This window comes from Arvicola amphibius, chromosome 5 (genome assembly GCF_903992535.2).
Source record: "Arvicola amphibius chromosome 5, mArvAmp1.2, whole genome shotgun sequence".
In the NCBI taxonomy this organism is placed as follows: domain Eukaryota; kingdom Metazoa; phylum Chordata; class Mammalia; order Rodentia; family Cricetidae; genus Arvicola; species Arvicola amphibius.
Window position 1 is genome coordinate 120659319 of NC_052051.1, and position 72089 is coordinate 120731407.

General features: G+C 37.8%; 2 protein-coding genes across 2 annotated transcripts; both read left to right on the plus strand.

Moving 5' to 3' along the window:
* Window positions 1-1819: 1819 nt before the first annotated feature.
* LOC119814081 (serine protease inhibitor Kazal-type 12) lies at window positions 1820-4215 on the plus strand. The gene is made up of 4 exons (XM_038329376.1): window positions 1820-1880; window positions 3518-3543; window positions 3801-3928; window positions 4167-4215. The coding sequence occupies exons 1-4, from the start codon at window positions 1820-1822 to the stop codon at window positions 4213-4215; spliced, it is 264 nt and encodes an 87-aa protein (XP_038185304.1).
* A 5504-nt stretch (window positions 4216-9719) lies between these two features.
* Marcol (MARCO like) lies at window positions 9720-22372 on the plus strand. Its single transcript, XM_038331476.2, has 5 exons — window positions 9720-9737; window positions 14723-14837; window positions 18407-19050; window positions 20834-20955; window positions 22327-22372. Exons 1-5 carry the CDS (start codon window positions 9720-9722, stop codon window positions 22370-22372), a joined length of 945 nt encoding a protein of 314 aa, XP_038187404.2.
* The last annotated feature ends 49717 nt before the right edge of the window (window positions 22373-72089 follow it).

Below are 72089 nucleotides of genomic sequence, written 5' to 3' on the forward strand. Positions count from 1 at the left end.
AAACTTCTAGACACTATTTCTAATATTCTCTATTCTCTTTTCAGTGTTCCCTTGCTGGTCTGTATATAGCTTTAATTGTTTTTAACATTACATGCGAAATTCTTATGTTAATTTTTAAATTTCCAGAGTGCAGTAATTTCCTTGAATCCATAGGTTTCAAGTTCAAGTGCCTGAGAAAAGACTGGAGAATGTAAGTTCTATAGAGATGTTTCTGTGTTGCTTTATTTTTGACATTTAGATAAATATGAAATTATCAGTGACTAGTTATTGTTTTGGAAAGCAGAAAAGGAATTTTTATTGTTCTCCATTTGCAAGTTGCTGTCTATATGCATGTACCTGCACGACATTGTGTAGTTGTGCAGACACGGGAAGAAGAATGTAATGACTTATAACCTAGCTTGGATGGCCATAAACTTGTAAATGTCTGCTTGGTTTTTGGCAAGCCTGTAATGAAAAATTCAACAAAATGGTGTTTTTAGACCATTAAAGGTATGTTGAATACAATAGAAAATATCAACTTTATTTAAGATGAGAGTTTTGTGAATAGTCAGGGAACTCTTCTTATGAAGGTAATATCGGAACCTATATTTCTTTTTTTCTTTTCTTTTTGAGATTATAAGATAATTAAGTCAATTCTCCCTTCCTTTTCCTCCCCCAAAGCCCTCCCATATATACAGTTTTGCTCTCTTTCAAATTCATGGCCTTGTGGTTCATTAATTGTTATTGTATGCATAAAAGCGTATATATGCTTCATATTCCTAACTGTAACCTCCTCAGTCTGTATAACACTTCTTATATGTATGTTTTCAAGCCTGACCGCTTAGTACTAGATAACTAGTTGGTGTTCTTTTCCCTTGGGAAGACAAGTTCTCCTGCTCTTACCATTTATCAGTTGCATGAGGTCTTGGGGTGTTTTTCCCATCCAATTTGGAATGTCTATTGTCATCCTTACTCAGCTCTTGATTAGGTGAACATCATAACAATACTTTATTATATTGCTTATAAAATACAAAAATCAGAATCAAGTTTCTAGTCCAGAAATATTTCTCGTAGAACAATAAAAGCAAAAGAGTTAAAATGAAGAGTGTGTAGTGTGTTTGAGGAAAAAAAAGAAAGGCAACAGTGGATGTCATATATGTCTAATCCTTAAAACTGACATAAAATACTGATTTGATTAAAAATAGTAACTAGCAATCATAATGCAGACACTGCCTAAAATCCAGGAACCGAAAGAAGCAGCCTTGTAAATCCTATCCACCTCCAATGTCTAGCATTTGTACCGATGACCATTCAAGTTTTACTCTTCTTATATTTAATAAATTCCTTGACCTTAAAAACCCTCACATCAACATTTTTCATTTCCTCATAGTTATGGTGCCAAACCCTATTAATATTATACACAAATTGTTCAGATGCCATTCCAGGTTGCTGTTATTAGCTTTGTGGCCCTCAGGCTCTGTTACAGACAAGCCCGAAGTATATAAATTGCAAGGGAAGGATTTGATTGCAATTATCACCGTGCGGTGCACAGGAGAAACCTTGGGTGTGCTATTTACACTATACTTCATTATGCCTAAACATCATGTTTGATTATTGTTCTTGACTGGAAAGGGCCTGAAATACGTTTCTGTGGTGTCTAGTGTCTGTTCTTTAGAGAAATCTATTGCATAATAGGGGTGGAGGTTGTGGCTGAGTGACAATGTATAGGTGCTTGGATTCGCACGTATAGATTCACTTATAAATACAGCCGGAGAGCACCATCCAGATTGTGAACTCCATCAGCATTTCTGTCTTCTCAGAATCTGAAGTCCTCAACGTCATGAAGCCAGCAGGCACTGTTCTGCTTCTGATCAGCTTGGCCTGTCTGCTCATCTCTGCAGGTGAGTGCAAAACAATGCAGCAAACTTCTGGGCCAGACTGACTGATGCCAGCAGTTGGATTCCAGTGTTGTTTTCTATGATGATGATAATGATGGTGAATGATGGCCTTTCTATTTCAGTGGAAATTTAGAAAAAAAAGAACTATTTTAACTTTTACTATAGTTCTCTGCTTGAAGCACTTTTCTTCATTTCCAAAATTAGTTTCATGCTGTCTAGGACGAGAAGGCTAGCTTTAGGTTTCATATGCTCCCATGGTCCAATTTTGGGATTGTAGGCCATTTGCATTGCTGTGTGTGGGCCACCAAAAAAGACATTTGGTTAAAATTAAGCTTCTCTCTTTAGGGGAACTTTGATATCGACATGAGAAATTCTCCTAAAACACTTTCTTTAAGAAATTCTTACTTAATATGCTTCAACTATCAGTATTCTTCTGGGACATGGCATAAAAATCTGGGTCATTCTTTTTTATCCTCTAAGCAAACAAAGTAAAGAGAGAATTAGAGGAAGAGGAAGAGAAAGGGAGAAGGAGCGGGAGACACAGAACATTGCGATGATGTCAGAGAGTAGAAAGAGCCCAGGGCTGACAGTCCAAGACTTGTTTCCAGTGTTCATTCTCCTACCACCGCTATGCATACTGAATATGTCACTCCAGTGCTCTGGATGCTAGTTTGTCTGATGTTAAAGCTATAAGGGACGCTCACGTGCACTGATGTATCCTTCAACCACAACAACAAAATGCTACCTAGCACACCGGCTTTAAATCCTAGCAAGTCTGGATTATATTCCTTATTCTGCCATTTATAACATATAAGTATTAATACTTAGCCAAATACTTGAACCAATACTACGTTTCCTTACTTTGTTTGCTGGTTTGTTTTGTTGTTATTGTTTGTTTTGTTTTCTCTTTGTAGCTTTTTTTGTTGTTGTTTTGGTGTTGGTTTATGTTGTTTTGTTTTCTTGAGACCGGGTCTAACTGTGCAGGCCTTGCTGGCCTGCCATTTGCTAGGTAGACCAAGATTTGAATTCTCAGTGGTCCACCTGTTTCCTCAGCTGTGCTCAGGAATTAAAAGTATGTGCAATCATTCACAGTCTTCCTCAGCTTCAAAACTAGGATTGTTATATGAGTTGATCCATATAAGATTTAATGCAGTACTTAAATGTATAATTCCCACAATAGAAAGGGTTATGCTAAATCGAAACTGATAAATTACAATTATTCATATTGAATTTATTTAAAGTTTATTTAGTGTTTTTGTTACATCACTATCCTTTCCAAACTTTTAATTCAGAGAATTCCAGTTCCCTTCAAGTAAATATATACTTGTATTCAACAAAGAATAGCTCAAGACTTTTTCTCCATTTCTCCATGGAGAGACTTGCTATCTGATAACTCACAATGTGGAAAACATAATTGCATAAAAGTACATAAAATGCAAACATAGTGAGAACAATGTTGTCCTAACCGTGCATAAGGCAACCTGCCTCTGGCATGCCTGTGCAGTTAACAAGCCATGTGTCTCGGTGTAGTTCTCCATCCAGAAAGCAAAATGGAGGTGACAGGAGAGGACTGTGATCAGCTGCAGCTGGAAAATGCAGTTATCCTATGTGACTTATCGGCGTCTATTCTTTCTTTGCAGATGCTGTGAGCCAAGGAGGCTTTCAGGTATGTGCCTCTCATTCCTTCTATAGCCATTTCTACCCCAGCAAGTGCACCACATAGCCCAGAGAAGAGGCAGAAGGAAGCCAATCAAACTGCTAACAAGAAATGCTGCAGTTTTGGGGGGGGGGTTGCTCACTTTTCAATGTATTTTCACTTTCATAACAGAACATAAATATGCTTCATGGAATTTTGAGGTATGTAACACTATTTCTCCATTCTGTAAGAAATGAAATAAAAAAAATACTTCACTTAATTTACAGGCTTTTTGCAGAAACTATGAGAAGACACTGGGTGCTGATGCAAAATCATGCCCGAAGATCCACAAACCAGTGTGTGGCACTGATGGAAAAACTTACCAAAACCGCTGTGAATTCTGCCGAACAGCCATGTGAGCAAATGGACACTCGAATAGCATGATGTTCTTGGTTGGGTCCAGTGGCGTAGGCATCCATGAATAGTTAATTAATAATTTATTGTTCCATTAAAGTTAATTTTATATGAAATAAAGTAATATGATTGTCTCCTAATCACAAACCTAGAAAACCAATCTTTGCCTCCTTTACCCAGCCTAGAATTAACCCATTTCTACTGCACTTTATCTCTGAACATCATCTCTTTTCTTTCAGGGAAAGAAGTTTTGGGAAACTTGGTTTCAAACATGAAGGGAAATGCTGATTCTTTTGCACAACAACGGGTGCACCTCTGGATTAATTTTTACATTAAGATGTGTATTCTCTATTGCCCAATCTCCAAGGCAACGTGCTTGTGGCCAGTTATTATGCACAAGATAAAATTTTAATAAAGTCATATCAGTAACATTTCTAAACCAGTGCTTTGTTTCAGATAATGAAAGTACCTCTAATTAATTAAGTTAAGTGGACTGTTACACAATTCTATATGAAATAAGAAACTTGAAAACTAAACAGAATATTACTATACTTGCCAGACCCAGATCTGCCCAATTATGGCTCAGTTCTTTAGTAACTAGGCACAGTATCTGAAGGAAATCAAATTGGTGAAGTAAATATGTGTATCTGACACATGATAGTTGGAAGAGTGGCTTTTCCTAAAGAGTATGCTGAGTTGCATAAGGTCTCAACAGAAGCATTGAGGTCAGAAAGCAATAAAAGATGGGCAAAATACTGGTCACTCTGAGTCTGTTCTGGAACAGTCGCAGCCTCCACATTACTTGTCCCTGGTTTTTATCTGTGTGACACTTGTACCACACAAAATATAATTTCCATAAGTGCAGAACTGTGAAAAGTCTCAATAAATAGATTCACTCGCGTGCTGTGGATGTTTCAAAATAGAGAAATGGGCAAGCTAACCAATTTTGGTCATTGTAAAGACAGACACACACCAACATCAAAGCATGCTTTGATATGTTCTTGCTTTAAAATTCCAATAAAAGAATTACTCCATTTATTATTTCTAGAAATAATTACTGTGTCTATAATATACCAGATATCATTCCAATTTAAAGCAAAGACAAGATTCCTACTTTGAAGAACCACATAACTTAATTGGTGGACAAGACTATGAGTTAAATCTGTTTTCAGTTATTAAAAAATGTGAAAGGAAATGAAATAGAGGCACAAGGCAGAGATAACTGAAGGAGGGTTTTGAGACAAAGATTGCTTGATACTGATTCTTTGGAACGGATATTGAAGATGAAAAAATAGAGAGAGGGCATTTCAAGTAGAGAAAATAACAAATACAAAACAAATAAAAGTAAAATAAGATTGGAAAAATGACATGGGTGAGGGCCCTTGTTTTAGAAATTTAGCTCTAGGGATGTAGGGATGGTAAGAGATTAAGAGCTCAAGCTAGTCTTCCAGAGTTACTGGGTTCAATTCCCAGCAACCGCATGGTGGCTCACAACCATCTATCATGAGATTGGTGCCCTCTTCTGATGTACTGGCATACAAGCAGGCAGAAAACTATACATAATAAACAAATAAATTTAAAAACAGCAGCAACAAATTATTTTTAAAAAGGAAAAGAAAAGAAGTTTGCAGTCTAGAGGATAAGATCATGATAAGATCTGCTTCCTCCCAGAGTCAGTTTTCTCTTTATCATTCTAAGTGGTAAATGCTCTGTTATGAAACCACAAACACATCATGGCATTCCAACCATTGTATAAAATACCACAGGACACAAATGTAAGGGTAGCAGGTCTTAATCGTTTTACTTGGCTTCTACATTCTCTGCTTTTAAATATCTCCACTTACCTCTGAAGAGAGAGCTTGATAACCTTGATTTTTTTCGCCCTTTGTTTCCTTATTTCACTTTCATTTTCTGTCCTCCCTCTTTCCATTCCATTCTTCTTATTGTCTCCTTATGGAACCCTACTCCTCATACGCGGTAGTACTGTCCAGCCTTAATGTGTGGGGAGGAGCTTAGTCTTACTGCAACTTGATACGCCATGTTTCATTGATACTCATGGGATACCTGCCCTTTTCTAACAGAAACAGAGGAGAAGTAGATTGGGAAGTTGGAACATAGGAGGATGGGGGGGGCGGAGGAGGGAGGGAAAATTGAATCTGGAATGTAAAATAAATAATGATTAAATTATTTTTTAAAAAGAGATAGTTCAAAAATTGATTAGTCATCTTTCTTTTGTTTTGTTTTGAGACAGGCTTTCTCTTTAGCTTTGGAACCAGTCTTGGAACTAGTTCTTGTAGACCAGGCTGACTTCGAACTCACAAAGATACACCTGCCTCTGCCACCCAAGTGCTGGAATTAAAGGCATGCACCACCACCATCTAGCAAATCATCATTTTTAATGAGTATATCAAGATAGTTCAAACCATATCTACCTTGTGTACTGATTAAATTAGTGTAATTAATATTATCTTATTGTCCTTGTATTTAGAATCTTACTGTTCCTGTATTTTTTATAATTTTCTTTATTCTTGAGAATTGTAAACATGTATGCAATGATCTAACCCTGCTATCTCCTCCTGCATCTCCTCTATCCACCTCCCTGGTGTGGGAGGTCCTTCTGTCTATATGTTGCTTTTATTGGCTAAAGAATAAAGAGACTGACTTGTCTGTGATAGGGTAGAGTAGATCTAGGTGGGGAAAACTAACTGAATATTGGAAGAAAGAAGGCAGAGTCAGAGACGCCACATAGCTGCCACCAGAACAGACATGCTAGAACCATGCTGGTAAGCCACAGCCACATGACGATACACAGATTAATAGAAATGGGTTAAATTAAGATGTAAGATTTAGCCAATAAGAAGTTAGAGCTAATGGGCCAAGCAGTAATTTAACCAATACGATTTCTGTGTGGTTATTTCATGGCTGAGTAGCTAGGAACAAACAAGCAGCCTTCTAAAACACCTTCCTCTGCAATATGTTCTCTTGCCAACTTATTTTTCTTCCTTTTCTTTTTGTTTTCTTTCCCAAAACCTACTAAATCCAGTTAGTGCTGCCTACATGTACCTGGATGTTGAGCTATCCACTGTAGCAGGACTTTTCTTTGTGGCCACCAACCAGCTCCCAAATTTATAACATAGACTACGTATTAGCTATGAATGCTCGCCATAGTTCAGGCTCATTTCTGCCTAACCCTTTGCACTGAAATTAACCTGTTTCTATTTATCCATTTTTGCCTCAGGGCTTTTTACTTTTCTTTTCTTTTTTCTTTTACTTTCTTTTTTTTTGTATGTCTTACTTTACTGCTGTCTCTATGTCTAGCTGGCTAACAGCTTCCTGGCTTCTAGTTCTGGGCGCATCCCTCTCTTTCTCTTTGTCCTCTCCTCCTTCTCTCCTCTCATTCTTTCATCCTTCTTATTCTCCCTGCCCACCAACCCTGCCTATCCTTTCTCTGCCTAGGTAAAGAGAGTTCATCTCTTTACTAGACCAATTAGGTGCCTTAGTCAGGTAAGGTGAAACAAATTTAGCACATCTTTATATAATTAGACACATGTTATTACATTGTTAATCAAATGAAGCATAAACAAATGTAACACACAGTTAAAGCAATATTCTAAAGTACAAACAAATGTGGCATATCTTTACATAGTTCAAATACTATTCCACCACAATCTGCTGCATCATGGGAAAACAACAGTAGGAACACTATCAAAAGCATGATTTTTCCCTCCCCTGTCAGCTATTGAGTGTCAATAACTCCTCTTTAATGGTGCGTCCAGGATAGCAACTCCCACATTAATGCTGTAATTTTCTCTGGTTTGACCCTATGCCTTTCTTGTATATGTAACCACAGTTACTGTGGGTTTGTAAATGTCATGTCCAGAAGACAGCACTTCACGCACACACCCCAGTCCTCTATCAGAGACCCAAGAAGGATAATATTACCTGAATAAACAGGAAGTGCAGACCAAGCAACTTCCAAAGTTATAGAAATGACAAAAATATCTGGCTGCATGGACAGTCACCCAGGTTCCTCTGCATTGTTGGGACATCCATCTATATCCTACAGGACTAAAATATCCAACAAACTTTTCTGTGAAGTGATGTAGGAGTGTTTCTATCTATCTGTTGTTTCATTGGTTAATTAATAAAGAAACTGCTTGGCCAGATAGGTGGGTGGAGTAGACAGAACAGAATGCTGGGAAGAAGGGAAGTGAGGCAACCGCCATGAAGCAGTCGCCATGACTCTCCTCTCCGAGATGGGTGCAGGCTAGCATCTTCCCGGTAAGGCACTACCTCATGGTGCTACACAGATTACTAAATATGGGTTAATCAAGATGTGAGAGTTTGCCAGTAAGAGGCTAGAGCTAATGGGCCAAGCAGTGTTTAAAAGAATACAGTTTCCGTGTAATTATTTCAGGGTATAAGCTAGCCAGGTGGCCAGGAGCCCGGCAGGAAGAAAAGCAGGACTGCCCACAGCTCATCACTACAGTGAAGCATGAATTTTGATGGACTGTCCTACCTTGTCTTGGCAAAGTTCAGCAATCATTTTCCTTTGTGTTCTGTTTATATAGTTTGTACCATATACTATCAGCAGTCAAGGTAATGGCAGTTTCTTGCCAAATGGCTAGCTTTGCCATGATTAAAGCAAACTTTATATATAGAGGTTATTTGATGTCCATCATCCTTTTATGAAGTAGATTGGTATTTTCAGGAGCAGACATGTCTCACTGTCATAAAAATCCTGAGGTTATTAAACATCATAAATGTCATTTTCTGTAAGTTTCTAAAGCATTTGAAGATCACCTATTTAAAATAATGTTTAACCTTGAAAACATATCTAACATAATTACAAATTTGATTTTTTTTCTCATTTTTTTATTAAAAATTTCCATCTCCTCCTCTTCTCCTCCCCCTTCCCTCCCCTCCCTTCCACCCATAGCCCCACTCCACCCCTCTCCAAGACAAAGAGCCATCAGGGTTCCCTTCACTATTTGATTGTTATAGATGACTTATTGCTAACTTGCATATTTAATTATTTTAAATACTTTGTAATAATAGCTTTCAAGGACTAGAACTTTATGTTACATTTTTCAATGTAATTCCTTAAACAAGAGTTAAAAAATATATAGAATATAACAAAAACTTCTTAAATTTGTATCAATATATAAAAATACACACCAATATAAAATATTTTAGATGAATGGTTGTCGTTTTGTCCTACATTCCTATATTTTCACTAAATAATGACAAACATCCATAACCCACCAAATGACCAAAGCCATCTACCCCACCTCTTGGAAATGTGGGTATTGTACTCTTTAGACCGCTTCCTGTTGTCTAACAGGGGTGACAGCATCCCCAGGGGACCCTGAAAAAATGAGATATTGGTCAAGTCTTAATAAAACTAGTCATAACAATTGTTGTCTGATCTCTTTCCAATGGGAAAGTACAAGGCTTATCTGAAGTCCTGACTAAAGTAGTCTGTGAGGCAAGATCATCTCAGCTAGCTGTACTGAAGTTGTTCTGAATGCAGGACTCTGAGGAAACTGCATCAGAGGCATTCTGAGAGGCTACACCACATGAGTCACTCATCAGTTTTGTTGGTGTCTGGTTCCCTTGTTCTAAAAGCACACAAACTTTCAAGATAACATTCACATTTGCATTAATACAAGTATAGACTGTGAGTTGTACACAAGCTAGCCAAAAATTATTTTTTGTTTTATGTTTAAGCAGATAAAAGACATCTGTCAACTTTATAAATTTTTTTGAAATGTGTAATCAAGCCTATAATCATGCCATATGATAAAATGGTATGTAATAAGTCATGGAAACTCAGTAGGCAAGAAGAGTTATCATGTCTCATCCAATCTCAGAGTTGTTCCCATGCCAAGGGATCAGTATATGTCACCTGTCTTACAGTTTTTCTAGATTTGTTTCTTTATTCTATAATAAAAATTTTCAGGGTGTCTCCCACAAACACACATGGTCTTTATTGATTTATATAATGTAGGTCTTCTTCCCTTTTCTTGGCCATAGATACTTTGAAAATATGATGAAATTTATGGACAAGAGTTGTAAAGATTTAGAAACACAAAATTTTTCTTCAAAAAATAATATTTTTGTTTGTATGCATGTAAGAATGGTAATTAAGAGATTGTTTGTTTTTGATGAGGGCAGAGTGATAGAGATGCAGTTCTCATGTGTGAAGTTCTCAAAAACTATTAAATAAAAGATGCCACCATAAGTAGTATTCATATAACTATCTTTATCCAATGTCGATAGTCAATGCCACATCAAGCTTAGAGACTTACAACAAGCATACATCCAAACATTTGCTTTTCTGTGGCTTTTGAAGGCATGACTAAACTAGAAAAAAACATTTGTCTTCATACACTATTGTCATAACAAGATATTCAACTAAATTCCAAGATGGCTTCAGTCATGTGACTGGTATTTTAGCTCACAACTGAGGATATTTCATTTCATCTAATATTCCCAGGCCTCATAAGGCTTAGACCAAAACTTACCATTCCTCCACACCTATTGCCTCCTATTCTAAGGAATGTGACAACAGCTCAAATTTCAGGAAAAGGGAATAGATTCTTGTTCTGTAGAAGAATAGAAATATGTAAGGTTATGTTGATGCTGACCTTTGTAACACGGTTCTAAAGCTATGCTCTTTCTTCAAAACATAAATCAAACTTTGAGTGGCTAATATATAGAATGTGATTGGAATCAAGCCTTAAGTAACAAGTTAATAAAAAATTTAAAAAAACCCTACTTACTGTGTGCTTAGTTTCTCTTAAATATGAAGATGCAACAAAAGTCAAAACCAGATAGGGTGGGAGTGTCTGTGGAGGGATTGGGAGAAGGGCAGGAAGTGGAAATTTGGATTTTTTTAAGTAATAAAAAAATAGAAAAAACCTCACAACCAGTGCTATTCTTAAAGGGGTAAATGGAGGTGAACTAGGTGGTTAGAAAGAGATTAAACTTCATTTAATATCCCCAAATTTACAGACACATACAACAAAAGATCCTCATGTAATAGAAGTCTTGGGAACAAGACATCTTTTATAACAAGCATACTTCATGACTATTTTAATTACATTCTATTTTGTATTTTATTGGTGTCTCCTCATTTCATATGGGTACAACTAAAATGAAGTCAGCAAGGTCATGTGTCTACTTTCCTCCAATGCTGATGTAAACAGAATAACATTGGCTAACATTAGTGGAACACGGTTATGCGTCAGATAAATGTGAAACCCCAATAAATAATGATGAAACTGAATGCAACTGAATTTCAGTTTGCATTGAAACTTCATGTACTGGCTAAAGTAATGAATACCCACAGCAGAAAAACTATCTCAAGCAAGATAGTTTCTTCAAAGCTCAACACACTAAAACTGGTCCCTTGTGTGGACTCAGAGATTGTACAAATTTATTAATCAATGAATCAGCTAAGGAATTACAAGGGCCCTTGATGCAGAGGGATTATTTAATGGATGGCCTTTAGCCTTTCTGGATTCTGTAGTTGATAAGATTGGTTAACTACCTGGCAAGCCTTTCTCTGAGAACTTTGACAACAGGATGCTGCATTTATCAGTGACTGTCTCTTAGAAAAGTTATACTCCAAAGACCAGAGTAAATGTTTTCCTTTTCTATCTGGGCTCAGTGAGACATACTGTGCTTGTATCAGGATAATCTAAAGAATGTGATGGAGCACTTTTTTTTCGCTTCTTCTGTGTTCAAACTCTAGACCTATTCTGAGGGTCACAAGAATTAAACTGGAGACTTGTTTTTCTCTCCCTGAGGAAGAACAAGTAAATACAAAAAGAGAAAATTATTGGAGAGTTCATAGCTTCTCCACTCTTGGGTGCGTGGCAAATGACCTGATATTTAATCAAGTAATCTGGATATTGAAAGTCCATTGCAGAAACCAACTGGCCTACCTCCCTTCAAAGCACTTTTGAAAAGGGCAGGTAATGCTGGCACAGTGCCAGCAGGTAGCAGGCATTGTCCTGTCCTGCTCCAGGTTTGTCCCACTCCATTACAAAGCAGGCTTGTGGGCACAGCCATGTGGATTCAAAGTGCCCGCAACATATTAAATTGACGTAATTCAATAAATGTAGTCAGGACTTGAAATGATTATTGATAGCAGGAAATTGTGTTTTCTATTTTTCCCACCTCCAGAATAAATCCATTTTAATCCTAACTCTAGCTCATTTTCTAGATGGAGAAGTAAAGAGAAAATCAAGACAGAATAACAGTAAAGCTGCTATGAAACAAAGGTATTTCCTTTCCAAACCACAGCTAAGTGTCTAGAGAAACTCAATTCCTAGAATGACTTCTTATCATGATCTTTAGACAGGATACTACAACCGTTGCATTTTGTTTAAACAGTTGCCTCTGAAACACCTCGTGCTACCCCTGCTTTTCAACCCCAGGGTAACTGACATCTCAAAGCAACACACATTGTAGGCAGCATCCAATACTTGTAAGTCAGGACGTTGTAATGATAGTTAAAAATCACCTGAGATTCTCCTTTGAGGCCAAGGAGGCTGCTTGAAAACCACATTTAAAGATGTGGCTGCTTTCACAGAATACTTGTTCTTGGGTACCTGTGCTTCATTTCACGACGGGAGGCTTTGTGGTGAGTTTCCTACAGTGTTTAAGAGTACAGAAGCACACCTACACACACACACACACACACATACCACAAACACATCACATACATCACACTACACACATACACATACATCATATCCACACCCAGAGACACACACTTGAACACAGAATTACACACAGAGCGAGACGCACACACATGTGCACATGCATGCACACACAGCATTCTAAGCCTATTACATTTGATTACTCATACATACATGTGTTTAGAACTGTGCACGTGGATTAGATAACCTATCAAGTGGTTGTTCCTGGAGAACACTGATTCTCCCCCTCTTCACAGCTATTTAAATTCCCGAGCTCTTCATCTTAATAGTGGGCTTGGTGAGAGTTCCTCCATCCATATTGCTATGCCAACTGTTTCTGTCATTGTGCATGCAACCATGATGTTAAGATTTCATGACTCCTTGTTCCCATATCTACCCTTCCTATATCCCAACTAGGGAGCCATTCTAGGGTTGGCAGAGACTTGACTCTAGAGGGGTTCCCAGGTGTCCAGGAAGACGCCCCCAGCTAGGTCCTTGGGCAGCTGAGGAGAGGGTCCCAGAAATGTCCAGATCCTATTGCCATACTCATGAATATCTTGCATATCACCATAGAACCTTCACCTGGCATTGGATGGAGAAAATGACAGAGCCCCACATAGGAGCACCAGACTGAGCTCCCAAGGTCCTGATGAGGAGCAAAAGGAGAGAGATCATGAGCAAGGAAGTCAGGACCGTGAGGGGTGCGTTTACCCATTGAGACGGTGGGACAGATCTAACGGGAGACCACCAAGTCCAGTTGGATTGGGACTGATGGAACAGGGGACCAAACCGGACTCTCTGAATGTGGCTGACGGTGGAGGAGGACTGAGAAACCAAGGACAACGGCAATGAGCAGGAACTCTACAGCATGGACGGGCTCACTGTGAGCCTTGTCAGTTTGGTTGCTCACCTTCCTGGACTTAGGGGGAGCTGGAAGGACCTTGGACTTAACATAGTGAAGGGAACCCTGATGGCTCTTTGTCTTGGAGAGGGGTGGAGTGGGGGTATGGGTGGAAGGGAGGGAAGGGAAGGGGAAGGAGGAGGGGAGGAGATGGAAATCTTTAATAAAAAAAATGAGAAAAAAAAGATTTCATGACTCTAACTTCCTGCCAAGTGTAGAAGACACAATTTCACAGCAAGCTTCTTGTTCCTCTGGCTCTTGTAATATTCCAATACTGTTCATAATGTCCCCTGAGCCTCAGATGTAAGGATTGTAATGCAAATATGTGAATTGGGTCTGGGAACCCCATGATCAGTTGTTTGCTACATATGGACTAGTTGCAGGTTTCTGTGATACTTTCCAATTGCTGCAGAATAAAACTTCCTTATGATGGCAAAACCATCCACCTACATCATGCTATTTAATGTCTAGCTGTCATATTATCAAACATATCTTTTGGACCTGCTCAAGATAATTTAAATTTCTTACATGGAGCCTCCAACCATGAAGACAATATTGCAGTGTGTTATAATACTGAGTTTAAAATCAAGTACACCTCCCAAGATGTTTTTCACATGAGCGTTTGTTTGGTGCTATAACTTGAGAAGAAAATGCCAGAGTGTAGTGTTATTCCCCTAACATGAACTCTATTGTCTACTGCTAACTCATAAAAACACATTACATGTCATCATTCCTAACCGAACGCATTCATAACTTACTAATGACCAATAGCTGATGCATTTAACTTGATTTTAATATGTAATTTGAAGTAAATGATTGGTATAAATTTCAGTTGAGGGAAAATGCCTTGAAGGTCCGCATCATAGACATATAAACTTGTTGAGTGAATAGCAACACCACCTGACAATAAGCCATTCCTTAGCAATAAAGAAATGAACAAGGAATTCATCCCTTGCCCAGGTGTGTCTCCTCATTTTCATCCTGGGAGAAGATAATTCGACAGACGCATATTAAAGTTTGGATATTTACGGGAGTTTGGGGTGTGAGGCTCAAATTCAAGAAACACCTTCTCTTGTGAAAGTTTACTGTGGAATTTTCGAGACAGTGCTGAACAGTATTTAGCAATAAGGGTGGAGAATTTTTCAAATATATAACATGGTAGTGATGAACGTGGTTTATTTAGAAAGGAGCTACAGAAGAATTACACTTAAGCTATCCAACAGCCAAGTTTGAGTCTCCTGGCTCTGTCATGGAGGGTTTGACGTTCCTTCCCTTCATGTTCCTGGTTGTATTTTCAGGTAAGAAAGTTGTGTCTGATGTCTTTCTTTCCAACTCTCTAAGGACAGAGTTCAAATATTTGAGGGTTGAGGTGATGCTATATCAGAATCAAACAACGAAATGGCAAAGATAATTTCAGAAAGATGAAAGACCCAGAGGCATAAAATGTTACTAGGTGCAAGAATGGAAGACTTGTGGTCGGAGGGAAGCAAGAATAAGAGGTTAGAAAAGGCTTAGAGTACAAAGGTAAATTTTATATAAGAGCATCTTAAAAATTCACTTTCATATCTTGCAAGAGAAGGGTGGTGTGCTTTGATCCAATATTGCGTGGTTAGATTTTAAATTTGTTTTAATATTGAATTTTTATATTTATATAACTTGCTTAAGGTGTTTGAGTCTCTCGTAAGCAAAATAGAAATAATTAGTCTTCCCTTTTTCTTTAGAAATTGCAAGGGTGATTACATCAGTTGCCATTATTTGAACTCTTTGTAGGTGACAGATACTGCTATACTTTCTAGTTCATACTTTAATATAAGTGCTTTAAAAGTTTTGGTTTAGTGTGGTTTTTCATTTCCACTTCTGATTTTATGACCTCTACTCTATGCTGATGTTGGCTTTTCACACTTCCCTCTTCTTCACCTCCCAAGCCCACATCAGCACCACTTTTTGCTGACACATCCATGCTACCTAGTCTCTCATTCATTTCATTTTGTGTGTTGTAGAACTCGCTGTGTGACTATGCTGTCCTATTTACACATTTGTATTCATTGACAGATTTCTCAGAATCATGGTCTTTGTTGTATCTTTAACTCTCATTATAGTCCTGGCACAGTAAGGGGCTCTTTAAACATAAACATTTCAGCGAATTGGATGAATGACTATATTACAATCATGATTCCCCCCATACTCTATCAGCATCATTCCGAATGCTGCCAGCTGCTCAGAGTTCTGCCTAGACAAAGTCTTATCTACCAGCCAGTATACCAGCATGCTCAACTCAATTGCCAATGCATTCAGTTGTGTTTAAAGTGTGTGAGATTCGAAGGTATATACTTTTAAAGATATCAAGCAGGGAAATTTATAATTCAAATGAGACCCTGACTAGAAATTGGAAATCATCTACTTCAAGATGATTTTAAGTTGTGTACCATGAGCAGAAAGTTACCCAGGAAAACAAAGTAACATTGAATAAAAACTTAGATGAAACCTCAAGATAAAAAAGAAAAGTGACTGCTATCAAGAACAGGATGAGACAAAAGGAACACTTTAACTAACAAAAGATGTGACCCAGAAGAAAGCCATTTTGCTAAGCTGCAAAATATTAACTTTTGCTTATTGTTTTTCGACACTAACATTGGGGGACCATAATCTGAAAATATAAAAAAATATAAGTGATATTTGAATTGCCAGAATAAATTGAAAACATGAAATACATTAGTTTTAGAACTTAAGTTTTTTTATTTTTATTGAGCTCTACATTTTACTCTGCTTCCCTTTCTACCGCTCCCTTCTCCTTCATCCCTCATCCAAGGTACCCATGCTCCCAATTTACTCAGGAGATCTTGTATTTTTCTACTTCCCATGTAGATTAGATCTATATATGTCTCTCTTAGTGTCTTCATTGTTGTCTAGGTTCTCTGGGATTGTGGTTTGTGGGCTGTTTTTCTTTGGTTTATGTTTAAAAACCACTTATGAGTGAGTATATGTGATAATTGTCTTTCTGTATCTGGGTTACCTCATTCAAAATGATGTTTTCTAGTTCCACCCATTGTGTAAATGTACCACATTTTCTTTATCCATTCTTTGGTCGAAGGGCTATGACAAACAATGCTGCTATGAACATAGCTGAGCATATGTCCTTGTGGAATGATTGAGCATCCTTTGGATATAAACTCAAAAGTGATATTACTGGGTTTTGAGGAAGGTTGTTTCCTAATTTTCTGAGAAATCACCTCACTGACATCCAAAGGGGCTGTACCAGCTTGCATTTCCACCAGCAATGCAGACGTGTTCCCTTTTCCCAACAACCTCTCCAGTATAAGTTGTCATCAGTGTTTTTGATCTTGGCCATTCTTACAGGTGTAAGATGGAATCTCAGAGTTGTTTTTTCTGATGACTAAGGATGTTGAACATTTCCTTAAGTGTCTTTAGGTCTGTACTCCATTTTTTTATTGGATTATTTGTTCTTTTGATGACCAAGTTTTAAGAATCTACTGCTGCTCCTCGTCTAGACCAGGATAACAATCTCTATCTGCACTCAACTTTTTCTCATGCCCATGGGAAGTGTAGCTCTTGCCCCATATCAGGCTTTATTTTTTTTTCAGCAGAAAGAAAGAGATCATTACAGAAAACTACAACTGATCTAAGTGACAAAGAGATCAACTGACCATGGGGTTCCCTCCTCCAAGCAGACATTTGTGGCACAGTCCTTAAACTTCTATGCTTAAGGAACATCCTGGGAGAGAGGCAGAAAGAGTTTAAGAGCCAGAGGACTATGACAGTTGCTGGAAAATAGACTCTACTGGGGGAAATGACAAAGAAAAGGGATATGATGATGGGGAGGAGTGGTTCTGGGACGAGTAGGAAGGGGAAGTTGGGGCTGAACATGATCAAGATACAATGTGTGAAATTCTCTAAGTCTTAGTTCAAAACTATACTTTGAATAGGTGTAATATAATACCTTAGAGTAAACTTAATAAAGAAAATAAAAGACCTTTACAATAAACATTTAAAACACTGGACAAGTAATTTAAAGAGGATTCTAAAAGAGTGTAAAAACTTCCATGTTCATAAATTGGCAGAATCAATATTGTAAAATTGACTATATTGTCCAACTTATACTAAAGATTCAGTGCAATTCTGATTAATATTCTAAGGACATCCTTCAAAGAAACAGAACATCAATACTAAAATTTATATAAAAACAAATAGATAAAAATATATCCCAAATAGCCAAAGCCTTATTAATAAAAAATGAGCGCAATTGGAAGTGTCAAAATTATTGGTCTCTTAGAGCCATTCTAAAAATAAAAATACATAAAAAAGAAAGAAAGGATACATACAAAAATACATGTAGTATCTATCATTTTCTATAGTTTAACCAAAAATAATATAACCAGCACTGTAATTGACGTTGGGAGTTTTGCTTAGAGGCAAATAATGCTTTCCCTGCAGGCTGGAAGAGACTTTGTTCTTAGAAAATTGATAATCATTCATAAAATGCATTCTATGATATAACAGAAGCTTAAATAGGTACTGAGCAGAGACTACTCTTATTTCTTATTTCTCAAGAAACAAAAGGAAATAAGGACAGAAAGAAGGCCTAGTTAAAAAGAAATCAGATAACACTATTCACAGATGAGCATGCATGCTAGATGCTATGCTATTTTGGAAATTATAACTCATTAAAGAAAAATAGTTGGAAGAACCTACATATTCAATGTAAGTGAATAATGGGAAAATCCCAAATTTGGAGTTAATTTTTAAAAATTCAAGAAGTTATATAATAATCATATCATGTGGTGAATTGTTTGTTTTAAAATATTAAAATAATTCCTCTTTCATTCTTTTTCTTATTGTTTCATTTCAGTTTCTTCTACCCAGATTTCAAAACCAAGTACCATCAAGCTGGAAGAGAATCAAAAACCTTCACTTATTCTAGAGACAAAAAATGAAGCTAATCCTGCAGGAGGGGAGAAACCTGATGAACGAGAAGGTGGTCTCACACCAGGTAAACCAGGAATGCTCATTCTGCAAGGACAGCCAGGGTATTCTAACCAACCAGGCAAACCAGTCAGCGGTGACCAGCAAGGGAGGCCAGAAGTTCTTAAAAATCCTGGGATGCCCAGTCCTTGGATTTTGCAAGGGAAGCCAGGGGAATCAAATCAAAAAGGAACTTCACGTTCTTCTAACAAGCAAGAAGAATCAGGATCACGTAGTCAACAAGGAAAGCCAGGGTCTCCTAACCAAAAAGGGAAGCCAATATCACCTAAGAACAAAGACAAGCCAAAGTCTCTTAGCCAAAAGGTGAAGCCAACACTACCTACCCTACCTACCAATAAAGGCAAGCCTGGTAGTTTAGAATCCTCTAGCCAACAAGGGAAACCAGGATCTTCTGGCCAACCATGGAAGCCAAAACCTTCTAGCCAACAAAGGAAACCAAGGTCTTTATATAATCAAGAAGAAAGAAAAAATGAAGAGAACTTATCAAAGGATGGTACAATGAGGATTAAGGTTAGTATTGATGTCTGTCTTATTCTTTCTTTAAACTTACCTCAGTCATTATGTTTTCCAAGCCTGATAATAGCTGAATACCACAAACTCACAATTTGCAATGCCATTGACCAAACAAAATGAAAGCCATTTTAGTTTCATATTTGTCATCACTGAGGGACTTTCTGTTTTATATCATTTTTTGTTTCTTTCTGTCCTCTTATGTTCAAACCCTCAAACATAAACTGAATTAATTAAAAATCTCATCAACCAAGTCCATCCCTCTTGGGTTTAACTTTCACACCCATTTCAATCGCAGCTGTATTCTGTAAAGTACTGAACATGATCATTCCAAATGAAACTGGTCTGCTGTTCCTAATCAAAATTCTTCAGTGATTCTAGTTTCCTAGAAGATGCAACTCAACATCCCGAATGTGACTTCCAGGGATTTTCAGCGTTAGGATCCTGTTTGTCATCTAATGTCATTCCAAATCGCACCTACACACAATGCCGTCCATATCACAGAGTCCTGTGATAGCCCGCTAACACATTCCTGAGCGTTTCCTGCGTCGTACAAGTTATGCTGTTTCTTTATAACTAACCATCTCTAGTTTCAACTCAATCATGAACATGGTTTAAAAACTACCATTTCGTTTTAACCTCTATTCTTATAATCTAGGATAAATGAAAGACAATAATCAGTTCTCCTGGTTTGGTCGATGGATGGAATAACAACGTGCTTGATGCTTGTGAGCTGTTTTACATAAAGAGGAGCATCTACATATTCAGCATGCATCCTGTATCCTCTCCTGGGTCCCGCCTTCTTTCCCCTGTGGCTTCCTGGTTCCACCTATCTAAACGCTTTCATTTTATACTTAGACCCTACTTTGATAGAACATGTTCTCTATCTCATCTTAAGGATAAGATTATTATTTTTATCGTAAATTACATATTTTCATCTTACTTTCAGGGGAAAGCTATATGTTCTTCTTAGTGTCTCTTGGTTGATTTAAAGTATTACTTTCCCAGAAAGAAGGCTGTCATCCTTCTTAACAGCCTCAGCAGGTCACTGAGGTCTTCAGGACATCACACAACTTTGGCAATTGTATAGTGCTTATAAAATGGGAGAAATGGCTTTATCTGTTTTATAGGTTATGTATGAATAAGTCACCATCATAAGGTTATAAACTTTTGACTAAAAGTATCTCCTCATTCTTATTAATGATTGTCTTCATGGGCTAGCCAAAACTTTGTGGAACTAATCTTCTGATGTTTAGTAATTTATACTCAAAGAAATATCGTTAGGTACTACAGAAAGAAATTGTGTATAATTTTATGGCTGCCTTATCTTTCCTTCACACAGAAAAAAATCAATGAACTTTATGCTATTTACATTTGTCAGTATGGCTTTTCCCAGACTTGCTGCTCCTTTTAGAGTTAAGATTTGTCTCTAAATCATTTAAGAGCAGGTTACGCTTTAGAAACTTTGCAGTAAATAACTACATATAAGTCAATGATTAGATATTTAACACATTCATGTGTGAGGCTTGAACCTGAAAGCACTATGCTTCTATGCCTACAATTGTAAAATAGATCAAAATATATTGTTCATTCCAGACATTCACATAACCCTATAGACCTATAGATTCAATGTATTATATGTAATAAGGGAATAATATGATTGACACATAATAATGCAGAATAATGCTTCTCAATAATAAATAAACAATTATGTTTTCTTTGATGATGTTTGAATCAAACTCATCACACTGTCCTTACCTGATGTTCTCTCCCATCTTTGCAGGCTGGAAGCATGGTCAGCAAGAGCCCAGCTGGTAAAGAAAGGTGCGACTCAGTGTACAAACCAGTCTGTGGTTCTGATGGGAAGACTTATGGGAACTCCTGTGTATTTAAGGAAGCAAAGAGGTAATAATCTTTTCTCTTCCTTTTCAGTCATAGAAAAGAGAATAATATTTTCTATGTCTAGATAATCTTCTCTCAGCAATGGTCCCAACTATTATTTGTCTAAGAAAATCTTTTTAAAATAATATTTTCTATGTCTAGATAATCTTCTCTCAACAATAGTCCTGGCTATTATTTGTCTAAGGACATGTTTAAAACATACCTAATTCTCTTTTAAAACTGGTAGGTGTGGGTATCTAAGGAGGCCGAAAGAGGTTGTCAGATCCCCTAAAACTGGAGTTAACAGGTGGTTGTGAATCACTCAGTGTCAGTACTGGGATACCAATCCTGGTCCTCTATAAGAGCCGCAAGTTCTCTTAATGACTGAGACACATCTTCAGTCCAAGATACCTAATCACTGAACTACATGTTCAGCTAAGTCTTGGAGAACAGTGATTGTTAATCTGATTATATTAGGATAAAATTACTTTCTGTTGAGGATTTACCAAACATTTCTTAATAGCTCCAATTACCACACAGTGCTTTAAGATTTGGAAGTAAAACAATAAGCAAAAATTCAGAAATTCCTAAGTATTGAGCTTTATTGCTCAAAATATGAGAGAAGTTAAAAAAAATATCAAAAACGAACACTAGGAAACCCTTGCATTAGGTATTGTTATTTTAAAATGTTATTTTAATTTTAATGTCGCTAGAAGTGGGTTTGGTGAAGCATATGAACCATCTGGTGTTATGTTCTTCTACAAGAAATAAAACTATTTATGCCATTTAGAAATTGTAAGATATGAGCCAGGGTGATGACTCATTAGGTAAAAGTTCTGGCCCCCAAGACAGACAGCATGAGTTCCATCCCACTGACACACAAGGTAAGAGGAGGGGAGTTAATACTGCATACCTGTGTCATCTGACCTTTGTATATGTGTGACAGCACACATCTGACCCCAGTACACACACATAGTATAAAAGTATATAGGGCTCAACGAAGAAGATTTTAAAATTGTAACAACTAATTAAGAAAGAGTTACAAAGTAACTTTGGAGAATTTTTGAATGCTCAGCGAGTTAGGAATACGTCTCTTGTTTTCAGCAGTTGTGGAATCTGGGAATTACATAACTGTTAACGTTGTGATACCTGCAAGCATTTGTAACTACAAAGGACCTTAGACCCCAGTTCTCTCATATTATTGATAAAGCACCTTGTCTAGAGAGGAGCAGTGGCTGAAGCAATGTGCATAGCTTCACGGGACAGTGAATGAGGGCCACAGAACCCAGGAGCTAAGCCTGCTTTTCCTAGCTGATCTCAAACCATCCCATTTCCCTTTGTGGTGGTGTCACAATGGCTGGATTTCTCTCATTGGTTTTTTTTTTTTTTTTTCAGGCTGAGTAGAGGGAAGCTGACTCTCAACCATGAGGGGAAATGCTAAATGCTCATATGAACCAAGTTATCGATAGCATCAAAAGCCAACTGCAATTCTGATTTCACAATGGATTTCCTGGCGAGTTCAAGTGTGACGCTAGCGTGGTGTTCTAAGGCTAATGGAGTCTGCATTATTTCTGAGCTTGTTCCATTCACTGCAAATAAAATCATTCCAAAATATGTTCCTGATTGCTGGAGTTTTGTGTAAACTTTCCCCAAAATTATCAGTGTCCTTTATCCCTCCCCTTCCCAAACTTCAAAACTTTGTCAATATGAGTCTTTCTTGTTCTTTCAATACATGAACCAACATGTTAGAATTTCAGGACTGCCTACAAAATGTAACAATTTTTCACTTTAGGAATCTTGGTTCCAGAAATCTCTGGGGGAGTTAAAGTAACCTCAGTGAAACTATAGTCCGTGATTTATAACAGATTTTATATGAGAATATTATGAGCAAGTGTATTAAGAAATTAAGTGACCTAGGTGAAGAAGACAAATTCATAAAAACGCACTATTATCTAAGAAGGAAGATGAACAAAACTGGACATGGTAAAATTAGAACACTAATCAAAAACTTCCTGATCAGATGGCTTCCCTAGGGAATTATACCAAGCATTTGAGGGAATATTAACGTTAATCTTTCTCAAATTAATCCGAAGAATAATAACAGGAAATCACTTGAGAACTCACTTTTTGAAGTCAGTATTACCCTGATGGCAATGACAGATAAAGACCCATCTACAAAAACCACAGGCCAACATCTTTTGTGAGTGTTGACTCACACAGTCTTTAGTGACATTATAGGAACCTGTATTCACCAGCACATAGAGGGGATTAGGGACTCTTAAGATGGCTCAGAAAGTAAAAGTTCTCGCCACCAAGCCTGAAAATCCACATTTGATCCCCAGGACCCATGTAATGAAAAGTGAAAATGAACTTTGCAGGGTTTCCTCTGATCCCCACAAATGAACTGTGGCATGCTCACACAACACATGCATACATACACACGTGTGTGCATGCACACACCCAAACAAACAAACAAACGCAGCTTAAAATATAAAACTTATGCACCATTACCAAGGAGAGTGCTGTTGTAATGCAAGAATTTCCAAAATGGAAACCAAAGTGATATACTTTTTAAGAAAAGGAAGAAAAGCATGATTATCATAGCTGACATTTTTAAAGTATGTCATGTGGTAAAATCACTCAACACAATAGATTAAAAGGTTTCTTCCATTATAAGAAAAGCAATAGTTAGCTTAATATTAGTAGGGATAGAAAGCTAAAACCATATGTAGTAAAACATCTTGGGGGCAAAAAAAGGAAACTCCTAATTCACATTTTCTACCTTTAAGTTTACTACAATTTTTTCTAAGGGCAAAAGAGAAAGCCAGTGTTTGTATTTCACCAGAGCTTTGTGCAAAAAGGAGATTTTTTTTTTTAGTGTACTCTGTCATATGATTCCACAAAGGCCCATATTAAATGAAGAGTCATGTGAATGAGATTTTTTTTTAGAAATTTCAGAACTAGCATGGAAGAGATCCATGTCTGAGGACTATAAAAGGGACAGATCTTGCTTTTAACTTGGAAGGTGATCTGCCAGGGAGGCATTCCACTGGGTGGACATAGGGACTGGACAGGATTTGAAGCCCTATAAGGTACAAAGATATCAAAAAAATAAGTATTATTATATCATTATCTTAGGTCTTGTAAATAGATGTATATACAACATATCTTAAGATATAAGAATTAAACTGAAAAGTGATGATCACAGCAATTAATATGCTATTTCTCTTTATTATATAATGCACACTGTCACCATGTAAATTCTCCTCTGTAAGTTTCATCTACTACAGAAGGTGATATTAGAATAAACCAGAGTTCAATTCTCTGTGGACATCATTGATATCATAAATAGGGGACACCGTGGAGCCACTGCCACCAGAGTCAGACATGCTGAAACTTTGCTAGTAGGCCACGACCTCGCAGACAAAAGGGCAGGCTTGGCAGGTGCAGGTTCCTGTGGAGCAGGGAAACCCCTGCAGCAGCAGCACTCACCACCGCTCTAAAACTCTTTAACACCATGGATTTTCTGGTGTCTTCAGGCCTAGGGATGCCCTCATAGTCAAGGAAGTTGGATTAAAGTTTAAACTCAAGATTAAAACTTAGTCATTAAATAAAACCCACTCTAGGTCCATCTAAGGAGGAATCCAAATTATAGAAAGCAATAGTCAATGACTGCAGTGCTTGTATGTATAGAATCTCTCAGCAGTTTGGAGTGAAGTCATGTCTGGATTATGGTCTGGAATAAGCCTATCCTCTGCAACATCTATGTATATAAAATGGAAGAGATCACTAATATGCTTATTGCTGTGGGATAATGCTCTGTTTCATACACTGTAAAGATTTGTCACTTATTTTGGTTTACTAAACCACTGATTGGCCAGTAGCCATGCAGGAAGTATAGGTGAGATGACCAGATGACCAGACTAGAATTCTGGGAAGATGAAAGGCAGAGACATAGTCATCAGCCAGATGCAGAGGAGGCAAGATGAGAATGCCTCACTGAAATAAAGGTACCAAGCCAAGTGGCTAACCATCGATAAGAATTATGGGTTAATTTACGTTGTAAGAACAAGTTAATATTAAGCCTGAGCAATAAGGTAAAACAGCTTATAATTAATATAAGCCTCTGTGTGTTTATTTGGAACTGAATGGTCATGGGACCAGGCGGAACAAAAACTTCTGTCTACAGTTTAGGTAAATGAGTAAAATCCAAAAGTGCCCTCCATTAAATAATCTATGGTTGATTCTATGTATGGTTTATTTCTAATTGTTCTATCCAATTAGACAATGAAATTAGATGTATATTCTTGCACATTTCCCCATTAAAGTCAATGCATTTGAGTAAAAGTTATGAGCTGTATATTAGACAATCTCTCTGTAGGCAGAAGTTTCTCTCCTGTTAGCAGCTCCCAAATGAAAGCACTGATGCTTATACTAATTATAAATGCTTGACCAATAGCTCAGGCTTATTACTAACTAGTTCTTATAATTTGAATTAATCCATATTTCTTATCTACCCTCTGCCACACGGCTCATGGCTTGTTCCTTCACTTTCTATATGCCCTGCTTACTCTGCATCTGCTGGCATTTTCCCTGACACCACCCTTCTTCATTCCAGCATCCTTTGTTTAGTTGTCCTGCCTATACTTTCTGCCTAGTTACCAGGCAGTCAGATTTTTACTAAACCAATTAGAGTGACAAATCTTTACAGTGGACAAAAGGATTATTCCAAAGCACCTCTCTGTCTTTTAATTTCATAAAATAGATTTTCTCACTAATAACTCCTTACATTGTAGTATATTTTAGTTATTTAATACTTGAATTACTGTTTCTCATTAAAAATGTTCTTAATTATGTCTACCTTGCACTTCTGTTATAAAGCAAAACAGAAACACAAAGGCTCTTGTTTTGAAAGTAGAATTTAAAAACTAAGAATCTAGGCCATTCTAAAAAGAAAGCAAAAGGAAAGCAAATGAACAAGCGAAAAGGCCTTTCCAGAAGATTTCAAACCATTCTTTTCATAGCATCTCCCAGAAAATGAAAGAATTCAATAGAAGTCAAGATGTGACATTTTAATAACAAGGTTGTGTGGTTCATTGGTTGTCTTGAGTGATCCAATTTGAGCTAGAACTTGAGAACTCTGCAGCTTCAGTCTATTCTTACACCACTTCTTCACATCATGCCTTGATCAACTAGAGTTTTTCTGCAAGTGTAAGTGACTTACTAGATTCAGCATTCTCTCAAATGCTTTGTACAAGGGCTACTTCTCCTGGTGGCAAACTAATGGTGTAAGCATCCACAAAGTGATTCAACAATGTACAAATTTCAAAGCAACCGGGAGATGGCATCCACAAAACATGCAGCATTCTTCCATTTTGATTCTTTTATTCATCAAACTGTTTTTTGTCATAGGAAGTTATTAGTCTTCTCAAAACAAGGAATTTATTAAAAACAAGACAACTAAGAAATAATTATTTTGTGAATTCAGAAACAAATCATGTCTTGTGTGGGCTGAGCTTCTACATCCTCTGACATAAAAAAAATGATGGAAACTTTCCAAATTACATTAACAAAACAGAAACAACAGGAGAATTCATTGCATTTTTAAATCCATTTCACAAAATCAACACTGAAAATAATGTTTGAACTTAAGTTGGCCATTTTGGAACCTAAAAAGAAAAAGAAACAGTTAGATCATTATACTATAAGTCTTATATGAAACCCATCAGGGTTCCTCAAAGTAAGAGTTTTTGTGTGGTGGACTAAGCATGGTAGGTTCTGTTTTCTAAAGGCAGGACCTATCTCAGTCCCACACCTTCTAGCTCTCCATTCTTTTCTATAGACTGATGATCACACTTGTTCAATGTGATTCTATAAAAACAGACATGACATGACAATGGTTTGTGAATAACAGAAGCAGCCTTATCTATCTTAGAGTGAACGGACATCATTGCCCACCAGTCATCTAGAGAATAGCTCTTGACCCACTCTACTGGCTTAATCCTGATTTTCTTATTTATGCCTCACTAATGATAGTACCTCTCATTTTGGACCTGTATGTTCAGCCAAGTCTTCATGATATAGGCTTCAGAGGCTGAGTAGCCACCTAAACAGGTTCTGTGTATTTTCCAACACTCGCTCCCTAAAGAATATCATTTTGACAATACCTGTAGAACCAGAGACATCTTCTGATACTGCTCCTTGGCCCTGTGATCTGTCTACTAATAACTTCTCTGCAATGGGAAACTTCTGCTGAATTGATTCCCCTTGGTTTTTCCCTCTTGCATCATCTTGCCTTGCTTTCACCATGTTCTCATTCAAATGATGGTTTTGGATTATTTTTACAAGAAGGAAAACTGTTTTATTTTGTTGTTGAACTTTAATTGGAATGGTTTAGTATTTTTTCATTAATATAGAGTCCATTGCTTATTTTGTGATCAAACAAGTGCATGGATGTTCAGTTTAAGTAAAAGAATGGAAATATATTCATTTATACTTTATACTGATTCATTCCATCTTCATTTATTTTATTTTTCCTGAATGATCTGCTGTCATAACAGCAGAATCTAGAAAGAATAAGTAAATGTCCCACACAAATAGAAATAACAAAATATAAGCTAAGTGGTGATGGTGCATGCCGTTAACTCCAGCACTTAGAAGGCAGAGGCAGTTGAATCTCTGAGTTCAAGGCCAGCCTGGTCTACAGACTGAGTTTCAGGACACCCAGGGCAACACAAAGAAACCCTGTCTCGAAAAACTGGTGTGTGTGTGTGTGTGTGTTTGTGTACATATATACGTATACACATGCACATATATATTATTTGTAACAAAGATACTATCTTTTAGAAATTAAAATCAAGAGCAAAATTGTCTTTAAAAAAAAACTAAACAGGGACTATGGTTTTCCTGGGCTTATTTGATGTCTAAATGTCTTGGTGATCATCAAGAATGACTCTAAAAATATTCCACCATGAAACCCTTTAGAATGGTGATTTCGTCATATATAAATAATATTCAAATCCCACATTGTTTCAATGCATTAAGTTATTGTCAATATTGTTTTTCATGGAATTATTGACTAAGGCAAAGGTATTAAAGAAAAATAAATATAAAGGATTTTTGTTTGTTTGTTTTTACCTTGATTCAGTGCAAAAAGCTAAATAATTATCGTAGGTATTGCCATCTGATGCACAAACAGGTAAGTAATCTTTGGTACAATCTATTCTTGTATCTCCATCAGAACAGTCAGTCTATAAAAATCAGAGATAGTTTTTAAAAAGTAAAAACAATAATGACAGAAATAGAAGATTGATCTCCCACATGCTATAAATATCCTGATGTATAAAATTTATCTAAGTTGCTTTTAGATTTGTATATCTGGATATTCTGATCTGAACATCAGAATTTGAATATGAGAATAACTCCCAAAACATAGACTGGACTCTACAAAAACTCCTTTTTTGATTAATTCATAAAAGCAGCCATACTACAAGTTCAATCCATATGTTTTTACTTCCATTTCTTTTGCCCTACATTAAGTAATCATTATCTTTGACAGGACAACTGCACAATTTCCCATTTAAGTATCTGGTTTTAGACACTTCTATGGTTCTCAAATGCTGTCTTGAATCCATACAAAAACGTTAGTCTTTTTTCCTTGAAGATTCACATTCTAATCTTTGCAGCCTAGGAGACTAAATGTTCCTGGCTTCCATCTGTCACCCCGCCATCTTCACCTAGAACATTTTAACTCTTTTGTGGTATCGGGTTAAAAGCCTTTTCTATTTTGTCAAAATCCATACAACTTTTACCATGTTTATTTACTCCCCACTTTCTGAACTCACTTATCACACTTTCTTCACTTGTCACATATTTCTTCACATACCCTGAGCTAGTATTCTCCTTACTCCCTCATACCTAACACTGCACTGATGATAGAGAAGGCAGCATTTACAATCATGCACTCTGATGTCATCACAAACTGAAAGGTTAAAAGTTTTGTTTTGTTTGTTTTAAATCAAAACATCTTGTGTTAATCTTTTTGGTACTATAAAATATATTATGATGTGTGCAGGTTATAATCATCCAAATGGAAGCCTACCTTACATCTCTCATCATACTTAGCTTTGGAGCGTGCATCTGCAATCAGAACAGAGGGGAAAACAGTAACAACAACAATAATGACTATTGGACTTTTAAAATTAAATTTGTGGTATTTAATTGCAACCAAGATTCTCTATAGTCCTAGACTACACAAACACACAAGAGAGAAGTGATTAAATTGCAATATGAAAACGTGTGTATGGCTGCTATAATCTTACCGATGTCATAAACTCTAAGATACTAATGTGTGTAATTCTAGGATAGCTGTCAAAATAGATCTTTCCCTTACTTCACAGATAAGGAAGCTGAAGTTGAAAGAGAACGGTGACTAGCATGAGGTCTATATAAAGCCTTAGAGTAGAACCTCAAATAAATTCCTAACAACCAATCTAATTCAGTACTTTTAAAAAGATATCAATTTTTTCTATGAAAAATCTCACATTAAAAAAAAAAACATCCTCAGGATCCTCTCAGTTTTTCCCAGTTGGCGCCTCTATTTTAGCATGGCCCAGTTGTTGCAGCTACTGAATGGTCAAAGGTTTTTCAAGGACAAAGAAATAAATCCTTACCTGAGAAAGTGCTAAACATTGACAAGATTAGTAAGATAAACTTGATCACTAGAATGAAAGCCATTTGGTCCGATTTCAACTTTCAATGAAACTAGGAGAAAATAAATGGATTGAAATATCAATCATTTAACAAATCTTACACAACACTCAGTAGATGGTGAAACTAGCACGAGGCTACTTCTCAGTCTTATTGAAGATGACGAATTCTTCAGCAGGGAGCTGAACATTCTGCATCACTATTTGTCAAACTGAAATGACAATTAACAAAGATCTTACGTAACTGCACTAAAATATAAGGATCAGCAAAAAAGATAAGAAGACATCCTCAACCAGCAACAGATTCGCTGTCTGTCCCAATATATTAAAATAGACGACATTTTTGCATCGTTTTGTTAATTAGCAGTAGTTATTGGGAAGCTATTGTGGGCAGGCTCATTCCTCTTTGTTATGAATTGGTATCTCATGTTCACAGAATTACCATATTATATGTAGCCATACACCTAATGATGTGTTATCAGGTTGTTTCCTGGTTGCAGCTTTACAAGCCAAATGGTTATTCATCTCATACACAACTGTTGTATTTTTGCTCCCTCTTCAGCAGCTTAGGGGTATGGTACGGTTGGCTCATTGCAGTTAAAGATTTCACTTTTGAATTTCTACCAAATTACAACTTTTAAACTAAAGTTCAATACAACAACTTGTTAATTGCTGTTAAACATTTGGACCGTATCTAAAACGTTTTTACTTAACTAAATATCATAAAGGTTTTTGCTAAAACTTCATGAGGTTTTATGCTTAGTTCTAAGATGCTTTTTTAATTAATTTTTGCATATTGTACAAATAAAAATCTGTTTTAAACACAAAGGTACTTAAAGGTTCAAGCACTATTTCCCTAATAAATTGCTATTTTGATCATGTCAAAATCTCTTGTACATATTCATCCAAATGATGATAATCTTGTTCTTTACTAATATCCATTGATCTAAATATTGCACTGAGGAACATATCAATGTCTTGATTATTATAGTATATAATAAATATTAAAAATAGATGGTCTCAAAACTTTAAATCAATATGTTACCTTTATCATTTTTTAAAATCCATGTGGATAATTGGGGTGTTTTGCCATCATATGAATTTTAGAATATGTTTGTTAACTTCTGCTATAGGAATTTCTGTTAGCATTCTAATGGGGATTATTTTGTTCCTGTGAAGGAAAATTACATCTTAACTCAAGTTCTAGTGGTCACTGAAAATTTAAAATCCTTTGTTGTTGGGGACCACGTGACTTCTTCAGGGGACATGACCTGAGAATAGCACAAACAAGTTCTTGTAATGTTGTCCACGGGATGACACCCATAGGAGGTAGGGTGGTAGAGAATGAAGAATGAATTGATTCAGCCTTGGCTGATGAGTTCATTGTGAGGGCTTAGATTTGACTAGAGGTGAATATTGACCACTAGAGCTAAAATTCTCTTTCATTTTGTATGATGCTGTAACTGCAAATGCTGCTAGCTAGACACACTCTTTTACCTGTAGGTGTGCCTAGCTAGGAAATTTTCTTAACTTGCTACGTTTCTTATGCTTCTATTATTGAAACTATGAATCAAATAGGCAATGATAAGTCATAATGATTAGCTATGAATCAAGTGGGTGATGATTAGTGGTGTGAAGAGGGATGGAAAGGAAAGGAGGTAAGGGAACAAACCGGAAACTATTTCATTATTATTAGAAACTTAAGGAAGCAGATATGATTGTAAAACCATTCATGAAAACTATTGAAACTGGACAAATAAAAGTGGTTCAGGCTCTGCGAGGCCACTTGTTTGAAACAGGTGGTCAGAGTTTCGTCCTTACTCTGACTTCACACATCCGTCCCACGTCATTGGACCCACTGGGAATTAGAAATTAGTCTCCCAGCACTTTGTGAGATTTATTTCATTCCTGGTTGAATAGTGCGATGCATAATGCAAAATTCTACTACAAATGACTTTAAAGTTTTAGTTTTGCTGTAACTCTCCAATATACATACATATAGAGCAGACCAGTAATATCAGGGCACTGATCTCTCTTTCAGTTCTTTGACACACTCATCTTAGACTTTCTAAAATAAATTGTGTGTTCCATTACATTTCTTACAGACAATCATGGCTATTTTTAGTAAGGGTGGAATTACTTTTTTCTTGCATTAGGACAAATTAAACTTTTCTTTCTTCTCCATGTTATTGGGTAGATAATCCATAAGAATTATAGCCAAGAAAGGAAAAAATTAAAAACAATTTTCTTACATTTTTCTTTTGCTTAAAAGCATAAGGAATGTTTCAGAATTCTTTCAGAGTTTATTTGTCGTGATTGGGTTGTTTGCTTCTCTCAGTTTCTGAGGATATTTGGCTCTATACCAACAGTAGTCCAATCCTCAACAGTTTATATATATATATATATATATATATATATATATGTTTTTATATATGTATGTTTATATATATGTTTATATATGTATGTATATGTATATGTATTTATGTATGCATGTATGTATATACGTATATATGTATATATAGGTATATACATACGCACACACACACACACACACACACTTGGTCCATATTTCAGATGTGTCAAGTGGTCTTTTATTTCCTTAGTGCATGGAAATGATTACAACTGCTAGCTGAATTTTGCTACTATAAATTACATGGTTTGATCTTCAAATGTCAAATACACGTTGCAATGTGAAATGAATTTTACTTGTATTATATACTTAAACTGATTTTTTTCTTAGTTGTTAATTTCTGCATCTATGTCTGTGGTGGTTTAAATGAGAATGAGCTCTATCTGAATCTTTTTCTCTCTGTCTGTCTCTGTCTATTTCTCTCTCTCTCTCTCTCTCTCTCTCTCTCTCTCTCTCTCTCTCTCTCTCTCTCTCTCTCTCTCTTTCTCTGACTGCTTATGGATCAAGATGTAAACTCTCAGCCCCATAACTGCCTGCCTACTTCCTTCATGATGATGATGGACTAATCCTTTAAAACTGTGAGCAAGCACCAACTAAATGCCTTCTTTGTAAGAGCTGACTTGCTCATGGTGTCTCTTCACAGCAACAGAACAGTAATGAAACAGTATCTAAAAAAACACCAGTGCAAAATTAGTGTAATTACAACTGATTATGTAGCAGGTTCATAGTCGAATCGTCAAAAGCATTGAAAAGCACTCTCACTTCTCAACCACATCCTCTGGAGTTTTATAGAGAGTCACTGTCATTTCCTTATCAAGCAATTATCAAAAAACCGAATATACTCCTGGATACTTGCACATTTCTTTCTAAGCCTATAGTTTCTGCTCCATCTGAGTATGCAGCATGCAGCACCCCACAGGCTATCTATGATAGTCATATGTCAATAATCCCATCACAGCTGCTTATGCTTTCGAGGACTATAGAAACTCAAAGTGAAGTCCCTTATTCTCTCATTCTAGAAGTACTCGTGTCAGACTTCCAGATGAGTTCAGTTTTGGTTCAAACCACCACTTTGTAATGCACTTCCCAACTAAGTGAAGTTAGTACATAGAGCGATAAATTAATGCCCATCTATAAAATGGAGCAAAGTTTAATAAAAATACAATACTGTGTGAGTGAATCCTGATAATTGATAGACATTTAAGGGACGTGGAAAAATGTAGAAAGATCCTGAGAAAACGCAATAAGGCCATTTGCCTCAGGTATCATCAATACCATTTGCCAACATTGCTCCACACAGTCAGTCTGAATGCACATTATTCACTGAGCACTGCCCCCCTACCGTGTATATTTCTGTAACTTTGGAGGCTGTCCTGGAACTTGCTCTGTAGACCAGGCTGGCCTTGAACTTACAGAGATCCACTTGCCTCTGCCTCCCAAGTGCTGGGATTAAAGGCATGTGCCACCACCGCCCAGCAATATACTTCTTTATAATCATGTCCTCCCCTGCTTCAGTCAGAGATCCTTCTCAGTTAACATCTATATCCCTCTAATGCTCCACTATAGTATTTGCGCACTTTCTTCTATGACTTTACAAGATACCCCCACCAAAATCCTTTTTATTCTTTCTTACCCAAGCCTTGAAACAGCCAGTTTTCAAAGGCCTTTTATTCCCTTTGATTGAAAAAGTATTTTAAACCAAGTCTAGTTGTTTATTGCTGGTTATCATTTACAGGTCCCCTTGGATGACAGAGCAAAGAAAGGGCTATTTATTAATGCTACCGTTTCCATGATTTGTAAGGTGTTCTTTGCTCTCCCTTCCCAAAGTTTAGTGCTGGCAGGCGTACTGATCTAACCACCTAGAGTACTAATGAAGATGGATCATTTGCTCTCACCTGCCCTGATTGTTCTTATGCAACAAGAAAGAACGCAAGAGCAGAGGCCTCCTGGATATGTGAGATGAGGTGTAGGACACACAGGGAGGACCCCTGTCCCACATTGTCCCTAAGGCCTGAGGACTCTACTGACTTTAGAATCTCAGTGCTGTCTTTGGGAAAATGAGAATTGCCTTTTCTAGGATGAATACTATATCCTATGAATACAAGTAGATTCAATAAGACATACCTCAGAGAAGGGAGTGAAGACAGAGGTTAGCTGGCATGGAGAAGGGCAATTTTGTTGTGCTCTTTCCAGAGAGATCCAACCAGAGAATTTTTTTAATTCACCTGTGGGCTTGATTTGCATAACCCTGGTGGCCCAAGATAAAGAGATACATGTGTTCCTCCTGGAGGCCTTAAAGTCACTCAAGCAAGAGCATCAGATAATTTTCAAAGACATTCCTGCATAGAGGGTTGAAGAAAATTTGCTCTCATAAATGCAGAACCATGAAGATAACAAAAATAGCATAATTCATGATAGATCAAAAAGGAGAGAAAAGCTTCCAAGCAAGGGCCTTGGAAATTCTCAGAATTTCTCTGTACTAGAGGTACTTTAGGCTTAACTAGACTCTTTTACTTTTATATTTTACCGCATTTGAAAGGGATCCTGTCCTCAGTTAACTGAAGTGATGAAATAGCTGATCTATTTGAAGGACTATGAGGAGAGAATTTCTTTCAAATGCTATGCAGAGAAAATGCACAGTACAGCAACTTCTGTGGACTCCTGTTTCTATCCATGGATCACATATGATGGCATATATAATTTTTTTTATATTTTGCTAATGTTTGTGCTTATATTTTATCCAAGAAAACTAGCATACATGTAAAGTTACCCTGAAAACCTGTCTTAAGAGTAAACAATTTCACAGCACACATTGTTTACTAACACATTGTTTTTAGTTACACTGGGGAAAAAATATAATATGATCAATGCAATTTGATTCCTGCAAAGAAGGGTGCTTAGTAGTTTGAAGACAGGAAATTTAGCCCACCCAGCTGAAAAGGCTTTTGTTGTTTATACCTGACTCAAGGGGGAACCTGGATTTTTCTCAATGGCTGAGGTTCAACCTTATGAGCTATATTCGATTAGTTAGCATGTAAGAAGAATGGAAAGCCTTGAGAATGAAGTGTGGTATCTGGAGAGTGGGGCAGCTTGGCATGTATGCCCACCAGGGATTCTTGGAGAGGGAAAGTCAGGATAGGTGGGTGAGTCAAAAGCATGCCTACAGGACTCATCTAATTAATTCCCAAAGACTGGTGGTCCAAGATACAGAGATTCAGGCACTCTTTCCGTAGGGTTTGCAGCAACCCAAGCAGAAGTTCTAGAATTGTTTTCAAAGATCTCCTCTTAGAAAGACGTTAGAGAGGGTTTGCTCTCATAAACAGAGAAGTATGAAGGTAATGGAAACCTTCCAAACAAGTACCTAGAAGAGAGAAAGAAATTCAAAACAGGGAAAAAAGTTCAGGGATCTGCTTCTAGATTTGTAGCCAGGATAAATAAATACTTAGATTTTTTTCTAAAGACAGACTCATGTGTGGTACAAACTCCAGTATCAGAGAAGGAAAAGGATCATCGGAGACAAGACAACTTAAGTGTGTGTGAGAACACTTAAAGAGAAGACAAACTGTCCTGGCAGGTACCCAGGCACATGCTGGCACACACAAGCTACACACAGGTATACACAGGCATACACAGGCACATGGACACACAAGAAAACACAGACCAGAATACCAGCCACACTGAAGGCCCATACTAACAGAAAGACTGGCTAGAGCAGGCTGGCAAATACAAAATGGCAAAGACCTCTGACCTCGAGTCTATAACAAAAGCTACATTTGGCCAGGAATAGTTACGTGGCACACTATGTCACTGTCTATTTTCATGGACATCTGAAGTTAGACAATTTGTGTTGATTCAGAGCCCCTAAGGCCCAGTGGTAGCCATATTGTCTCATACCAGATATCTATATCAGCACAATTTTGTATAGACAGAAGTTCTCTACAACAATAAGATTTGATTGGAATGACTTCTTTTTATGTTTCAACATTTTGTTGTTGTAAAATATTGTTTAAGGTGTGTTGCGTTACATTTGTTTATGCTGTGGGATATTTGTTTAATGATGCAAAGATTATTGCTTTTATTAGTTTTTTTAGAGACAGGTTTCTCTGTAGCTTTGGAGTCTGTCCTGGAACTAGCTCTTATAGACCAGGCTGGCTCAAACTCACAAAAATTTGCCTGCCTCTGCCTCCCAAGTGCTGGGATTAAAGACATGCGCTACCATGGCCTGGATGATTGTTGCATTCTTTTATGTTGCATTTGTTTAACTCTGTGAAGCTGTGTTACTTTGCCTGCCTAAAACACCTGATTGGTCTAATAACAAAATGAAGGGCTAATAGCTAGGCAGGAGAAAGGATAGGTGGGGCTGGCAGGCAAAAAGAATAAATGGGAGGAAAAGAAGATAGGGAAGAAGCAAGAGAGATTGAGAAGCAAAAGAAGGAGGATTCCAGGGGCCAGCCACCCAGCTACACAGCAAACCATGGAGAAAGAAGTAAGAAAAGGCATGTGGGATGAAGCTAAAAACCCAGAAGCAAAAGGTAGACAGGATAATTTAAGAAAAGCTAGCTAGAAATATGTCGAACTAATGTCAGGTGTTTATAAGTAAGAATAAGCCTCTATGTGTATTTATTTGGGACCTAGGTGGCAGACCCCCCCACCCAAAAAAAAGAGTAAAGAGTAAAAACCAAAGAGCAACATTTCGTTATCACACAGGTGTGGTGTTAAATGAAGTTGTGCTGCTAGCAGGGTTGTGAGAAGCGTCCCTTTCTAACACTACAAAAAAAGTGGAGTAGAGCATGCCATGTTGACTCACAGGTATGACGTGAAGTGAAGTTGTGTTGTTGTCAAGGTTGTGAGATATGTCCTTTTGTAACACCACAGACAAAGCAGAGTAAGAGCATGCTGTGTTGACTCCCATTTCCTTCCATAGGTCACTTACGAGGACATGGCAAGTAATCGTTTTTGTTATATTTTGCTGATGATTGTGTGTACCTTCTGTCCTAAGAAATAGGCAATTGCATAGACACATGCTATTTGCTAAAATATTCTTATTGGTAATACTGGAAATTAAATGATCAAATACGTAAGTTGACTTTGATAATGAAACTTAGCATATAATGTGGCAGGATATTCATAAAGAGAATTATATTTTTCTTGAAAAGAAATAATCGACTGAGGATCCATCAAACTGTAACTAGGCCCCAACCCTGAGCTGGAAAACTCGGAGAAGGCAATAGTCTCAAGGCCAAATCACTATGGTTTCCTTAACTAAGAATTATGAGAGCCTAGAAAAAAAAATGAAACCTTGGCCAGGAACTAAAAATACTTTTAAAAGATATCTTTCTACATGAGTTCTGCACACACCTTCAGTGAATTCAAGAGAAAGCAGTCTTAAGACTCCTGTCTACTTAAAGTGCTTGGGAAACCTGAAAGGGAGGAAGGCCATAGCCCGCTCACTCTTGCCTTCAGATAGGGAGCTCAAATGTGACTTTAATATTTTCTCTCTGGTCTTTTCTGGGTAGAACATAAGAAGTGGGTGGTAATTTGGCATAATGGTTTGCTCATACTCCCGTTTTTGTTTTCTGTCTCCTTCATTTCCATTAGGGTCATAACTCCCCACTCTGTGTAGATAGAAGGTGGGCTCAGTTCAGCTATTACTGCCCTGAAGGAAGAACTACTTGTTTGGGAGCTAATGTTCTCTGCCATATAGTTGACAGTGGTTAGGAACACTCCCTTCCCTGCTTCTCTAACAGTATTCTATCCTTTCTCTTCAACTAATTGTATTGACCACTCTGTAATCCTATTATGTATCTGAGTGTGTGTGTATGGGGGAAAGGGGTTCTTTGAATTTCTGTGGTTTGTGGTTTTTCTTCCATAAATTAGTTCCCACCATCACATGCCCAGGGACCACTGCCTGGCATTACCGCATGCTGGGATCGTTGGGGGAGGGTAGTGTGAAATTTACCACTGTCCTTTGTTTTGGAGATTATTTTTTACTAAGTAATTTCATCTTATACAAATAGCTAATTAACTCTGTTTGTTCCCCTGCCCATATGGCTGCTGGTGTAAATAGATTGCATTTTCCCATTGCTAAATAGTAATAATAAAATTTAAAAAGTAAAAAAAAAAAAAAGAAATAATCGAATAGTTTTTTAATCAATCATTTTTTGTTGTAAACATTTTCTAAAGCCTGTTTTACAATAAAATTTTCAAAAATCAACCATTGTGCAGTTGGGGGTTTTGGTTCATGATGAGGTCACAAGTCACTTTTTATTCTTAAACAAAATTATAAATAACAAAAAGGCAATTGAAAGTTGGTGATTTGTAGTGACCCTATGTTTATAGCACTGTTTATAATAATGCTTATAACACTAAAAGCCAATATAAAGTTTGGAAAGGCAGATTTCAGAAAGATTTGCCAAACAAGGGTACCTTCCCAAGAATAGGAACCACTAAAGCAAGAAACTCACAGGAGCATTAAAAGAGTTAATTCCGAAACTTGGAATACAGACAGGATGGATTAGTGGACAGTGATGTGCTCCTGCAGTGGTCTCGGGTATTACTGTCTTGGGGTTTTTTGTGCTGCTATAAAACACCATGACCAAGAGCAACTTGGGGAAGAAAGGTTCTATTTCAGCTTAGAGTTCCCCTCACTGAGGGAAATCAGGACCAAAACTCAAAGCAGAAACCTGAAAACAGGAACTGAAACAGATTCCATGAAGGAGTGCTGCTTACTGACTTGTTCCTTTTTGTTTCTTTTTTTTTTTTTTTTTTTTTGGTTTTTTTTTGATGGTTATTTTATTTATTTATTTATTTTTTTTTTTTTGATGCAGGGTTTCACTGTGTAGTCCAGGCTGGTCTCAAAGTCAGAGATTTGCCTGACTCTGACTCCCAAGTGCTGGAATTAAAGGCATGCATCACCACTTCCCATATTGGGCTTTCTCCATATGGTTTGCTCAGCCTGTTAACTTTTTTAAATTATTATTTTCTCATATAATACATCCCAGTCACAGTCTCCTCTCCCTCCTCTCCTCCCAGTCCTACACACACACACACACACACACACACACACACACACACACACACACACACATACCTCCCCTCTCCTCCAAATCCTCTGTTCGTTCTTCTTTTTCTCTTCAGAAAAGAGCAAGCCTCCCATAAATGTCAACGAACATAGCATACAATATGCAATCAGACTAGGTACAAACTTTCATATCAAGGCTGGACGAGGCAACCCAGGTGGAGGAAAACGGTGCCAAGAGCACATAAGCCATTCAGAACCACCCATGTTTGTCATCTGTCGGGAGCAATGAGACCCCAGATCCTGAATGTCTTGTAATAATCCCCTGATCTGAGTGCCTACAGCTGTTCTGGCATGAGACCTTCGGGAGTTCCTGATGGCAGGAGAGTGGTTTCTGGTGGGTTTGGCTTTCCCGAAGCTATATCTATATGATCTGCCCCTGAACACAATAAAGGGGGCATTCTTGGGGAATTTAAGGATGATCCGTGTCACTGTCTCTCTGTCTGTGTGTGTCTGTGTATTTTAACCTCCAGCCCCTTGCCTGAATCTCGCAAACTGGGTGCCAGCACACCGAACACAGACACGGGGGCACAGTGCGCGGCAATTGGAGGTTCCACCTCCCACAGAGATATCGGCAATTGGAGGTCCCAGCCAAGATTCGGGAACTAGGGAATACTGAGAGGTCTCCCTGAGAAGGTGAGGGTGAATTAGGGTATATGTGTTAATCCTGACGTCCTTTGCTAGGTTTGGCAACAAGTGGAAGTCAACCGAGAAAGAGGGGTAAACGAACGGAGTTGTCCCAAGCCAGAGGGGACGTATGTATTGAGAAAAGATAGAATGTATATAGCTTAAAAAGATAAATGTGTACAGATGTATGATATGTTGATTTGTTGTCTTATGTGTTCTGGACTGGAGAAAAACATTTGATTCTAGGAACTGCTAAGAAAGGTATTTTGACTTTAAAATATGGGCTTAAGAATTTGATGTTTTGGAAAAGAGGTTCTGTTTTTGTCTCCACAGACGATGAGAACCTGAGGATTTATTTGAGATTCATGTGGTTTGAATCACGGAGACCTCCTGAAATGTTGCAGTAAATACTCCCAAAAATGCAGTATCCCCGCTCAGCAGGAAGCAGCCAGACAGATTGACAATGCCCAAATTCCCTAAAAGATTGTTTAAGTGGGGCCTCTTCAGTGGTTTCAGAGCAGCAAGTCTGCTTTCCTGAGTTCCTCTCCACTCCATGCACCAGTTTGGACCCAGAACGAATGCAGCTGGGGCTAGAAGGCAGCTGGAGCAGAGCTTTGCTAGATGGTTGTGGTGGAAGGCACATTGCCTCAGCCCAGTCGGTGCCTAGCCTGGCGGATGCCACAAAATCAAGAGACTGCCCTATTGTAGGAGCAGGTGGACTTATGGCTAGTACAACAAATGTCTTGTTCATTATTTCATTTGTATGACGTCTGTTAATATTGCTAATGCCTCTTATGTGGTGAAACAACTCAATGGCTACTTGAACAGCCTTTGAAATGTTACAATTAGCACACCAAATTGTACTGTTTAGCCAAAGGGATAGTTGAATACCATAGCCCAAATGGGAGGTTGGATCCAGTGGTGACTGGGGACCCTACTGCTGGCAATCTTAACGCCTGTTGTCATGGGTATTCATCTTTAAATACTATGTAAGATCAGACAACCCATGAGAATGCAGCATATGGTCACTTAGCAAAAGCAGGATCAGCTGGGCTGCTATGAAAGCCAAATGGTGCATGAGCGAGAAGGTGTCTTCCATGCACTCAGCTGACAAGATTGAATGTGCCACGGGGGTACGGCAGCTGGGGTATGTTATTTAGGGGACTGCTGAAGGAGCAGTGGTTTCCTACTGCTCCTGGGGTCATGGCAAAGCCACTCCTAAAAGTCCCAAGTCTGATATGGTCACACACCTCTGTTCACTTGAGGGGAAGAGGGTGTGTGGGAGATAGTATGAGGAACCAACAGTCTCTGGGATACTTGAATCTACCTGTCTTACAGGCTTAAGTTGCTCTCTTGTGTTCCTAAAAGCCAGTATTCTCCTGAGGAGATGCTGTCACTCTCTCGAGTACAGGTTCAATCAAAGTGACCAAAAGGATGTGTGGTCAGGAGGGTCTTCTGTTTTATAAAAAATTTAGGGGGGAGATGTTGGGAGCAGTGAGACCCCAGATCTAAATTTCTTGTAATCCCCTGATCTGATTGCCTACAGCTGTTCCGAGCACGAGACCTTCAGGAGTTCCTGATGGCAGAAGAGTAGTTTCTGGTGGGTTTGGCTGGGGCATGGCTATCTCTATATCATCTGCCCCTGAACACAATAAAGGGGGCATTCTTGGGGAATTCAAGGATGACCCGTGTTGCCGTCTCTCTGTCTGTATGTGTCTGTTTATTTTAACCTTCAGCCCCTTGCCCAAAGCTCGGTAACTGGGTAAAAGCTCACCGAACGCAGACATGCGGGCGCGGTGCACGGTAATTGGAGGTCTCCACAGAGATTTTGGCAGTCATCACGTGACCTCAGAGAGCAGGGCTCTCTCACACCAACCATTAATCAAGAGAATGCACTACAGATTTGCCTGTAGGCCAGTGTTGTGAAGATATTTTTTCAATTGACAGTCTCCCTTCCCAATTGACTCTAGAATGTGTCAAGTTGGCATAAAACTAAAGAACACACTGAGTTTTGTCAGTAGACACTCTGTGGAGCTTTTGTAACTGGTGGAAGGATGCTGTATTCACTCTGGAAAGAAGAACAACATAAAAAAATCTCTGAAGTGCACCTGTAGGCTTCCCCCATGGCAATAGCCACCCAGGTACTACTCTGCTGGAGTAGCATTCATGCCAAAACCTAATTTAAGGTATGGAAATAGAGTTCCTCCCACCTTAGATTTTCCCCAGCCTTCTTTCCTTCCCTAAATAAGAAAAAGAGGCATTAAGGGTCAGAGGTTCAAGAAAATGTGTTATGGACATTGGAGGCAAGGTAGAAAGTGGGAGCGAGAGAAAGTAGACTTACAAAGCTCAAAACCATGTCCACAGAACCACTGATATTTAAGCAGATGGTTATATAACTCTGAGTCAGTGAAGAGAAGGCACAGTTACATTCTTGGACCTTCATTTTGGAACTTGTCACCCACTAAAGGTAAAAACATGAATTTCCCTGCCATCCAACGCCAGTGGTACTTTTCTAGTTTCCTGGCTTCTACTTGTGCTCCAATTTAAACATGCAAAATGAAAATTTTGAAGCCAAGATCTGCATCTAAGAGAGAAAATGCTATGGGACAATGGTCTTTTTTCCTGTCATGTATTATTTTTTAATAAAATACTGATAGGACAGTAGCCAGGCAGGAAGTATAGGTGGGGTGACAAGAACAGGAGAATTCTGGGAAGAGTAAAGCGGCAGTCTGCAGTCATCACCCAGCCACAAAGGAAACAAGATGAGAATCCCTCACTGAGAAAGGTACCAAGCCACGTCGCTAACACAGACAAGAATAATGGGTTAATAGAAGATGTAAGAATTAGTTACTAAGAAGCCTGAGCTAATAGGCCTACCAGTTTATAATTAATGTAGGCTTCTTGTGTGTTTCTTTGGGACTGAACGACTGTGGGACCAGGCAGGGCAGAAAGCTCAGTCAACAAATGGGCCCAAGTTGTATCACTCAATACAGTTGTTTCCACATGCCTCCATTTGCCTGCAAATTTGATCATTCCTTCTCCTTTATGTCTGGGTAATATCCAATTTCCGTATCCCTATTCTTTATCCATTCATTATTGATGGGAATCCAGGGTAGTTCCATTCCTTAGATATCGTGAATGGATAAACAGGCACCTCTGTAGTAGCACACAAAGAACATTGGTTATTTATTTGGAGAAGTAGTATGTTATTGTGGCTATTGTGAAGGGTGATGTTTCTCTGATTTCTTTCTCAGCCCATTTATCATCTGTGTACAGGAGGGCTACTGATTTTTTTTTTTAGTAAATCTTGTATCCTGCTACATTACTGAAAGTGTTTGAGTTGGAGAAGTTCCTTGGTAGAATTTTTGAGATCGCTTTTGTAAACTATGATATCATCAACAAATAGAGTTTAACTTCTTTCCACTGTGTATCCCCTTGATCTTATTTTGTTGTCTTATTGCTCTAGCTAGGACCTCAAGAACTGTGTTGAATAGATATGGAGAGAGTGGACAACCTTGTATTGTTCCTGATTTCAGTCAAATCACTGAGAGTTTCTCTCCATTTAGTTTGATGTTGGCTGTTGGCTTGATGTATATTGCCTTTATTATCTTTAGGTATGATCTTTGCATCCCTGCTTTCTCCAAGACCTTTATCATGAAGGGATGTTGTATTTTGTTGAAAGCTTTTTCAGCATCTAATGAGATGATTGTGTGGTTTCTATTTTTCAGTTAGCCAAGAAGATGCTATAATTAATGGTCTAGGCAGTGTTTAAATGAATACAGTTTCCGTGTAATTATTTCGGGTAAAGCTAGCCAGGAGCAGGGCCACAGCCTGCACTCCTTTTACAACACCTTTTGCTTAGTTTCGATAAAGATTTGTCTATTTTGTTGATTTTCTCAAAGAACCAACTCTTTGTCTCATTGATTCTTGTACTGTTTTCTTTGTTTCTATATTGTTGATTTCATCTCTCAATTTGATTATTTCCTGCCATCTAGTTCTCTTGGGTGAGTTTGCCTCTTTTTGAAGCCACAGTGTGGGAGCTGATTCAGACCTGGTACATTTGCGGAGGCAGGACTGACCCAGTGACCTGGGCCAGCACAGACCTGAGACAGAGACCTCCACAGGAGCAGTACAGGGGAGCAACTGCAGTGTGAGTGGGCCAGAGTCAGAGACTGCTGTGGGTTGGGCATGAATCTAGGACCTTCGAGGGAGTAGACCCGAACCAGGACCCCTATGGGTTTGGGAGTGAGTCTAGGACCTCCAAGGAACTAGGCCTGAGCCAGGACCACTGCAGGTCTAGGTGTGAGTTTGGGACCTCTGAGGGAGTAGGCCTAAGCCAGGACCTCTGTGGGTCTGGGCGTCAGTCTGGGATGTCAAAGGGAATAAGCAGGAACCAGAAATCCCCATTGAGTCCAGGTGTGAGTGTGGGACCTCTGAGGGAGTAGACCTAAGCTACGTCCTCTGGGGGTCTGGGTGCATCCAAGTCTGGTACCTCCAAGGGACTAGATCAGAGCCAGAGACCTTTGCAGGACCAACCCCAAATCAAGGACCTCTGCAGGAACAGATCTGGACCAGAGATTCCAGAAACAGGTCTGAGCTGACAACCTAGGCCAGAGCAAGCTCTATGGGAGCTGAGGAAAGCCTAGGAGTGCTGAGAGACCTCCAGAAACATTGGAGTGACCAATGGGGTAACTAGAACCGTGGCACTGACTGTACCATAAGGAACAACCATCGATTGGAGCCTTGGATTCAGTGGCACCTAGAAGATTAATCACCAGAATCACAGATAGCCCCAACCACACCTATTAGAGGAAAAGATGAGTAGACAAGGTAAGAACACATGCAACACCACAAAGAGTAACACAACACCAGTAAAAGACTTCAATAAACAAATATAGATGAAGCAGAAGAAAATGACCTAAAAAATAACTTCAGGAGAATGTTTGAAACTCTTAAAAAGGAAATGAGAAATTCCCTCAGAGAAATAAAGGAAAAGACAAAGAATTGGAAGACACTAGGAAATCCCTTAAAGAAAACTAAGAAAAAGCAATCAAACACATGAAAGAAAATATTCCAAGACTTGAAAACTGACAATATAGAGACAATAAAGAAAACATGAGCCAAGGGAATTATGGAAACAGAAATCATAAAAAAAATTCAGGAACCACAAACACAAGCATAAACAGCAGAATACAAAAGATGGAAGAGAGAATCTCAAGTGCTGAAGATACAATAGAGGAAATAGACTCATCAGTCAAAGAAAACATTAAATCTATCAAAAGCTTAACCAAAAATATCAAAGAAATATGGGACACCATGAAAAGATCAAACCTAAGAATAATAAGTATAGAAGAAGGAGAAGAGGTCCAACTCAAAAGCACAGAAAATATATTTAACAAAATCATAGAAGAAAACTTTCCCAACCTACAGAAAGATATGCATATGAAGATACAAGAAGCATACAGAACACCAAACAGACTGGATTTAAAAAAAGTCCCCTCACCACATACTAATCAAAATACTAAACATACAGAATAAAGATAGACTATTAAGAGCTGAAAAGGAAAAAGGCCAAGTAACATAAAAGGGCAGACCTATCAGAATTACACCTGACTTCTCATGGGAGACAGTGAAAGCCAGAAGCTCATGGTCAAGTGTTATACAAACATTAAGAGACCAAGGATGCCAGCCCAGACTACTATACCCAACAAAACTTTCAATCACCATAGAAGGACAAAACAAGATATTCCATGACAAAATTAGATTTAACCAATACATAGCCACAAACTACACAAAATACTAGAAGGAAAACTCCAACCCAAGGAATTTGACTACATCAACAAAAACACAGACAATTGATGATTTCACAGTAGCAAATCCCAAAGAAGGGGAAAACACACAAAACTAATATTCCAACAACAAAAACTAAATTAACAGGAGATAGCAATCACTGATCATGAATATCCCTTAATATAAATGGGCTCAACTCACCTATAAAAAGACAAAGGCTAACAGAATATGAAAACAGAACCCATCCTTCTACTGCATAAAAAAAAAACACACATCAACCTCAAAGACATACATCGCCTCAGAATAAAGGGTTGGGAAAATTTTTTTCCAATTAAATGGACCTAAGAAACAAGTTGGTGTAGCTATCCTAAGCGCTAACAAAATAGACTTCAAACTATAATCAATCAAAAGAGACAAAGAAGGAGAATTCATATTAGTCACAGGAAATATCCATCAAGATGAAATCTCAATACAGAATATCTATGCCCCAATACAAGGATACCCTCATATGTAAAAAAAAAAAAAAAACACTTCTAAAGCTTAAATCATATATTAAACCCCATACACTAATAGTGGGAGACTCTACTCTCACCACTGAACAGTTCAATCAGACAAAAAATGAGCAGAGAAGTAACGGAACTAACAGATATTATGAATCAAATGAACTTAACGGACATCAATAGAATATTCCATCCAAATTTAAAAGAATATACCTTCTTCTCAGCATCTCATGGAACCTTCTAAAAATTAATCATATACTCGGTAACAAAACAAACCTCAACAAATACAAAAAAATTGGAATGACCCCATGATCCCCATGGTGATACCATATCACCATGATTTAAACTAGAATTTAACAGAAATACTAATTCCAGAAAGCTGACAAACACATGGAAATTAAACAATGGACTCATCTTTTTTGTATCATTTCTATCAAAAGCAAGCCCAATCTGATTTTCCTACTTCTACATCTTCCATCCGTGTTCAGCAATGGTCAAGGCTCTGTATTTGCTGAACAGTGCATATAACATGGTATACAAAAAGAATTGGGATTCCTTTGTCTTCCATTTTTGCTTGCTTGTCTGTTTGATTTAGCATTTTCACAGTGCCTAATGGATTGAATCAAGCATTCTCAAGGTGTGTTGATTTCACTGGCAGCCATTTGATAAATTCTAGCTGTCCCTAGTGATTTCAGCTGAGGCAAACATGGGTCGCTTTATTTCAGTCTCTGCTACTCATATTAACTCTCATATCACACATCACATAGTAAGCACACATCACACAGTAAAAACACAAACATAAATATGCATATATATAGTCATATAACACATGTTATGTATGTGTGTGTGTGTGTATGTGTAGATCGAATACAGGGTGAATATAAATGATTAAAGTGGCAAGGTATTTCAAAAGGTTTCAAAAGTGAATTGTATCCTATACTGACCCCAGAAGAGCACACAACTGAAAACCTTTGTTAGCAACCTAGAACCACATGTTACTTTCAATATTTCTAGGGCATGTTTGTTTTGAAGGTTGTTTTCAACCTGGTGCTTCAGGTGAACAGTTTGCACAACACACTCATTGTTCTGGAAGGGTCCCCATGAAGAGAGAAAGAATATGCTTTAGAGTAAATAGATTGATGCTTGTGGTTAACTTCCTTGCAAGGTCAGGTTACAAAAGTTCACTACCTGAGACAAGATTTAGTTCCAGAAAAAGACATTGCCACAGAAACTATTGAAAAATGAGCACTTTAAAGCTTGTCATAAATATTTGTCAAAAGTGTGTGTTTGGGTTACCTCATATTCCAATGAAAGACAGAGCACCGTTCTTAAAAGATTTATTTTTATTAATGTTTATGTTTATATTTCTGTGTATGTACAACATGTCTATGCAGGTGTCTGTGGGAGACAGAAGATAATATGAGACTCCCTGAAGGTGGAGGTTATAAAAAACAAGATATGAGCACTGGAAACCAAACTTGGAGTCTCACAGAGATTATCAAGCTTCCCTAACCACTGGGAAATCTTTCTAACCCCCTAAAGATTTCCTCGATAAAGAATGGAGTTTAAGATTTTATTAAGAAGTATAAATTGGGTATTGATGGTTTTAAGTTGTCAGTTTACAGAATGTAAAATTAAGATGTAGGAATTTAAGTGTCATTAAGTAGTTCATCATATGCAGTAAAACCTTGAGACCAGAGGACCTAAGAAATGAAAAGAACAATGACAGTCTAGTCTTCTCTTGTGGATCCTACACCAAGATTCACCCAATCTGCTGGGACTATGGGAACCTGATGACAAAATCTCTGATCCACTGTAGACTTCAGGGCAAAACTGTGATCATAATAAGATCCCCAGGGATAGTAGCTCCATTAAAACTCAGCATTGACCATAATGTGCCAACATAACGTAACCATGAGTATTTCTGCAAAGAAAAAATAAAGGAGGTCAAAAAATGTCTGAAGAAATTATAGAAAGATTACTTCAAACTCCTTGAGAAGTGTGCTACGAAATTTTCAAAGGGGAAAAACTGAATTGGACACATTAATTTCTCCTTTTATGAACAACTAAACCCTGACTGCTCCCGGCATCTGCATACATCCTGCTGTGGGTGTACTGGATCATTTCTCCTGCCTCAGCTCTGCCTTAGTCATTGAGCTTGCCCAGATTAGGGATTGTTAGTAGGCCTTGAGAAAGACATGGGAATTAGAGGATTGTATAGTGAAAAAGACACTTAGCTCATGTGAGATAAAACAGCAGAAGAACTACATATACATGAGACACAGCAATCTAATCACAGAGCAAAAAGGACAGAGATATTGGACAGAGGGATCCTATAGCATCCTGCGGTGTAGAAACTTCCATGGAGTTCAGGGGATAAGAGGATGCTCTCAGGGAATATCTTTCTAGCTTGATAGATTGCAGACAATAACAGAGATCTGTTGAGCATCAGCTTTGGAATTATTTCATAATGTTCGTATATCTGAAATTAGAAATTCCTAATAATTAAGTTAATTGATTTGTTTGTTTGCACAATGTTCAACACAATTCTATTCTTAAGTCCCAAATAGAAAAGCCACTTTTAGAAATCACAATATTAAAGCGATAAACACATGTTTCTATGCCTTTCATAGCATATTGGTTTGGTAGGGTCATTTTTTTCTGAGTATTATGAGCATGGAATATCAATAACACAAATGTAGATTTTGCTACTAAGTCTTCATTACTTAGGAAGAACTTATATTGAGAATGGTATTCTTACCTGAATACAACACAGAAAATGCATTTGTTGGGATATGTAAGGCCATTGGTTCCACAGACTGGAATATACTCTGGGGAACAAAATCCTTGACGTTTATAGTGAGCACACTGTCGCTACAACACACAAAGATATCATAAACGTATTAGAGCATAGGCTGTTGAATAAACTGTTCTTACTCTTAGTATGTAATGTCACACAAAAAGGTTTAAATATCATCTACACATAGATATAAAAGACATATAAACTATATAACACATGTAATTATTACATTTATACATTTAGAGTTTTATGCCTCTACTAAATAGAACAAACACAGCTGGTGTAACATGATCTTGTAAGGCAGCCAATGCACATTGTAACATCTGTGCTTCCCCACCAGACATTTCCTTCATAGCCCATCACCAAATTTAACTTTTATTGATTATTCTCTAATTCCTCTGTAATTTCTCTGCAATTCAATGCACATCTTTACTGTATATTTACATGGCAATACATTTTATTTATGCATATGGTCATAAAAACACATGATTAATTTTAGATACTTTGGTAATTTATGCAAAGAAAGCAATGCTATATATGTTATATACATGTGACGTTTTTCACCCTTATGACATATATGCCACAGATAAATTAATATTTAGAGGGACAATGTATGTATTTTCAAATTTAACATTTGTTTTCAAAATAACATTCTACTATGTAAGTATATGGAAGTCACTGTTTTTAATGTTAAGTTAAGCACTGAACTGTACCCACTGGGCTGTATAGATATTGAATTATATATCTGATTAGTAATGGCTGATATTTGGAATTAGGATACTAACTATTAAACTTTGTATCAATAATAAGATGCCCAGAGCTCTGGGAGTGCAGTTGAAAAGGAGGAGGACAGATTATGTGAGCAAGCTTGGTCAGGATCAAGACAGGGAAACCCACAGAGACAGCTGACCTGGCCTTGTGGAAGTTCATGGACTCTGGATCAACAGCTAGGGAGTCAGCATGGGACCAACCTAGGCCCTCTGCATGGGGGTGACAGTTGTGTAGCTTGTTCTCTCCTGGGGGCCCTACAGTGGGACCAGGACCTGTCCCTGCTGTTGGCTCTTTTGAAACCTGGTCCTATAGTGGAATGCATTGCCCAGCCTTGATGGGAGAGGGAGGAGGTTGGTCCTGCCTTGACCTGATAAGCCATGCTTTGCTGACTCCCATGGGAGGCTTTACCCCTTTTGAAAGGAGAATGAGGAGGATTGGTTGGGGGGAGGGATGAAAAGAAGGTGGGGAAGAGAAGTAGAGAGGAAAAGGGAGGGGAAACTGTGGTTGGTATGCAAACTAAATTTTAAAAAAGATACTCATTCTCACATCTTATATCAGTAATAACCTGTCTCGCAGTTCAGAATTGCTGTTTTGAACTTATTGTAACAAAGTATATCATTTTTTAACTTTTGAACAGTTTGTTTTCTTTGGTAAAATTACATTAAATTACTCAGTTTATTAAAAAAAAGAACATTTTACATTTTAAAGTTCCAGATTAAAAAAATAGTAACTTACGTGTATTTTCATTGATTTTTTCATATAGGAACTTTCTGAAAACAAAACAGAGAAGACAGATAAAATGTATTAAAAAAAACCCTTGCTCATATTGTTTTTTGTAAGCAGTACTAACATTTACTTGTAGCAAACACCTATGTGAATTGTCAGTGCTACAAGGAATAGATGAGAATTTTGTGTTAGTTGTAAAAATAACTAAAAATACATACAAACCCAGAAAATTCTAATTCAGAGATATATATGTATACCAGGAGAAGCGGTCTTTTATACTGCTCTCATATACAAAAGTATCATCTTCCATTTGTTAATAGACCTGGATATATTAATTTTATACAATTATTAAGTAAAATACCCTGACCTCAGAGTTCAAAATATCTTTCGAGTATTCACTTGACTTGAAAAAAACTTTAATCAGCTGTAATTTCAATGTTCTAAGCAATATTTCACAAATGCCTCATTTTGAAATACACGGCCAATCTTGAACTGATAGTAGATAAAACACACTCTGCATTGGCCTTAACTAAGACAGCCTAAAGCTGTCAAATAAACTGCATCTTCAAAGAATGGCATATTTAAAGACATTAGTCTGTCCTCAACTTTGCATTTGACAGCAGGATTTAGTTAGCAATCTGGAGGACAAATGAACAGAGACTGAAAGTCTGCCCAGCCTGTCCTAATCCACTGCTCTCTTCAAACTTCTCCAAGTGGACTAGTCAGAAGAACAATCCACTGCTGTCACTTTAGAGACATTCCTAACATGACCAGTTTAAGGACTACAACCCCAGTGAGACAAGCTCACTCAGTCATTTCTGGTGTTTACGAGGTTTTCCTCCCTGAGTTTTTTAGATTATGTTTAAGGTTCTCATCTAGTACAGCAAAATGTACTCACCAGAACAAAGAAGAAAGGACAAGGTGATGTACATAACTTGAACTCCCGAGAAGACCAACATTTTATGAAAGATACACAACAAACTTTGGAATGACAGTAAGCACGGTACCTTTGACAACAAATAAAAAGAAAAAAGACAACAACAACCAGAGATCTGTTGACAGAGATGCTTGATTCTGAGGACACATTTCCATCCACCCAGATTCCTAATTAACAGAAGTTCCCTTTCTCTGTTTCTAAAATATAATTCAAAAAGGTCTAAAAATATAATCAGAGAACAACCAGAAATTAAAAGTTATAGAGAGATAATAGATAAATAGGTAAATAAATAATTATCGAATCAAAGTGGAAAAATACTAACAGAGAATATCTGCAAATTTGCGTGTGTGTGTGTGTGTGTGTGTGTGTGTGTGTGTGTAAGAGAGAGCAGGGGAGGGAAATGTGTCATTTAAATCAATATTTTCTTTTAAACAAAAAGTCTCCATTGTCATTATTTTAGGAAGGGCACTAACCTGGAGAAGTCCTTAACAAGGCTATGTCTCTGGGAGACCCACGTGACCTACCTCACACACAGAGATATTTGGTTTAAGGACAACAGTTCAGAGGCTGTGGCTATTTTGTCCGTTCCAATGTTCACTTTTATTTCCTCACTCAGAGAAGTCTCCAGTTCATCTATGAGTGATGGGCTCTATGGGCTGAGAGGATTGCACAGGGAAGATAAGACACGGAGACATGGTGTTCTCTCTCCGGAGGTCGTAAAGCAGGTCATGAGTGAAGCCTGTGTTCAACAGATCTTTTCTTGGCCAGATATTCAGGGACAGTTTGGCCTCATGAACTCATAAGTGCTAAAAGAATGAAGTGCTCAATTAATCTAGAAAAAGGAAGAAATATCAATCTTTTCCAAATAAATGAGTTGTAAGAAGAAAAGACAATCGATGAGAAAAAATGAGATTAACAATGACATTTAGACATGGGCATTGGTTATTAACCTTTTAAATTAATATGTGCTACAATAATGGCAACCTTCTAACAATGGTGACGACATTGCTCTGCTGTCTGTCAAAGCAGTGAACTGATGGTTAGGAGAAAAGACCTGAACATCACAGGGCCAAATGTTCCCCTAGGAGTCTCATCTATAGCTTGGTTAAGGACACTCCCCCATAAACAGAATTCAAAAGAACAGAGCAGGAAAGGGCACAGGCTGAGGGAAAGTTGCCCTGTCATCTTTGTTAATTGTTTCTCTCCAACGTTTCTGAAGCTATGCACACTAGGAATGTCTTCTTTCTGTGTCTGGCCTATGGCTGTGCTTCTTTATCCTAGAATACATAGGGAAACATGTCAAAATTATGAAGAAACACTTACTTATAATCTGTATGTCATTAAATCTAGAACATTAAAAATAAAAGACATGGACTTGTATCTCTATTATTTGAGGGAAATTTCAAACTGAAGGTTTTATAACTGAAAGTAAAATTTTAATACACTATATCCTGATTTCGGTTTCCCTTCCTCCTAGGCCCTCCTCAATGTACCCTGTTACCTGAATCCACATACCTATTTTCTTCCTATCTAAAAAAGAGTGTTAATAAAATATAACCAGATAATATTTTTTAAAAAATCATCCTGAGTGAGGTAACCCAAACTCAGAAAGATAAATATGATATGTACTCACTTATAAGTGGATATTAGCTGTAAAGTAAAGAATAACCAAACAACAAATCACAGTTCCAGAGAAGCTGGTCACAAGGAGGACTCTAAGAGGGACCCATGGATTACCCTGGGAAGGGAACTGAGAGATGAGATCCGCCTGGCTAAACTGGGGAAAGACAAAGAGTGAAAAGGAGGGGAAGGGGGCTGAGAATAACTGGAGGGAGTGGTTCTTCAATTCTTCTGCTCTTGGGAACCTTTTCCTTCCGATATTGGGCTGCCTCCCCCAACCCTCATATAAGGATTTGTACCTAATTTTATTGCATGGCTTAAATAGTAGCCCATTTCCTACTTTCCTTCATTTCCTGTGCACACAGTCTTTTAAATTTAGTCCGTTTCAGATAAAAGGGAGACCCACCACAGACGATGGGGAAAGAGCCACAGTCACTACCTCAGCAAGGATCAGAGACAGTATACTTCCTGCCCCAGTGTGCTTGCTCCTGTACCTCTGTGAGCAGCAGACTTGTAGTGGAGGTGTTAGTTTAAACGTTAGCTGAGTGAAGTCTAGTCTAAAAATCTTTAGATCACAAGCCATTGCTCCAGTGTGGATTCTAGTTTAAACGTTAGCTGAGTGAAGTCTAGTCTAAAAATCTTTAGATCACAAGCCATTGCTCCAGTGTGGATTCGTTTGATGCCCTTCAGACAGGGGGTCCTGAGACAGGGAGGAAGATAGGCTGGTGTCTCTGAGGGCCTGGAGGAGGCAGAGAGGAGATGCCCTTTTGCACTCTGGAAACACCCCCTTCGGGCCTCTCTTTATGAGTCATTATGTTGTAACCACAGGAGTAGGGATAATACTGAGAACATAAACAAAAAAAAAAAGAAATTATGGATAAATAGAAATATCTTTCTTAAAACAGAAAGTTCTAGCATCTATAAAGTGGTACTGGGAAAATCTGATTAAAAGGTGAGAGCTCACATTGTACTACCATTTTACAGCTGGGTGCGTTTTGTGGGAACCAAGAGAAATTATTTGAAGAGCCTTCTATTCGGGGCCCTTGGAAGTACATACCAAGTGAGGAGACTATATGAAGAGAAAAGAAAGAGGGAACCCTGCAATATTCTAGATGATCCCTCAATTAGACTATGATAAAGTATCTGTCCTCATCCCATAGAGCTCCATATTCAAGATGATTCCTGAACTAGACTACGTTGAAGTATGTTCTCATCCCACAGAACTGCACACACCACCACGCTCTCCCATTTCCCCCAAGTCTGCAGAACAAAAGGAGTCCAACCCTACAGGAATGGATCCCACAGCAGTAGATCCTCCTAACAACAGCCTATTCTTGGGCCGACAGAACTCCGTTCAAGGAAAGCTGGACATCTTGGTATCACCACTGATGAACTCATTGATTTCTCAAGTCATTCTTCATGTACTGATTTTGATTGGTTAGTCAAAGGCAATGAATATTTTTAGAAAAAAAGACTCTTAATTAGGAAGTCACTTGTCATTGAATTCTTTCTTAAGTATGGCCTACTGGCCCATAGCTAGTGTCCTTGCAACAATAAAAGGCATGTCAATCGCCTCACCAAATGAAAAAAAGTCAAAAGGTGCTGGACTTTGAATTTGTCAATAACCTCGTGATCCTACTACATCCTCTGATGGCTAATACCTGGACTCTTCCTTCCCAGGACCTTGAATCTACTAAATGGTATACAGTGTTGATCTCAATATGTTCTTTTCTAATTCCTTTGTGCCCTAATCTCAACACTTGTTGAATATAGAATAGGAAGGCTCAATTCCTGGACTTCACCAGTAGCACACTTGGGCGTTCCTTATTCAAAGCCTCAGGGACAGCACTCACTCACCTTTGGTTTAGCACACTAGTAAAAGATCTTAGGGAATTACCTTCATGGGGAGACATTCTACAATATATAGAAGATATTATGACATGTAATCCTGTCATGGAAAGCACAGACCACAATATTGTCACAATCCTGAACTCTCTAGCCTCCTGAAGATGCTGAGACTACCGAAGGCCACGTAATCCAGAATTGTTAGTAAAACATCTTGACTCCTGTAGCAGAACAATTATCCCCACCCCAATATATAACCATAATTAAGATAATTCTACCAAAAAAAGGGGGACAGCTTTGATCAGTTGTATGGATGGCTGAATCATGTCACAACAGAGACCCAGCTCAGAATAGGCTCAATTATCCTATGAGACTATAGCCCCAGGCCCTGAGACAATAATGGGATGATGGTCAATTAAAACAATCCTTCAGGCAAATGCATCAGGTTCTCAAGAAAGGAACAATCCTCCAAAGCCCTTAGATTCATCTGTTTTAGAAAAGTGAGGGTTTGACTTTTGTCTATGATTTCATGAGTAGGAACAGAATGAGGTCTTGGCATATTTTTCGTAGAAATCACGGCTGCATCGTGAGGGTGGCCTCCTGTCTGGGAACCATGACAGCATATGCACTTTAACATTCACTGGAAAAATAATCAATTCTCCAGATTCTCTTTTCCCCTCCTCTTTCTTTTGAAATGAGGCAGCCACTGTTTCCTAGGTGAAATACAGTTGATGGTTCCAGTAATCCCTCTGAGTTTCAGTCTTGCTCTAAGGAGCAAACCTTCACCATGAACACTCATCCCTTAGAGGACCCTTAACCTATATGTGATGGAGGAATGTCTATGTGTTACTTTCATTATTAATAAAGATACTGCCTTGGCCCTTTAAGAGAACAGAAAATTAGGTAGGCAGAGTAGACAGAACAGAATGCTGGGTAGCAGGCAGTGGGGAAACACTTCAGGCAGTTGCCATAGTGATTTGCCATGCTTCTCCTCTCTGAGATGGACGCAGGTTAAGACCTCTCCCGGTAAGCTACCCCTCGTGGTGCTATATAAATTACTAAATATGGGTTAAAGCAAGATATGAGAATCAACCAATAAGAAGCTACAGATAACGGGCCAGGCAGTATTTTAAATGAATACAGTTTCCGTGTAATAATTTTGGGTAAAGCTAGCCGGTTGGCGGGACACAGCCCGCCGCTCCATTCAACATATATGGAGGAATTGACCCTAGCTGTGAATTATACCCAGGCTTCAGATAAACTTTTCAGAAGGAAAACATTAAGAAACAGGCAAGGAAATGTCCAAGATGTAATTACCCAACTGCCACAGTTTTCCTTCAGGTCATCGATTTGATCACAAGGGCAATATAAATTTGTTAGGAGGGAAAGTTAGTGGAAATTTATCTCATTGATTTGAGACTAACCATTCCCATTATCATCCAGTAGGACCAGAAAGAAAAGTTTTTGCCCATCTCTTTCAGGATAATTGCTGTTTCTGTCATAAGATCACAGCAAAAGATACTCAAGCCACTTTCACACAATTAAATCTTACTTAAATTACCTATAAAGTGGCTCTAGTTCCTCCACAAAAACACTCCTTTCCAGTATGCATTGAACATAAATTGTTTTCTATCTGCACATTTTCTTAGGGACCCTCTAAAATATGAGACTTCTCCATGTCACCTCAGAACTTCCAGAGAGTATAATTAGGAGTATAATTATCCAGGGGCTGAAATACTGCTGTAAACCCACAGGACCCTGTAGACTTCTACTGATGTGGCAGACAATATTATATGTACTGCCCCAGAGAACAATTCAGTATAGTATTCGGTCTACCCGTAAATCTTCTAAGTATGCCAGAGAGAATCTCTACGTTTCTGGTTATATTACTAATATGAAGTATTGTAGCAGACTTTCTTTAGGGCCACCAAGAAATTCTCAAATCATGACATGGAGAATTATTATTAGTTAAGAATGCTTGGGCTTAGCTTTTACTCATTTCTGGCTAGCTCTTATAACTTATTTTACCCTGTTTCTCTTCATCTATGTTTTATCTTGGAGCTGTTTACCTTTATTTCTGTATGTCTTACTTTCCTGCTATCTCTATATCTGGCTAGCAGCTGCCTGGCTTCTAGCCCCAACCTGTCCCTCTATTTCTCCTTCAGTGTTTTTGTCTCCTTTATCTGGAGCGTAGATTTCTCCTCCTATTTATTCTCTCTGCCCACCAGCCCCACCTATCCCTCCTCTGCCTAGCTCTTGTTCTTCAGCTCTTTATTAAATCATTCAGGTGCCTTAGGCAGGCAAAGTGAAACAAATATAACACATCTTTACATAATTAAACAAACGCAACATGAACAAAGGGAAAACATTCTAAATGTTAACAAAGGCAGCATAAACAAATGTAAGATACCTTTACACATTTAGAGTAATATTCTGCAGCATAAGCAAATGAAACCCATCTTTGCCTAGTAAAAGTAATATTCCACAAAAGTTACACTCTTCCTGTCAAAAAGAGAAAGAGATGGCCCCGGTACAGCCAAACATTCTTAAGTCATGGACTACACACTGAGCCTCCAGTATTGGAATAATCATGACTGAACTTCAAGATTTAATCTGCATATGGAAATTTCAAATTTAAAAGAGTCAAACAGAATCCTTACAACAGGCATCAGAGAGGGGCACTGTAGTTGTGACTGGACACAGAAGCCTTGTACAAATGATGCTGCAAAATCCCTTGCTCTTAGATAGGATGCTGTAACAAATACCCAGATCTTAGCACAACTGACTTAATGTGGCAGGACTCTTTAGACTGCTATGCTCAGCACATACACAGCACCACCAACAGGACTAAAATAAAGACCTAATCCATCCTAGTCCATGGTTCTTGGAAAGCCACTAAATGTAGTAATGTTGCTTTTTGGCTTCTGAAGTTCTGCTATAGGCTAACTGCTTCTTAACTGTAGTATGCCAACTCAGAACAAGAGTTTCATGCTTAAAAACTTACCCTGAAAAAGGTTCAGGGCTAACCAGTGTAGTCGCCTGCCAGCTAATGAAGACTTTCTGTTGGCTTTAATGCATGTGCCAGCAGTCTTCTTTGATGGATACTACAGAATTTTGGAGCCTGCTGCTTCAGGTGACCAGTTCTCACCATACACTCAATCATAGTTCTGACTCAGGGACATAGAAGTATCACAAAGTAGATAAGGAGAATAGTACGGTTTAAGATTAAATAGTCTGGATGTATATGGTCAGTTTCCTTGCAAGGTCAAGACAAAAAAGTTTAACTCCTGAGGCAAGAGTTATTTCCAGAAAATGTCATTACCAAAGAAACTATTCAAAAATCAGAACTCTGCTTCAAAGTTTGCCGTATGTATTTGTCAGAAGCATGTGTTTGGGTTCCATATTATCGAAAGAAGCAATGAACATGGTTTGTAAAAGATTTATTTTTATTTATTTATTAGATTATGTGTGTGTATGTATAACACGTCTATGAAGGTGTCCACAGCAGACAGAAGATGGAATGAGATCCCCTTGAAGACAGATGTTAAAAGACAGCTGACATGGGTGCTGGAAACCAAACTTGGGTTCTCTCCAGACTCACCAGACTTCCCTAAGCACTGGGCAATTCTTCCAACCCCAAAAAAGATTTTTGTGAAAAAGAGTAGACTTTAAGATTTTATTAAGAAATATAAATTGGGTATTGATGGTTTTAAGTTGTCAGTTTACAGAATGTAAAATTAAGATGTAGGCATTTAAGTGTCATTAGGTAGTTCATCATATGCAGTAAAACCTTGAGACCAGAGGACCTGAGAAATGGAAAGAACAATGACAGTCTAGTCTTCTCTTGTGGATCCTACACAGAGATTCATCCAATCTTCTAGGGCTATTGGAACCTGATGACAAAATCTCCGATCCACTGTAGACTTCAGGGCAAAACCTTGATCATAATAAGATCCCCAGGGATACGTAGCTCCATTAAAACTCAGCATTGACCATAATGTGCCAAGTTAATGAAACCACCTTTTATTCTGCAATAAATAAATAAATAAATAATAGAAGAGTTCTAAAAATGTCTGAAGAAATTATTCAAGCATTACTTCAAACTTTTTCAGAAGTGTGCCATGATATTTTCAAAGGGGAAAAACTGAATTGGACACATTAATTTCTCCTTTATGAGAACTAATGAGCAACTAAAGCCTGACTGCTCCCGGCATCTGCACATGTCCTGCTGTGGGTGTACTGGATCATTTCTCTTGCCTCAGCTCTGCCTAAGTCGTGGAGCTTGCCTAGATTAGGGATTGTTAGTAGGCCTTGAGAAAGACATGGGAATTAGAGGATTGTGAAGTGGAAAAGCCTTTGAGACCATATGAAATAAATTAACAGAAGAATTAGTTATACATGAGACACAGATATGTGATCACAAAGCACAAAGGACTGATATATTGGACAGAGGGATCCTAGAGCATCCTGCGGTGTAGAATCTTCAATGGAGTTCCAGGGATAAGAGCATGCTCCCAGGGAATCTCTTTCTAGCTTGATAGATTGCAGACTGTAACAGAGTCTTTTGAGCATCCGGGCTTTGGAATTATTTCATAATGTTTGTACATCTGAAATTAGGAATTCCTAATAATTAAGGTGATTGATTAGTTTGTTTGCACGACTCTATCCTTAAGTCCCAAATGCAAATGCCACTTTCAGAAATCACATTATTAAAGGAAGGTACACATGTTTCTCTACCTTTCATATCACATTGGTTTGGTAGGGTCATTTTTTTCGGTGTTTTATGAGCAATATCAATAATACAAATCTAAAATTTTGGTACTAAGTCTTCATTATTTAGGAAGACCTTATATTGAGTATTGTATTCTTACCTGAATTCATTACAAAAAGTACATTTGTTTTTATAAGTATGGCCATCGGTTCCACAGATTGGTTCATACTCTCTGGTACAAGCTATTGAAGCTTTATACAAATCACATATGTGTATCTGAAACACACAAAGATAGCATAACTGTATTAGACCATAGGCTGTCGAATAAATTGTTCTTACTCTTAGTATGTATTATTATACAAAATGTTCAAATATTATCTACACATAGATGCAAAGAACATATAACATATATAAACATGAGAAGTAATTATTAAATTCATAGTTTTATGTGTCTACTAATAAGAACACCACACAGTTAGTGTAACATGATCTTATAACGCAGCCAACTCAACTGTAACATCTGTGCTTCCCCACAAGATATTTTCTTAATACTCCTCTCACCAAATTTAACTTTTTACTGATTTTCACTCATCCTTCTGTAATTCCTCTGCAATTCAATGCATATATTTACTGTATATTTACATGTCAATACATCTCCTTTATGTGCATGTTCATAAATACACATGTTCAATTTTAGATACTTTGGTAATTTATGCAAGAAAGCAATGCTATATATGTTATATACATGTGACTGACTTTTTTTCACCCTTGTGACATATATGTCACAGATATATTGATATTTAGAGGGACAAAGTATTTATTTTAAATTTAACATTTATTTTCAAAATAACATTCTACTATGTGAGTATATGGAAGTCATTATTTTTAATGGTAAGTTAACCACTGAACTGTTCCCCACTGGGCTATATAGATATTTAATTATATATCTAATTGCCAATGCCTGGAATTTGGAATTAGGATACTAACTGTTAAATCTTGTATCTATAATATATTACCCACAGCTCTGAAAGTACATTTGAAAAGAAAGAGGAGAGATTATATGAGCAAGCTGTGTCAAGATCTTGATAGGAAAACCCATAGAGACAGCTGACCTGGCCTTGTGGTAGTTCATGGACTCTGGATCAACAGCTAGGGAGTCAGCATGGGACCAACCTAAGCCCTCTGCATGTGGGTGACAGTTGTGTAGCTTGTTCTTTTCTGTGGACCATAGCAGTGGGACCAGGACCTGTCCTTGGTGTTGGCTCTTTTGAAACCTGGTCCCTATAGTAGGATGCATTGCCCAGCCTTAATGGGAGAGGGAGGTTGGTCCTGCTTGACCTGATAAGCCATGCTTTGCTGACTCCCATGGGAGGCTTTACCCCTTTTGAAAGGAGAATGAGGAGGAGTGGTTGGGGGGAGGGGTGGAAAGAAGGTGGGGAAGGGAAGTAGAGGGGAAAAGGGAGGGGAAACTGTAGTTGGTATGCAAACTAAATTTTAAAAAAGATACTAATTCTCAAATCTTGTTATCAATAATACACTGTCTCGCAGTTCAGGTTTGATGTTTTGAACTTATTTTAATAAAATATATCATTTTTTAACTTTTGCAGAGTTTATTTTCTTTGGCAAATTTTAAATTAAATCGCTCAGTTTATTAAAAAAAATTAATTTTTAAATTTCCAGATGAAATGATAGTAACTTACTTGTTTGTACATTGGTGATATTACAAACGAACTTTCTAAAAACAAAACAGAACACAGATAAAACATATAAAAACAACCTTGTTCCTATTGTTTTTCGTAGGCAGTAACTACATTTACATGTAGCACAAATCTATGTAAATTGCCAACGCTACAAGTAATAGATGAGAATCTTTTGTCAGTAGCTAAAAATAACTAAAAATACTCACAAATCTAGACAATTACAATTCCCAAATAGAGACATAACTGGAAAAAACAGCATTTTATACTGCTCTCCTACATAAATGTGTCATCTTCCATTTGTTAATAAACCTGGATATATTAACTTTATACAATTATTAAGTGAAATACCCTGACCTCAGGGTTCAAAATGTCTTTCATGTATTCACTTAACTTGAAAAAAATTAAATCAGGTTAAACATTCTAGCCAATGTTTAACAAATGCCTGCTTTTGAAATTCACAGTCAATCTTGAACTGATAGTTGATAAAACACCCCCTAATGTTGGCCTTAACTAAGGCAGCCTAAAGCTGTCAAATAAAATGCATCTTCAAAGAATGGCATATTTAAAGACATTAGTCTGTCCTCAACTTTGCATTTGACAGCAGGATTTAGTTAGAAATCTGGAGGACAAATGAGCAGAGACTGGAAGTCTACCCAGCCCGTCCTAACCCACTGCTCTCTTCAAACTTCTCTAAGTGGACTAGTCAGAAGAACAATCCACTGCTGTCACTTTAGAGACATTCCTAACATGACCAGTTTAAGGACTACAACCCCAGTGAGACAAGCTCATTCTATCATTTCTGGTGTTTCCGAAGATTTACTCCCTGAGTTTTTTAGATTATGTTTAAGGTTCTCATCTAGTAGAGCAAAATGTACTCACCAGAACAAAGAAGAAAGGACAAGGTGATGATGTACATAACTTGAACTCCCGAGAAGACCAACATTTTATGAAAGATACACAACAAACTTTGGAATGTCAGTAAGCACGGTACCTTTGACAGCAAATAAAAAAAAAAAAGACAACAACAACCAGAGATCTGTTGACAGAGATGCTTGATTCTGAGGACACATTTCTATCCACCCAGATTCCTAATTAAGGAAAAGTTCCCTTTCTCTGTTTCTAAAATATAGTTCAACAAGTTCTAAAAATATAATCAGAGAACAACCAGAGATTAAAAGTTATATGTAGTAATAAGTAGATAAATAGGTAAATAAATAATTATCAAATCAACGTGGAAAAATACTAACAGAGGATATTTGCTAATGTGTGTGTGTGTGTGTGTGTGTGTGTGTGTGTGTGTGTGTGTGTGAAAGAGAGAGCAGGGGAGAGAAAAGAGATTTTTAAATCAATATATTCTTTTTTACAAAAAAAAAAAAGATTCCATTGTCATTATTTTAGGAGGGGACTAACCTGGAAAAGTCCTTAACAAGGCTACGTCTCTGGGAAACCCACGTGACCTACCTCACACACAGAGATATTTGGTTTAAGGACACAGTTCAGAGGCTGTGGCTATTTTATTTGTTCCAATGTTCGCTTTTATTTCCTCACTCAGAGAAGTCTCCAGTTCATCTATGAGTGATGGGCTCTATGGGCTGAGGGGATTGCACAGGGAAGATAAGACATGGAGACATGGTGTTCTCTCTCCGGAGGTCGTAAAGCAGGTCATGAGTGAAGCCTGTGTTCAACAGATCTTATCTTGGCCAGATATTCAGGGACAGTTTGGCCTCATGAACTCATAAGTGCTAAAAGAATGAAGTGCTCAATTAATCTAGGAATGGGAAGAATTATCAATCTTTTCCAAATGAATGAGTTATAAGAAGAAAACAGAATCAATGTGAAAAAATGAGATTGACAATAACATTTAGACATAGGCATAGGTTATTAATTTCTTAAAATAGGTATGTACTAGAATCATGGCAACCTTCTTACTCTGGTGACAACATTGCTCTGTTATCTGTCAAAGCAGTGAACTGATGGTTAGGAGAAAAGGCCTGAACATCACAGAGCCAAATGCTCCTCTGGGAGTCTCATCTGGTTTAAGGACACTACCCAAAATTACAAAAGTACAGAGCAGGAACGAGCACAGGCTGAGGGAAAGCTACCCTGTCATCTTTGTTAATTGCTTCTCTCCAACTTTTCTGCAGCTATGCACACTAGGAATGGATTCTCTCTGTGCCTGGCCTGAGACACCCTTTCCTACTGCTGCGCTTCTTTATCCTAGAGTACATAGGGATATATGTAAAAATAACAAAGAAACACTTACTGATAGTCTATACTTCACTAAATTTAGAACACTGAAAATAGACCATTGCTTTAATGTATATAAAAATGTAAGACAGCGACATTTATTTCTATCTCTTAGGTTGAGGGAAATCTCAAACTGAAGGTTTTTAAGCTTGAAATAAAATTTTCATACAATATATCCTGATTATGGTTTCCCTTCCTACTAGATCCACCCCAACTTACTCACTCACCTGATCCAAACCCCTTCTTTATCTCTATCTTAGAAAGAATTGTTAATAAAATAAAATTAGATAAAATGAAAAACAAAATTGGAAGAAACAAATAAAGGAACAAAAAAGCGAAGCAAAGAAAAAGCTCAAGGAAAATATAGCCACACACACACAATCAGACACACAGAAATACCATAAAAACACAAAACTAGAAACCATAATATATAAACAAGGAATATGTAAAGTTAAAGAAAAACAAAGCCCTGAAAGAGTATTATGATTTAAAATTGATTTGCAAAAGAAGGATTGTTTGAAATATAGAAGATGGGCTTGGCTCCATGATCTCTTTCTTGGCGTGTTAGTTGGTGGTGTATAGAAAAGCTACTGATTTTTACAAGTGGAGTTTGTATTCTGATACTTTGATGAAATGATGGTTTCTAGGAATATTCTGGTGGAAGGTTGGGATTCCTTATGAACACTACCATGCCATCTGCAAACAGGAATTACTTGTCTTCTTTCATACAGACCACACACCAGGGCAGAACCCACACCTAAGAGGTTTATCAAACACAACCCAGACTTGCAGATATGATGAACTAAAGCAGCTTTGTTTGTCATAGTGAGAACCTGGAAACAAACTAAATGCTACTCCACTGAAGAATGGATAAGGAAAATGTGGTACATTTACACAATGGAGTTCTACACAGCAGAAAAAATAACGACAGCTTGAATTTTGCGGTTAAATGGATGGAGCTAGGAAACATTATATTGAGTGAGGTAATCCATACAAAGAAAGACAATTATCACATTTTCTCCCTCATAGGTGGTTATTAAACATAAAGCAAAGAAAACCAGCCCACAAATCACAATGCAAGAGAACCTAGACAACAATGAGAACTCCTAGAGTGACACACATAGACCTAATCTACATGGGAAGTAGAAAAGACAAGATCTCCTGAGTTAATTGGGAGCATGGACACCTTGGGAGAAGGGTTGAAGCGGGGAAGAGGCAGGGAGGGGAGCTGTGAAAAATGTAGAGCTCAATAAAAATCAATAGAAAAATAAAAATAAAACAATCCTTCAGGCAAATGAATCAGGTGCTAAAGAAAGAAACAAAAATTGAAGCACAACCCCCCAAGCTCTTTGATTCATTTGTTTTTAGATATACAAGTGTTTGACTTTCATATATGAACTCATGAGTAAGAACAGAATGGAGGTCTTAGCATGTTTTTTATACAAATCACGGGCTACATCGTGAGGGTTGCCTACTGTCTGAGAACCATGGAAGCTTATTGATTTATCATTCACTGATAAAATAATCAGCTCTCCAGATTTGTTTTTCCTTCCTCTTTGTTTTGAAATGAGGCAACCACCATTTATTAGGTAAAACACAGTAATCCCTCTGAGTTTCAGTCTTGTTTTAAGGAAAGAAACCTTCAATGAACACACTCATCCCTTAGAGGACCCTTAACCTACATAGAAGAATTGGCCCTAGCTGTGAACTTATACCCAGGCTTCAGGTAAAACCTTCACAAGGAAAACATTAAGAAACAGGCAAGGAAATGCCCAAGATTTAATTACCCAACTGCCACAGTTTTCCTTCAGGTCATCGATTTGATCACAAGGGCAATATAAATTTAGTTAGGAGAAAACGTGAGTAGAAATTTATCTCATTGCTGTGAGACTAACCTTTCATAGGGATGCTACCTGTGACTGCCACGCTGTGACATTGTGCACCTAACTGTTCCCTTAGTAACCATCATCATCCAGTAGGACCAGAAAGAAAAGATTTTGCACATCTCTTTCAGAATAACTGTCATTTCTGTCATAAAATCACAGCAAAAGCTGCTCAAACCACTTTCACACAATGAAATCTTCTTACTTATATCACCTACAAATTGGCTCCAGTTCCTCCCCAGTAACATCACCTCTCCAGTATGCATTGATTCATAAATTGTTTTGAATCTGCCCATTTTCTTTGGGACCATCTAAAATATGAGACTTCCCCGTGTCACCTCAGAACGGTTCCATAGAAATCTCTTCTGAGTATCAATATCCAGGGGCTGAAATACTGCTGTAAACCTACAAGACTCTGTAGACTTCTCCTGATGTGGCAGACAGTATTTTCCATACTGCCCCAGAGATCAACAAATCAGTATAGTATTCTGTCTACCCCTAAATCTTCTAATTATGTCAGAGAGAATTTCTAAGTTTCTGGTTATATTACTAATATGAAGTATTGTAGCAGACTTTCTTTAAGGCCACCACAGAGCTCCCAAATCATGACACAGAGATTTATTAGTTAGGAATGCTTGGCCCTAGTTTTCACTCATTTCTAGCAAGATCTTATAACTTATTTTATCCTGTTCCTCTTCATCTATGTTCTGTCTTGGAGCTGTTTACCTTACTTTCTGTATGTCTTACTTTCCTGCTATCTCCATATCTGGCTGGCTTCTGCCTGGCTTCCAGCCCCAGACATGTCCCTCTCTTTCTCTAACATTATTTTCTTTTCCTTCATCTGGAGCGTAGATTTCTCCTCCTATTTATTCTCTCTGCCCACCAGCCACACCTATCCCTCCTCTGCCTAGCTCTTGTTCTTCAGCTCTTTATTAGACCATTCAGGTGCCTTAGGCAGGCAAGGCGAAACAAACTTAACACATCTTTACATAGTTAAACAAATGCAACATGAACAAAGGAAAAACATTCTATATGTTAACAAAGGCAGCATAAACAAATGTAAGATACCTTTACACATTTAGAGTAATATTCTGCAGCATAAACAAATGTAACCCATCTTTGCCTAGTAAAAGTAATATTACACAAAAGTTACACTCTACCTGTCAAAAAAAGAAAGAGATGGCCCCAGGACAGCCAAACATTCTTAACTCATGGACTACACACTGAGCCTCCAGTATTGTAATAATCATGACTGAACTTCAAGCTTTAATCTGCATATGGAAATTTCTAATTTAAAAGTGTCAAACAGAAACCTTGTCCTTACAACAGACATGAGAGGGACACTTTAGTTGTGACAGGACACAGAAACCTTGTACAAATGATGCTGCAGAGTCCCTTGCTTTAGATAGGATGCTGTAACAAGGACCCAGACCTTAGCACAACTGACTTAATGTGGCAGGACTCTTCAGACTGCTACGCTCAGCACATACACAGCAACACCTAGCAGGACTAAAATGAAGACCTAATCCATCCTAGTCCTTGGTTCTGGGAAAGCCACCAAATGTAGGGATGTTGCTTTTTGGCTTCTGAAGTTCTGCTATCGGCTAACTGCTCTTCTTAACTGAAGTATGCCAACTCAGAACTAGAGTTTCAGACTTAAAAGCTCACCCTGAAAAAGGTTCAGGGCTACACTGGGAGCAGGAATGCATAGTGTAGTTGTCTGCCAGCTAATGAAGACTTTTTGTTAGCCCTAATGCATGTCCCAGTAGTCTTTATTGATGTATGCCCCACAATTTTGGAGTCTACTGCTTCAGGTGACCAGTTCCCACAATAAATGCATACATAGTTCTGACTCAGGGACATGGAAGCATCACAGAATAGAGAGGGAGAATAATAGAGTTTAAGATTAAATAGTCTTGATGTATATGGTCAATTTCCTTGCAAGGTCAAGACACAAAAGTTCAACTCCTGAGGCAAGAGTTATTTCCAGAAAATGTCATTCCCACAGAAACTATTCAAAAATCAGCACTCTGCTTCAAAGTTTGCCATATGTATTTGTCAGAAGCATGTGTTTGGGTTCCATATTATCGAAAGAAGCAATGAACATGGTTTGTAAAAGATTTATTTTTATTTTTTATTAGATTATGTGTGTGTGTGTGTTTATAACATGTCTATGCAGGTTTCCACGGCAGACAGAAGATGGAATGAGATCCCCTTGAAGACAGATGTTAAAAGACAGCAGACATGGGTGCTGGAAACCAAACTTGGGTACTCTCCAAACTCACCAAACGTCCCTAAGCACTGAGAAATTCTTCCAACCCATGAAAGATTTTCTTGAAAAAAGAGTAGACTTTAATTTTTTATTAAGAAGTATAAATTGGGTATTGATGGTTTTAAGTTGTCAGTTTACAGAATGTAAAATTAAGATGTAGGAATTTAAGTGTTATTAAGTAGTTCATCATATGCAGTAAAACCTTGAGACCAGAGGACCTGGGAAATGGAAAGAACAATGACAGTCTAGTCTTCTCTTGTGGATCCTACACCGAGATTCACCCAATCTGCTGGGACTATGGGAACCTGATGACAAAATCTCTGATCCACTGTAGACTTCAGGACAAAACTGTGATCATAATAAGATCCCCAGGGATAGTAGCTCCATTAAAACTCAGCATTGACCATAATGTGCCAACATAACATAACCATGGGTTTTTCTGCAAAGAAAAAATAAAGGAGTTCAAAAAATGTCTGAAGAAATTACAGAAAGATTACTTCAAACTCCTTGAGAAGTGTGCTACGAAATTTTCAAAGGGGAAAAACTAATTGCAAACATTAATTTCTCCTTTTATAAGCAATTAAACCCTGATTGCTCCCGGTATCTGCACACATCCTGATGTGGGTGTACTGGACCATTTCTCCTGCCTCAGCTCTGCCTTAGTCATGGAGCTTGCCCAGATAAGGGAATGTTAGTAGGCCTTGAGAAAGACATGGGAATTAGAGGATTGTGTAGTGAAAAAGACACTTAGCTCATGTGAGATAAAACAGCAGAGGAACTACATACATGAGACACAGCAATCTAATCCCAGAGCAAAAAGGACAGAGATATTGGACAGAGGGATCCTATAGCATCCTGTGGTATAGAAACTTCCATGGAGTTCAGGGGATAAGAGGATGCTCCCAGGGAGTTTTTTGCTTGCCTGATAGATTGCAGACTGTAACAGAGATCTATTGAGTATCAGCTTCGGAATTATTTCATAATGTTTGTACATCTGATATTAAAAATTCCTAATAATTAAGTTAATTGATTTGTTTGTTTGCATGACTCTACCCTTAAGTCCCAAATGAAAAGCCACTTTCAGAAATCATAATATTAAAGTGAGGAAACCATGTTTCTATGCCTTTCATAGAACATTGGTTTGGTAGGGCCATTTTTTTCTGTGTATTATGAGCATGGAATATCAACACAAATCTAGATTTTGCTACTAAGTCTCCATTACTTAGGGAGAAATTATATTGAGAATGGTATTCTTACTTGTATGCAATACAGAAAATGCATTTGTTGGCATAAGTACGGCCATTGGTTCCACAGACTGGAAAATACTCTCTGGTACAAATTCCTAGAGGACTATACATACGGCACGATCCCTACAACACACAAAGATATCATAAACGTAATAAAGCATAGGCTGTTGAATAAACTGTTCTTACTCTTAGTATGTAATGTTACACACAAAGTTTTAATATCATCTACACATCGATATAAAGGACATATAACATATATAAAACATAGGAAAATAATTATTACATTTATACATTTATAGTTTTACACCTCTACTAATTAGAACACAACACAGCTGGTGTAACATGATCTTGTAAAGCAGCCAACGCACACTGTAATATCTGTGCTTCCTCACCAGACATTTCCTTCATAGCCCATCACCAAATTTAACTTTTATTGATTATTCTCTAATTCCTCTGTAATTTCTCTGCAATTCAATGCACATCTTTACTGTATATTTACATGGCAATACATTTTATTTATGCATATGATCATAAAAACACATGTTCAGTTTTAGATACTTTGGTAATTTATTCAAAGAAAGAAATGCAATATATGTTACATACATGTGACTGACTTTTCATACATTCTATACATTCTTGTGACATATATGTCACGGATATATTGGTATTTAGAAGGACAATATATTAATTTTCAAATTTAACATTTACTTTCAAAATAACATTCTATTTTGTGAGTATATGGAAGTCACTGTTTTTAATGTTAAGTCAACCACTTAGCTGTTCCCCGCTGGGCTGTATAGATATTGAATTATATATCTGATTATCAATGGCTGGATTTTGGAGTTAAGAATCTCATTGTTGCCGGGCAGCAGTGGCTCATGCCTTTAATCTCAGCACTCGGGAGACAGAGGCAGGCAGATCTCTGAGTTCGAGGCCAGCCTGGTCTACAAGAGCTAGTTCCAGGACAGGCTCTAGAAACTACAGGGAAACCCTGTCTTGAAAAACCAAAAAAAAAAAAAAAAAAAAAAAGATACTCATTGTTGAATCTTGAATCAATAATAAGTTGTTCTGAGCACTGGGAGTCCAGTTGAAAAGAAGGAGGACGGATTATATGAGCAAGCTGGGTCAAGATCAAGACAGGGAAACCCACAGAGACAGGTGAACTGGCCTTGTGGAAGTTCATGGACTCTGGATCAACAGCTAGGGAGTCAGCATGGGAGCAACCTAGGCCCTCTGCATGGGGGTGACAGTTGTGTAGCTTGTTCTTTCCTGTAGACCATAACAGTGGGACCAGGACCTGTCCCTGGTGTTGGCTCTTTTGAAACCTGGTCTCTAATGGAATGCATTGCCCAGCCTTGATGGGAGAGGGAGGAGGTTGGTCCTGCCTTGACCTGACAAGCCATGCTTTGCTGACTCCCATGGGAGGCTTTACCCCTTTTGAAAGGAGAATGAGGAGGAGTGGTTGGGGGGAGGGATGAAAAGAAGGTGGGGAAAGGAAGTATAGGGGAAAAGAGAGGGGAAACTGTGGTTGGTATGCAAACTAAATTTTAAAAGATACTAATTCTCAAATCTTGTATCAATAATGAACTGTCTCGCAGTTCAGGATTTATGTTTTGAATTTATTGTAATAAAATACATCATTCTGCAGTGTTTATTTTCTTTGGTAAATTTTACTTTAAGTTACTCAGTTTATAAAAAAAGAACATTTACATTTTAAATTTCCAGATGAAACGATAGTAACTTACTGGTCTATAAGCTGCTGATTTTATAAGGGCACTTTCTGAAAACAAAGCAGAGAAGACAGATAGATTGTAAAAACACAACCTTGTTCCTATTGGTTTTTGTGGGCAGTCAATACATTTACCTGTAGCACACATCTATGTAAATTGTCAACACTATAAGGAATATATGAGAATTTTGTGTTAGTTGTAAAAAATAACTAAAAATACATACAAACCCAGAAAATTCTAATTCACAGATATATATGTATACCAGGAGAAGCGGTCTTTTATACTGCTCTCATATACAAAAGTATCATCTTCCATTTGTTAATAGACCTGGATATATTAATTTTATACAATTATTAAGTGAAATACCCTGACCTCAGAATTCAAAATATCTTTTGAGTATTCACTTGACTTGAAAAAAACTATAATCAGCTGTAATTTCAATGTTTTGGCAATTATTTCACAAATGCCTCATCTTGAAATTCACAGCCAAAATTGAACTGATAGTTGATAAAACACCCGCTAACATTGGCCTTATCTAAGGCAGCCTAAAGCTGTCAAATAAACTGCATCTTCAAAGAATGGCATGTTTAAAGACATTAGTCTGTCCTCCACTTTGCATTTGCCAGCAGGATTTAGTTAGCAATCTGGAGGACAAATGAACAGAGACTGAATGTCTGCCCAGCCTGTCCTAACCCACTGCTCTCTTCAAACTTCTCCAAGTGGACTAGTCAGAAGAACAATCCACTGCTGTCACTTTAGAGACATCCCTAACATGAGCAGTTTAAGGACCACAACCCCAGTGAGACAAGCTCATTCTGTCATTTCTGGTGTTTACGAGGTTTTCCCCCCTGAATTTTTTAGATTATGTTTAAGGTTCTCATCTAGTACAGCAAAATGTACTCACCAGAACAAAGAAGAAAGGACAAGGTGATGTACATAACTTGAACTCCCGAGAAGACCAACATTTTATGAAAGATACACAACAAACTTTGGAATGTCAGTAAACACGATACCTTTGACAGCAAATAAAAAAAAAGACAACAACAACCAGAGATCTTTTGACAGAGATGCTTGATTCTGAGGACACATTTCCATCTACCCAGATTCCTAATTAACAGAAGTTCCCTTTCTCTGTTTCTAAAATATAATTCAAAAAGGTATAAAAATATAATCAGAGAACAACCAGGGATTAAAAGTTATAGAGAGATAATAAATAGATAAATAGGCAAATAAATAATTATCAAATCAAAGTGGAAAAGTACTAACAGAGGATATCTGCTAATTTGTGTGGGGGGCGTGTGTGTGTGTGTGTGTGTGTGTGTAAGAGAGAGCAGGGGAGGAAAATGTGTCATTTAAATCAATATTTTCTTTTAAACAAAAAGTCTCCATTGTCATTTTCTGAAGGGCACTAACCTGGCGAAGTCCTTAACAAGGCTATGTCTCTGGGAGACCCACGTGACCTACCTCACACACAGAGATATTTGGTTTAAGGACAACAGTTCAGAGGCTGTGGCTATTTTATTTGTTCCAATGTTCACTTTTATTTCCTCACTCAG

Bases quoted from the DNA above. Each gene is read 5' to 3' on its own strand.
- LOC119814081 (XM_038329376.1), top strand. From the start codon at position 1,820: ATGAAGCCAGCAGGCACTGTTCTGCTTCTGATCAGCTTGGCCTGTCTG. The intron at 1,881-3,517 runs GTGAGTGCAAAA...CTTTCTTTGCAG, and splicing joins CTGTCTGCTCATCTCTGCAG to ATGCTGTGAGCCAAGGAGGC. The intron at 3,544-3,800 runs GTATGTGCCTCT...CTTAATTTACAG, and splicing joins TGAGCCAAGGAGGCTTTCAG to GCTTTTTGCAGAAACTATGA.
- Marcol (XM_038331476.2), top strand. The intron at 19,051-20,833 runs GTTAGTATTGAT...CCATCTTTGCAG, and splicing joins ATGGTACAATGAGGATTAAG to GCTGGAAGCATGGTCAGCAA. The intron at 20,956-22,326 runs GTAATAATCTTT...TTTTTTTTTCAG, and splicing joins GTATTTAAGGAAGCAAAGAG to GCTGAGTAGAGGGAAGCTGA.